Source organism: Trematomus bernacchii, unplaced genomic scaffold (assembly GCF_902827165.1).
Source record: "Trematomus bernacchii unplaced genomic scaffold, fTreBer1.1, whole genome shotgun sequence".
NCBI lineage: Eukaryota > Metazoa > Chordata > Actinopteri > Perciformes > Nototheniidae > Trematomus > Trematomus bernacchii.
The window spans coordinates 697,433-768,712 of record NW_022987565.1 but is presented as its reverse complement, the minus strand read 5'-3'; the positions used below and the strand labels follow the sequence as shown (position 1 = coordinate 768,712).

At 40.2% G+C, this 71,280-nt stretch overlaps 5 protein-coding genes across 11 annotated transcripts in view; all 5 read left to right on the top strand.

Moving 5' to 3' along the window:
* LOC117478549 (polymeric immunoglobulin receptor-like) overlaps window positions 1-7,482 on the top strand; it is a 14,923-nt gene extending 7,441 nt beyond the window's left edge. The window contains exons 1-7 of one of the 2 annotated variants that reach the window (XM_034125549.1): window positions 758-836; window positions 1,598-1,927; window positions 4,188-4,523; window positions 4,696-4,743; window positions 5,018-5,128; window positions 6,208-6,245; window positions 6,723-7,482. In XM_034125549.1, the coding sequence (XP_033981440.1) occupies window positions 794-836; window positions 1,598-1,927; window positions 4,188-4,523; window positions 4,696-4,743; window positions 5,018-5,128; window positions 6,208-6,245; window positions 6,723-6,893 (1,077 nt within the window). In that variant the 5' untranslated portion in view covers window positions 758-793 and the 3' untranslated portion in view covers window positions 6,894-7,482. Of the gene's footprint in view, window positions 1-757; window positions 837-1,597; window positions 1,928-4,187; window positions 4,524-4,695; window positions 4,744-5,017; window positions 5,129-6,207; window positions 6,246-6,722 lie in introns of those variants that run through there. The other variant, XM_034125550.1, reaches the window with a different exon arrangement.
* Window positions 7,483-16,779: 9,297 nt separating this feature from the next.
* LOC117478546 (polymeric immunoglobulin receptor-like) lies at window positions 16,780-21,326 on the top strand. Of its 2 annotated transcripts, none has more exons than XM_034125543.1 (7): window positions 16,780-16,925; window positions 17,685-18,014; window positions 19,618-19,950; window positions 20,115-20,219; window positions 20,492-20,590; window positions 20,712-20,749; window positions 20,819-21,326. In XM_034125543.1, the coding sequence occupies exons 1-7, from the start codon at window positions 16,883-16,885 to the stop codon at window positions 20,942-20,944; spliced, it is 1,074 nt and encodes a 357-aa protein (XP_033981434.1). In that variant the 5' UTR covers window positions 16,780-16,882; the 3' UTR covers window positions 20,945-21,326. The 2 variants fall into 2 exon arrangements, with proteins under 2 accessions (XP_033981434.1, XP_033981433.1); XM_034125542.1 differs by having other exon boundaries at window positions 16,781-16,925; window positions 20,492-20,602.
* Window positions 21,327-29,849: 8,523 nt separating this feature from the next.
* LOC117478582 (CMRF35-like molecule 8) lies at window positions 29,850-31,113 on the top strand. Its single transcript, XM_034125586.1, has 4 exons — window positions 29,850-30,174; window positions 30,321-30,452; window positions 30,833-30,943; window positions 31,106-31,113. The coding sequence occupies exons 1-4, from the start codon at window positions 29,943-29,945 to the stop codon at window positions 31,111-31,113; spliced, it is 483 nt and encodes a 160-aa protein (XP_033981477.1). The 5' UTR covers window positions 29,850-29,942.
* A 2,832-nt stretch (window positions 31,114-33,945) lies between these two features.
* On the top strand, window positions 33,946-47,433 carry LOC117478551. Of its 2 annotated transcripts, none has more exons than XM_034125554.1 (8): window positions 33,946-34,118; window positions 36,792-36,911; window positions 37,029-37,122; window positions 38,980-39,312; window positions 39,458-39,616; window positions 39,907-40,017; window positions 40,902-40,939; window positions 47,136-47,433. In XM_034125554.1, the coding sequence occupies exons 2-8, from the start codon at window positions 36,801-36,803 to the stop codon at window positions 47,304-47,306; spliced, it is 1,017 nt and encodes a 338-aa protein (XP_033981445.1). In that variant the 5' UTR covers window positions 33,946-34,118; window positions 36,792-36,800; the 3' UTR covers window positions 47,307-47,433. The 2 variants fall into 2 exon arrangements, with proteins under 2 accessions (XP_033981445.1, XP_033981444.1); XM_034125553.1 differs by lacking the exon at window positions 33,946-34,118 and adding an exon at window positions 35,883-36,029.
* Window positions 47,434-48,582: 1,149 nt separating this feature from the next.
* LOC117478548 (polymeric immunoglobulin receptor-like) lies at window positions 48,583-65,897 on the top strand. 4 transcript variants are annotated; one of them, XM_034125547.1, is made up of 8 exons: window positions 48,714-48,784; window positions 57,380-57,499; window positions 57,616-57,709; window positions 63,234-63,569; window positions 63,748-63,795; window positions 64,067-64,183; window positions 65,084-65,121; window positions 65,599-65,897. In XM_034125547.1, exons 2-8 carry the CDS (start codon window positions 57,389-57,391, stop codon window positions 65,767-65,769), a joined length of 915 nt encoding a protein of 304 aa, XP_033981438.1. In that variant the 5' UTR covers window positions 48,714-48,784; window positions 57,380-57,388; the 3' UTR covers window positions 65,770-65,897. The 4 variants fall into 4 exon arrangements, with proteins under 4 accessions (XP_033981436.1, XP_033981438.1, XP_033981435.1 ...); XM_034125546.1 differs by lacking the exon at window positions 48,714-48,784 and adding an exon at window positions 56,549-56,618; XM_034125545.1 differs by having other exon boundaries at window positions 48,583-48,784; window positions 57,380-57,709.
* Window positions 65,898-71,280: the final 5,383 nt, after the last annotated feature.

Below are 71,280 nucleotides of genomic sequence, written 5' to 3'. Positions count from 1 at the left end.
AGACTGAGCTGTTTGTGGTTTAAATTATGTTTGGTTTTCAGAGGAAATGCAGCCGAACACACACACTTCTCAAACTGAAACACAACAAGCACAAACCGGCTCTTTGAAAAGAATTAAAAAGTGAAACATTCTTTCACTTGAACAGGTAAATGTGGAGAAGTGGCGTTTACAATATTTCACATGAGTTTTTTCGTTCAAAATGTAACTAGAGACCCTTTCTATCTGAATAAATGTTTGCTAAATTTGAAATGAACTTTGAACAGTTTGTGGTCATTTCTGAACTGACCGAGTAAACCTTTAGTCAGAACAATAACAATAACAACAACAACAAGAACACCCAAAAAAAATGTGTTACTAAGGATTTTGCAAACATGCAGCATTAAAAGTGTTAGTGTTAAAAAGCCAGAGGCCGTCATCAAACTCATTTAACAACAAAAAATATTAGTTTTTTACCAAACTGTGTCCCAAAGATTCCAAGAAAATGATCTTTTAGGGGAAATTGTTGGCTTCATGCAAGAACAACTTATAAAAACAGTCATGGACTTGTAGTTTTTTATTTTAAATTAATATAGATACATATCAGGGTTTCCGTAGAGAGAGAGAGAGAGAAAAAATCTCCCGTGTTATTATCTAAAGTGAATGTAAACCTTTGAATAATGTACTTTATCTACTATAAGTACTGAGGAGAGTAGAGCTGTGTTGTGTTTGGAGGAGGGGCTTCATCATTTAAAGAAGTAGTTCCTGGTTAGCCAGTAAAGAAAGACAGTCAGTGGTAAACCATCAGAGTCTCAGCATGAAAGTCTGTCACACTTTGATCTGCTTCTTCTTCCTCTTCTGTGAGTACATCCCTTTATTTTCATAAAGTTAATGCAAGGCTCCAGCAGTACGAGTTATTCAAATATTCCAAAATTAGGCTTTTTAGTACCTATGCAACCAATGACACATGCTTCACTTCCTCAAACTAACTGTACATCATCATTAAACTCAGTTATTATCTGCTTACTGAATGAATAAAATGAAGTCATTACGACAGTTTCTTTCTGTGAAATAATGAATATGATTGTTTTCATAATCATTTCATCTGCAAAATATTTTCTTGATTCATTTATTAATCTTTTGATTTGTATTCTTACTATATATACATGCCGCTAATGTTAGTTTGAACTTTTTATTATATTTGTATCTTATTGTATCTTTTAAACATTTATAACTCGCGTACGGCTTGACACTGCTGGGATAAATAAAGTTTATATCTATCTATCGAAGTGTTTTGTCCAAAAATGTCATAAATAAAAAAGTGGTGTTGACATAAAACACTTTTTAGGTTATGTACTTTAAGGATTTGCGTTAAAGTAACTCTTAAAGTTACAGATGGAGACTTCATGTAGTCTTTGTGTCTAAAGAAGGATAAAGATCTCAGACCAAACGGTAACATTAACCTGCAGTGCTGATGGTGACCTTCAGTCACAGGCTGTGGTTTAACTCTGAGGATCTGTGTTCATGTGAAACAGGAAGTGTTGTGATCAGACTGCAGCATCTTACAGGAAGTACTGACCACTACTAATGATGGCTCAACTTTTGTTCATCTTTTGTTCAGCTCTGCAGGATGGAAACACCGGTCTCGTCAGTGCCCAACTCTCTGTCTATTCAGGAATTGAAGGAGAAAATGCCAGAGTTAAATGCTCATTTCCTTCTTATAGAAACAGGAAGATCTTCTGTAAGGAACCATGTGAACAAGAAGACATTCTCATTGAAACAACCAATGCCACAGCTCAGAGAGGCAGATACAGGATTGATTATAAAGATGGAGTTTTTTCTGTCACCATCACTCAGCTGACCAAGTCTGACTCAGGACGCTACAGGTGTGGTGCGGGATCATCTTTGAAACAGGCTTTATACGAGGAAATTGAGATCATCGTTGTTGATGGTGAGTTTTACTAAAAACTGAATCTTCTTCCTTGTCTTAATAATAGTTTTACCTTTTCACCATTACCTTATCTAAATCCTACATGTCTTCTGAAAGTAACTGATAAACCGAAACTGACACACGTACACAAGTCAGGGTTGTTACGGTCATTAAAAACCTGGAAAAGTCATGGAAATTCAAAATGCTAATTCCAGGCCCTGGGAAAGTTATGGAAAACAATATTTTTCCCAAAGTGTTGGAAAAGTCATGGAAATGTAACTAAAGTTGCATCAAATATAATTTATATTTTATCTAATCGCCGAAATAGTAATACTATAATGATAATAAATACTGTATCGTATAGTAATGAAACGTAAAATGGCATTTAACTGTTGAGGTGTTTTGCTGGTGAGAGATTTTAGTTGCTTTAGCCAGGAGCTAGTAAGCCTATTTGATTTGTTTTAGATAGGCACAACATGTTTCATATGCAGACCTTATTTTCCTGTTCCATGTTAAAATAAACCATTTTCAGTGGTACCGCTGAGAAACAGTAATTTTTTTGGTCATGGAAAATTAGGTAAAGGTCATGGAAAAGTCATGGAAAATCATTGAAAATCATTGGTGAAAAAGTGTATGAACCCTGACAAGTGTTTTTTAATATTATTGTTTAGAATATGTTGATGAAGAATGTATTACCAGGGGCACGAGCATATTGATCTGTTGTCTCTGTTCTTATCTGAATGAAGTAGATCATATGGCCGCTCTGTGTTCTGTTAACAAGTAAGACAATTAGTAATAGATTGAAATCAATAGAAAATATTAACAACTGAACTGGTGGTGTGTGGCTGTGGTCGGGCTTTAAAGGAATACTTTACCCCCAAATTACCATTTTCAGATCATCTTGAATTTGATAACTTTTTCTAGCATGACTCCACGGTGAACAAAGAATCCCAAAATGGAGAAAAGTCTTAAAGAATGTTAAATTAATTGGGGGCCGTGTTTTACAACAGCAGACATATATGAAAACATCCGTTAACTAACTCTAACACAACTAATGCTGTTTAGTCCAAATGTCATTCACTGTATGCTCAGTACTTCCCTAAAACATGCATTCTACTTAAACCTCACCATTTAAAACACTTCTGCAGAAAGAGAGAAGCTCCTCTTTTCTCAAGAACAGTTAATGCAGAAGTGTTTAGATAAGTAAGGTTTTAGGGAAGTTATGAGCCTATGAATTCAAGGTAACTCAGTAATGTAATAATATAACAATGTTCATTTCAAGGGATAAAGAAATTATTTTAAAAATAAATGTCAATCTTTGCAACAGATCTTCTTCCTAAAGTTCACATATTGAATTATCAGTTAACCTCAATCAGATACTATTTATAATAAAAATGTCAAAGCCAACTATTTTATTAAAGCATTCTAATCTAATATAAATCCAAAATATAATGATGTAAAATCCAATTGTGAGCACAGTGTAAAATAATGATTTTCTAAATCTCTTGGAAGAATTTAAAGGTCATGCTTTTCTGGTTATTACCCGTCCCCTTGTGTGTTATGAAGGTTTTTCTGCATGTGAACGGTCTGCAGAGTCACAAACCCTCAAAGTACACCCTGTAGCGAGTAAAACTCTAACACAGAAAAGACCTGTCTATGCTGCCCCAGAACGCCTCGTTGGAGATTTCTCTTTTTCCATTGTGTTCTTCCTGGGTACAGTGACGTGCCCATACCCAAATACCCAAATGGACCAATCCGTGGAGCTCCTCGCACACACACACACTCTTGTGACGCGCTGGGGGGGGGGGTGCTAGTGGAGCCTCGCAGCACGGCGAAACTGTGGCCCCCTCAGCACCCCGTGTCCATTTGCGATGTCTCGCAGCAAGCAGGAAACTACACCAGTAAGCCAGCTCCTCGCAGCAGCGAGCCAGTGGGCGAGCTGACCAATCAGAGCACAGTGGGCTCACAGGGAGGGGGGGGCAGGGGCTCCAACAAGCCGTTTAGGACAGAGAGTGAATACACATACTATACAGAGATGCTGTATGAGAAACCAATGTGAGTTTGGAACACTGAACAATATAAATCTATTCTAGTAGACCTCAACAATGGAATTATGATCAGTAGAAATGGCCATGTCATGGGACCTTTAAGTTAAAAAGCCTTCATTAAAGAGTCACACCTTAACCCTCAGTGACTGGATCAAGTTTTTAAAACACACATGGTGAAACTATGATTTGTAATCTACACATTGTAACTTTTGATTGTTTGTTTTTTTCAACAGCAATGCTGGATGGTGGTCCTTCTGCAGAAAAAACAATCGATGCTAGAACTGGAGGAAATATTGTAGTTCAATGTAACTTTACTCAATATAGATACAAGAAGTACTTCTGCAAGGAAGAATGTGAAGGAGGAGACAATCTTGTTGAAACGATTAGTAAATCAGATCAGGAAAAAGGCAGATACAGGATCAGATATACTCAAATAATTCCAACAGGAACTTTGTTGTATGTGAGCATCAAACAGCTGACCCAGTCTGACTCAGGATGGTACAGGTGTGGTCTGGGCAGAACTTCCTCTAAAGATCCATACCAGAGGTTTAGGCTCATCATCACTGATGGTGAGTTTCTGCTTGATAATGAAAATGTTTGTTCATGTCTCTGAAGACAGTTTTCACTGACAGCTGCTGATGTTTTAAACTCAATTTAAAAGAGTTCAGCTGACACACACAGACACAAGGATCTCATTTCTCTCATCAGGACTTCTTTGTGTCTGCTTGTTTTTCTTCACAGCTCTGACCACTTCTCCTAAAACTACAGAGCAGCCTGAAACAACTAAAGGTACATCCACACACTGTGTTTACTAGATAAAGTTTCAACAACTTATGAGACATAAAAGAGCATGAGAATGTCCAAAAGTTTACAAAAGTAGATTTTAAAATGCTGAACCTCCAAATCAGGTTCCCAGTGTTCAAAAGATTTACTCTATAAATACTTTTGAGCTGTTGTCTTCACCGAAAGATAACTTGTCCCCCCCTTGAAAAACAAAATGGATTATGGGTACTCTAAGTGTTAGATGTCATGGTTTACATGTAACTCTTCAAAACAACCACAGATGTGATCCTGTATGTGTCTCTGACTCTGGTCGTCCTGGTCATCGTGTCATCACTGTCTGTGCTGGTATTCTGCAGGAAGAGGACTTGTAAAGCCAAAAGTGAGGAACCAGGTAACACACACACACACACACACACACACACACACACACACACACACACACACACACACACACACACACACACACACACACACACTCTAAAAATGTCTCACTGAAAAGTTGTAGTTTTCTCTTGACCTATATTAACTTTAAAAGCAGACGCACAATTCTAAAATAACTTTCTCACACAAAATGTCCATCCCCCATCACCAGATTGGGTGTACGGATATTCATTTACAGCATTAAAAATAACCCAACTGCTGCTCAGTCTAAAGGTTTTGTTATCACAGGTTCTTGTAGAGTGATAATCCTTCAGTTGTTGCTAGGAAACAGATGCTAGATTTGTGCTTTGTAAATTGCAACATAACAAACATAGAACATATAGTCTAGTAGTATCTATACAACTGCACAATAATACGATATTTAAAAAAACACACATTTAAATCTAAATCACACCTGACTGCAAATCAGTCTATCGACAAAACATATGCCATTTATAAAAATAAGCTTTTCACAAACACACACAAATAGAGAGAGCTGAGAGGATAGCTTCCTCTATTTTGGAGACTCAGTGAAGTCAGATCAGAGGCTTTTTTTAAAGTTAATATGCATTTTAGAAACATGTACAGCCATACAGTAGCTTGTTATTTTTTTCATTGAAACTTTATTTTATATACTTATTCAATTTGTTTTAATAGTTTAAATTTGGCAGGATGGTTAATGATTAAATATACTGTATATTCTGTTGTTTACATTACATGTTACTTGTTAGATGCTTTTATCCAAAGCGACTTACATACTCAATACTGTGGACAATCCCCACAGGAGCAATTTGGGGTGAAGTGTCTTTCCCAGGGACACAACGACTGCAGTGGGGTTTGAACCTGTGACCCCCTGATCTGAACACCTGCACACAACCCACTGTGCCACACGCCACCACTGGAGTTTACAAACTCAAAACACATCTATTTATCTTGTTTTACTCAGATTTGAACAGTTAGTCTAAATATTGGTTCAAATGGTGAATGTGTGATGTCATGTTTGAAAATCTGTTCTGAGTCTTTTTCTCAAAGGTCTGTTGTGTTTTTCAGAACCTCATGAGGAAACACAATGTGCTTCTGCACCAGAGGTGAGTTTGAGGAAATCTGAGCATCATATTAATACAGTTTTCTGTAGACCAACAAAGTGTACAAGCATCTATGTGAGATCTCCTGGGGAAATCTCTTTAATGTACCCTTACGCCAAATAAACACAACCAAATTGAGCCAAAACCAATGATTACTACAACGATGTCACTGCAGCTAGTTTACAAAATACACCAACATTTTTTATACAACTTTAACTTTGGGATCACAAAACATTTGCTCGGTAGGGCTACATGTTTGTACCTGTTGCTGCTTCCTATTCATATTTACTGAAATACCAGATTTGGCTTTGATTCATTTCGGACAATGTCTGAAGTAATATAATACGTGTAAATATGAATAAAATACCTAAACAAACACAACTTCTGAAAGTTTATTTCGTAACTTCACAACGAAGTCCAGTTGCTTGTTTTGTTCTGTTTTTAAAGACACATTTAATCAAGCAATGTTGTTTTCTCCAGGCTGAAGACGACCCGAGTCAACACACCTACTCTGAGATCAAATTTGTCAGCGTCGGCTCGTCCCACAGCGGTTTCCACGGTGACGCTGAGTGTGTTATCTACTCTGTTCCTCAGGTGGAAGCTAGCTCTGACGAGCCCGTTCTGTACTCTACTGTTAACAACCCCCAATAACTCTCACAGTCTGGCAGAAGAAGCTGGTGTGAATTAAGCAGCCGTGAACATATTCGGAAACAGAGAGATGTTTGTGGGAATATGTACGATTATTTAACCATTTACTTATTTCAAACCTGCTTTGAATGACCTCATGTGATGATAAGTCCAGCTCTGCTCTAGTTCACAAATGTGCGGCTTCAACAGTTTGCTTCAGGTCAAAGCTGGTTGCACTTATAAATTCCATTTATTATTATTCAGCTGACACACGTTTATCCGTTTTAAAGTGAAACCATACGTGATACACATGCAGGTGTTAGAGAGGAGAGTCAAGCTGTGAGTGTTGTATTTTAAGCAGGGACTCCATGGTTTAGAGAAGTGAAAACGTGTTGGTTTGCCGGTGAAAGAAAGAGAGACAGCGTTCAACCATCAGAGACTCGAACATGGACGTCTGCCTCAGTTTGATCTTCTTCGTCCTCAGTGAGTACACTTTGTAGTTCTGTCATTTCTCTATAACGTCATCTTCCTTTCTGTATTTAATGTTAAAGGGGACCTATCATGCAAAATGCACTTTTGTACGTCTTTTATACATGAATATGTGTCCCCGGTGTTCCAGGGAACTCACCAAGTGTCAGAAAACACAACCCTCTCTATTTTCCTCCATACCCAAATCTCTAAAAAAGGGGCTGCAACGGATCTGATAAAAACTGATCCAGATTTGAACACTGTCCTGACGTCAGGACGGTGGCGCTACGGCTATTGGGCCAACTCCACCAATCAGGAGGAGACAGCCACGGCCATTGCCGTTCGAAAGCGCTGGAGACGCTATAGTACATATGCCAGGCCTCTAGATGGTGCTGTTGCTCACAGAATCTGCCCTTGCAAAAACAGAGCTATAAATTGTCAAATTGAGCAAAATGAGGCATGGCTAAAATGCATGATCTGTTTGGTATTTACAGATTTACAAGTATAAATATACCTTATATAGGTATGGTCCTACACTATATTATTCAAATATAGCATGATAGGTCCACTTTAAGCTCCCCCAGCCGTGTGACCATCAGCTGTTTGTTTGTTTGTGTGGGTAAAGGTGTGACCAGCCATGCATGAGTCACATTATTTGTATTTAATATAATAATAATAAATGGAATTTATAAAGCGCCTTTCACGGGACCCAAGGTCGCTGTACATAGTGGACAGACAAAACAAAACAGACAATGAGGAGCGAACAAAACAAGACAAAATAAAATAAAATAAAGGAAGCCAGGGGACCAGGAAAGGACTAGGGTCCGAAGGCCACGGTGAACAGGTGAGTTTTTAATGAGGATTTGAAGATGTCCAGTGAGGCAGCGTTCCGGATCTCGGGAGGAAGTGCATTCCAGAGGGTGGGGGCCGCAACACTGAACGCCCTGTCACCCACAGTACGAAGGCGAGAGCGGGGGATGGAGAGCAGGCCCGTGTCGGAGGACGGCAGACTCCGAGAAGGGGTGTAGGGATGTAGGAGGTCAGTTAAGTACTGGGGGGCGAGGGTATGGAGGGACTTGTACGTGAGGATGAGTGTTTTATAGTGAATCCGGGACTTGACCGGCAGCCAGTGGAGGTGGATGAGGGTGGGGGTGATGTGTTGCCATGGCTTAGTGCGGGTGAGAAGCCTGGCGGCAGAGTTCTGGACATATTGGAGCCTGGCCAGGACTCCATTGCAGTAGTCCAGACGGGATGTGATGAAGGCGTGTATGAGTGTTTCTGCCACTGAGTCAGAGAGTGAGGGGCGGAGTCTGGCAATGTTTTTGAGATGGTAGAAGGCGGATTTGGTAATGGATTTGATATGCGCCTGGAAAGAGAGGGTGGAGTCCAGGATGACTCCCAGGTTGCGGACTTCAGTGGACGGGGAGATGGAGCAGCCGTCAATGGTGAGAAGCAGGTCACCAACCTTCTGGAGCTGCGCCTTGGGAGCCACAATGATGAGCTCAGTTTTGTTGCTGTTTATTTTTAGCAGGTTTGATGACATCCAGTTTTTTATGTCCTGGAGGCAGTTGACAAGGGAAAGAGGTGGGAGCTGTGTGGACGGTTTGGTGCAGAAATAGAGCTGTGTGTCATCGGCATACGAGTGGAAGCTGAGACCATGTTGGCGGATGATTTGACCAAGTGGGAGCATGTAGATGGTGAATAGGAGGGGTCCAAGCACAGAACCTTGAGGTACACCTTGGTTAACTGGGGCCAGAGGGGAGCTGCAGTCACTGATGGTAACAAAGTGAGTCCTGTTAGAGAGGTAGGACTCGAACCAGGCAAGAGCTGTGTGACTGAGGCCAAGGTAGTCTGACAGGCGGCTGAGGAGGATACTATGGGATATTGTGTCAAAGGCAGCAATATTAAAAACGTGTGAGCATATTCCTAATGTATTTTTAATCCACAACTTTTTTTACATTTGACCTTCATCCAAAGGTTTTTACAATATAATTGCAATCAACCATGAGGATACAAATTCAGCAACAATCCTGCAAACACATACGCTTTCAAATACATTTCTCATAGCCAGGTTAGTTTTAATAGTCTCACTTTGTAGTTTTCACATTGGTTCTGCTGAGACTTCACACAGGAAACTACCCCTATAACACAATAAGCAAAAAGCGTTCTCGGAGAAACCTGCTAGAGGCTCCCAAAATAAATCTTTCTCAGGAAGTCTCTGCAAATGCATGCTTTTGTGACTTCAGGGTTGATTAATCCGTCAATATGCCCTCTTAGATTTAGAACTCCAGGGTTCATTCACTTTCTTTTACTGGAGATTTCAACCTGTAACCATCTTATTGGTTGTTTGGTTGTCATGGAGAAAGGGGGGTTTAAAATTAATTCAGCAAATTGAACTGCATTGACCTAAAAAAGTTAGGTTTGGAAACGATATCATTTCCTTTTTGGCGGGCATGCATAACAAGGTTCAAGGTTTTTATTTTGTCAAACGAACATAGCTCCAGTGTAGTTATGACGATGAACATCTTAGGTCACAGGCTCCTCCAACAGTGCAACACAATAAAACAGATAAACAGAAATATAGTGCAAGTAGTTTAAAAAAGTGAAATAGTGCAATAAGAGTCTATATGCAAGTTATTGGAATATGATTTATTAGATAAATAGATAAATAATTTCTAAGTAGCAGATGAATGTTATGGATGTTGTTTCAGCAGTTAAAATGAACCTGGAGATTTGTTTTTCGCACACCGACGTTCAGCTTTTCGACACACTCTTTTTTCTGTTCTCACGGTCATGGCCTTTCTCCATGGAGATATTTTCTTGCCAGACACTTCCTTTACCTTAGTTGGAGCAATGGCATCTATAACATTTTTTATTTTTGAATTAAAACGATCTACTAGCTCATTTACTGCGATGTTAGCAGGGGCAAGTGTGGAAGAAAAATTCTGAGTAAACATTTCCCTAGTATTTTCAGTTAAACATCGCTTCCCTTTCATTTCTATTTAAGTCCCATTTCATGTTTTTATATTGTCTTGTTGTTGCGCGTTGGCACCTTGAGTTCACATTGTAATTTTGTTGTACTTGTACAATGACAAATTAAAGATCTTATCTCTTTGTGGTTACCTCTTTTTGAACATTTTTGTGAACAGAAATAGAGCTCTCAAAGACAACACAGGAATGATCAGAGAGTGCAACGTCAGTCACCACAACCTCAGAGATATTCAGACCCTTTGAGATCATTAAGTCCAGAGTGTGCCCCTTATTGTGCGTGGGCTCCGGCACATGCTGAGTCAGTCCATAGTTATCAAGAACACAAAACAGTTCTTTAGCCCCTCTGTCCTGGGGGTTGTCAACATGGATGTTAAAATCACCAACAATGACTAGACGGTCAAAGTCAATACACACTATAGACAGATATTTAGGAACAGAGCTGGAGAGGAGCATTTCAGCTGAAGGGCCACATATTCAAAAGAAGCAAAGTCCCCATAAGATGTCTTCCTGCATTGAAGGTGTAGCCACAATAATTTTCTTGACAACATTTAATTATAAGTGACACAAGTCATGAAAATGGTATCACAAACCCTCATTTTAGCCTCAACTGGATTCAATTTAACTTCTGGAAACATCTATGACCTGCAGGTTTCCAGAGGTGAAGAGGGCTCATAACCAGACACAGAATCAAACACATAATGGTGGATTAGTATATCGGAATAACTTGGATATCTTTCTTCACATTTGCAATTTTTTGGGGTCTTTCTGATATTTTCGGGGCATTTTTTCCCCTCAATTTCTAACACTGCCGGGGAACCCAAGACCTCTCCTCTGGACCATAGCCCTCCCAATCCACAAGATATTGGAATCCCCTTCCACGGCGACGAACGTCCAACAATCGCCTGACGGTGTAGGTTGGGTGATCATTGATGATGCGGGGGGGTGGGGGAACACTCACTGGAGGAGACAAGGGGCTGCTGGCAACAGGTTTCAACAGAGAGACATGAAATGTCAGATGAACCTTCATGTGTGGGGGAAGCTTGAGCTTGACTGCAGATGGATTGATAACTGAGTCGATGATGAAGGGGCCGACATAACGTGGCGTGAGTTTCTTCGACTCTGTCTTGAGTGGGAGATCTTTGGAGGAAAGCCAAACACTCTGACCTGGTAAGTAGTTGGGGGCCGGGGTCCTGTGGCGGTCTGCGATGAGGCGGTTGCGGGCAGCGGAGCGGAGCAGGGCGGCTCGGGTGTCCCTCCACACCTTACGACAGCAACGAAGGTGGGTCTGAACGGAAGGAACAGCAACTTCCTATTCCTGGGATGGAAACAGGGGTGGTTGGAAACCCATGGCACAATGAAAGGGTGAAATACCTGTGGCTGCATTTGACAGGGAGTTGTGGGCATATTCGATCCATGGCAGATGTGGGCACCATGACGAAGGGTTCCTGAAAGCCACACAGCGAAGAGCTGCCCCCAGATCCTGGTTGGCCCGTTCCGTTTGCCCGTTCGTCTGAGGATGATAGCCAGATGACAGGCTCACTGATGCTCCCAGAGCCTGACAGAAGGCCTTCCAAACGTGGGAAATGAACTGGGGACCCCGGTCAGAGACGATGTCGGTGGGAATCCCATGGAGTCGAACAACATGATTGACCAGAAGATCTGCAGTCTCTCGGGCTGTGGGAAGCTTGGGAAGAGCAACAAAGTGTACCATCTTGGAAAATCTGTCCACAATAGTTAGGATGATGGTATTTCCTTGTGAAAGTGGAAGTCCAGTAACAAAATCCAAGGCCACATGCGACCAAGGGCGACTAGGTACCGGCAGCGGGCGAAGCAGGCCAGAGGGAGATTGGTGGGAGGACTTGGCGCGGGCACATACTGTACAGGCAGCAACAAAGGCCCTGGTGTCTTGAGCCATGGAAGGCCACCAGAACCGTTGTCTTAGTATAAACAGTGTGCGATGGACACCAGGATGACACGAGAGACGGGAGGCGTGTGCCCACTGCAGGACCTTGGGGTGAACAGGGGTAGGCACAAAAAGACTATTAGCTGGGCAGTTACCTGGGTTAGGCTGCGCCCGCTGAGCCTCCTTCACCAATGACTCAATCTCCCAGGTAACAGCCGCCACCACGCAGGAGGCAGGTAGGATAGTGTCTGGACTGGCAGCTGGTCCTTCAGAAGCGAACTGGCGAGAGAGAGCGTCCAGCTTGAGGTTCCGTGACCCTGGACGGTAGGTAAGGGTGAATGAGAAGCGGCCGAAATACAGGGCCCATCGAGCCTGACGGGAGTTAAGGCGCTTGGCAGATTGGATGTACGCCAAGTTTTTGTGGTCTGTCCATACAATAAAAGGGAGCTCGGCTCCCTCCAGCCAGTACCTCCACTCCTCTAGGGCAAGTTTGACAGCCAGCAGCTCTCTGTTACCCACATCATAGTTCTTCTCAGCTGGAGTGAGGCGGCGAGAGAAAAATGCACAAGGATGTAATTTTTGGTCTCGTTCCGAGCGCTGGGAAAGAACTGCCCCTACCCCGGTGTTGGAGGCATCGACCTCCACCACGAACTGGCAAGAGGAATCAGGGTGGATGAGCACAGGGGCAGTGGTGAAGAGTCTCTTTAGCTCCGAGAAGGCTGCATCGCACTCTGGGGTCCAGAAAAAAACAGTTGTAGGGGAAGTGAGTCTGGTTAAAGGGCCCGCCACTCTGCTGTAGTCTCTGATGAAGCGCCGATAGAAATTGGCGAAACCAAGAAACTGTTGAAGCTGTTTAACTGAGCCCAGGAATGAGACTGTGTTGACATGGAATTCGCATTTCTCCGCCTTCACAAAGAGTCTGTTTTTAAGGAGTCTCTGCAGCACCTGCCTGACATGGATAATGTGCTCCTCCTTGTTACGAGAGAATATGAGAATGTCATCCAAGTAGACAAAGGCTGACCGGTTGAGGAGGTCAAGGAGCACATCGTTCACCATCGACTGAAAAACTGCTGGGGCATTCGTCAGTCCAAAAGGCATCACCAGATACTCAAAGTGACCGAGTGGTGTGTTAAAGGCAGTCTTCCACTCGTCCCCTTCACGGATTCTGACGAGGTGGTAGGCATTGCGGAGGTCCAGTTTGGAAAAAATGGTGGCTTCCTGGAGGGGTTCAAAGGCGGAGTTAATGAGGGGTAATGGATATTTGTTTTTTACAGTGATGGCATTAAGACCCCTGTAATCAATGCAGGGCCGCAGTGAGCGGTCCTTCTTGGACACGAAGAAAAAACCAGCACCGACCGGGGAGGAGGATGGGCGGATGACACCGGCAGCCAGGGAGTCATGGATGTAACTCTCCATGGATTTTCTCTCAGGGCAAGACAGGTTGAACAGACGTGAGGAAGGCAGAGGGGCCCCGGGAAGGAGGTCAATGGGACAGTCGTAGGGTCGATGAGGAGGAAGAGAAAGAGCTTGCTGTTTACTGAACACCTCTCCTAGGTTAGGATATTCAGTGGGGACAGATAACAGGTCAGGCGGCTCGATCTTGGGTGGTGGAGCGGCGGCCTCTGCTGGCGGTAGGGCAGACTGCAGGCATGAGGATAAACAAAAAAAACTCCAACTAATGATTTTGCCAGTTACCCAATCAATCTGGGGGTTGTGTGTTCTTAACCAGGGATGGCCCAACACTATGGGGTCATGAGGTGAGGAAATTAGGTGAAACTGAATAAACTCACGATGGTTTCCAGACAGAATGAGGTTTACTGGCTTGGTGCGGTGAGTGACTTGGGCCAGGAATTTTCCATTTAGAGCATTGGCATTAAGAGGTGAATCTAACACTTCGCAGGGAATTCCTGCCTGAGCTGCAATGTCAATGTCCAAAAAGTTCTCGTCCGCCCCCGAGTCCACTAAGGCGAGCAGGGGTAGTGACTGTTGGTTGCAGCAAAGCACGGCTTCTAGCTGCGTTCTGGGTCGGGGGTTGAGAGAGGAGGAAGGGCTCGCCAGAATCCCCACAGCTACTGACGAGCCTGACCTTTTGGCAGATTAGGACAGGAGGAAACGAGATGACTGGTTTGGCTGCAATAAACACATTCCCCAGCCTGGGTCCTTCTAGCCCGCTCAGATGGTGAGAGGCGGGCCCTTCCCACTTGCATGGGCTCATCTTCGGGGGGTGAAACCGAGAAAGGAGTTGGGAAGGATCTGGAGATTGGGGCAGTGGCAGTGCCAATTTGGGGATCAGGTGAGGAGTAGCTGGGATTGGGGTGACGGCTATTCCTATCCCTACGTCTCTCTCTGATAGCTGTGGCAATTAAATTATCCAAGCTAACTGGATCATCCCTGGCAGCTAGCTCGTCTTTAATTGCTTCGTTCAGCCCATGAAGAAAAACATCCTGCAATGACTCGTTATTCCAGCCTGAGTCAGCAGCAACTGTTCTAAACTCAACTGAAAATTCGGCTACACTACGGGAGCCCTGCCGGAGAGAAAGAAGGTGCCTGGAAGCGTCCCTCACCCGTAACGGGTGATCAAAAACTTTTTTCATTTCGGAAATGAAAGTATCAAATGATAAGCAAATGTGTGGCTGGCTCTCCCTAACGGCTGTAGCCCAATCTAAAGCACTCCCCCTCAACAGACTCATTACATATGCTACCCTAGCCCCATCTGCATGATAAGTACTAGGCTGCTGCTCAAAAACTAACGAACACTGGAACAAAAAGGCTCTACAAATACCCAAATCTCCAGCGTATCGCTCCGGTGTAGGAATGACAGCCTCTCGTAGCTGATGGAGAGGTGCGGCAGGAGCGGGGGGAGGGGCTGTCGGCTGTGCAGCGGGCTGCAGGGGAGAAGACTGTGAGGTGAGCAGTTCTACTTGCGTGCCGATCCTTTGCACGTTAGCGGAGAGGTTCCGGAGAGTCTCCACAACCTCACGGAGAACCACGTCGTGATGCCCCACGAGAGCGCCTTGATTGGCCAGGGCTTGGCTGAGTTCGTCCGCAGTCTTGGACTGGTGGCCTGTGTCCGCTGGGTCCATACTGGCCAGATCGTTCTGTTACGTTATCTGATAGGACCCAAACGCAGGACACGGCAGAGTGTTGGAAAAAAGGTTTATTTTGAGGTGGAGGAGCGTGGAGAGTAATCCGGCAGGAATGACGACTGGTGGCGGCTGGTGATGGCAACAAGGCGGCTGGAGAGTGATCCTGGAGCACAAGAAAAACACGTGAGAATAACATTCAGTGTAGAGAAAAATAGCTAAGAAGGCTAAGAAGGCTGAGAGTTTTACCACTGGGGTTTAAACAACGATCTGGCGCTGACAGGTTGTGGAGCCTCCGCTGATATGCCATTAGTAAATGGCTGATGGAAATCAGGTGTGTACAGCTGATTGCAGCAGGTGGAGATTGAGCCGGGAGCCAGGAGTGACAGCCACCACGCCCACACAGACAGGGAAAGGGAAAACAAACACACAAGGGAGGTGGCTGAAGAGTAGAGCCACCACAACTTGGAGAAATAAATAAAGAGAAATCCAGTTTTTTTTTTTTAACCAAATTTATTCCATAAAAGATACTTGAAAATATATTTGTATATCGCTCCATGAAGCTGTTCTGCTAAGTCCATACTGTAAAGAATATTCCACACAGACAGACGGGCTGCATCTCCACTGAGAGGAGGAAGAGGAGTTTAAAGGGTTAACGGGGAGGAAATGAGTTTCATCTTTCACAGACTGAGCTGTTTGTGGTTTAAATTATGTTTGGTTTTCAGAGGAAATGCAGCCGAACACACACACTTCTCAAACTGAAACACAACAAGCACAAACCGGCTCTTTGAAAAGAATTAAAAAGTGAAACATTCTTTCACTTGAACAGGTAAATGTGGAGAAGTGGAGTTTACAATATTTCACATGAGTTTTTTTGTTCAAAATGTAACTAGAGACCCTTTCTATCTGAATAAATGTTTGCTAAATTTGAAATGAACTTTGAACAGTTTGTGGTCATTTCTGAACTGACCGAGTAAACCTTTAGTCAGAACAATAACAATAACAACAACAACAAGAACACCCAAAAAAATGTGTTACTAAGGATTTTGCAAACATGCAGCATTAAAAGTGTTAGTGTTAAAAAGCCAGAGGCCGTCATCAAACTCATTTAACAACAAAAAATATTAGTTTTTTACCAAACTGTGTCCCAAAGATTCCAAGAAAATTATCTTTAAGGGGAAATTGTTGGCTTCATGCAAGAACAACTTATAAAAACAGTCATGGACTTGTAGTTTTTTATTTTAAATTAATATAGATACATATCAGGGTTTCCGGAGAGAGAGAGAGAGAGAGAGAGAGAGAGAGAGAGAGAGAGAGAGAGAGAGAGAGAGAGAGAGAGAGAGAGAGAGAGAGAGAGAGAGAGAGAGAGAGAGAGAAAAAAAAAATCTCCCGTGTTATTATCTAAAGTGAATGTAAACTTTTGAATAATGTACTTCATCTACTATAAGTACTGAGGAGAGTAGAGCTGTGTTGTGTTTGGAGGAGGGGCTTCATCATTTAAAGAAGTAACAAGTTCCTGGTTAGCCAGTGAAGAAAGACAGTCAGTGGTAAACCATCAGAGTGTCAGCATGAAAGTCTCTCACACTTTGATCTGCTTCTTCCTCTTCTTCTGTGAGTACATCCCTTTATTTTCATAAAATTAATGCAAGGCTTCAGCAGTACGAGTTATTCAAATATTCCAAAATTAGGCTTTTTAGTACCTATGCAACCAATGACATGCTTCACTTCCTCAAACTAACTGTACATCATCATTAAACTCAGTTATTATCTGCTTACTGAATGAATAAAATGAAGTCATTACGACAGTTTCTTTCTGTGAAATAATGAATATGATTGTTTTCATAATCATTTAATCTGCAAAATATTTTCTTGATTCATTTATTAATCTTTTGATTTGTATTCTTACTATATATACATGCCGCTAATGTTAGTTTGAACTTTTTATTATATTTGTATCTTATTGTATCTTTTAAACATTTATAACTCGCGTACGGCTTGACACTGCTGGGATAAATAAAGTTTATATCTATCTATCGAAGTGTTTTGTCCAAAAATGTCATAAATAAAAAAGTGGTGTTCACATGAAACACTTTTTAGGTTATGTACTTTAAGGATTTGCTTTAATGTAACTCTTAAAGTTACAGATGGAGACTTCATGTAGTCTTTGTGTCTAAAGAAGGATAAAGATTTCAGACCAAACGGTAACATTAACCTGCAGTGCTGATGGTGATCTTCAGTCACAGGCTGTGGTTTAACTCTGAGGATCTGTGTTCATGTGAAACAGGAAGTGTTGTCATCAGACTGCAGCATCTTACGGGAAGTACTGACCACTAATAATGATGGTGCATCTTTTGTTCATCTTTTGTTCAGCTCTGCAGGATGGAAACACCGGTCTCGTCAGTGCCCAACTCTCTGTCTATTCAGGAACTGAAGGAGAAAATGCCAGAGTTAAATGCTCATTTCCTTCTTATCGAAACAGGAAGTTCTTCTGTAAGGAACCATGTGAACAAGAAGACATTCTCATTAAAACAACTGATGCCACAGCTCAGAGTGGCAGATACAGCATTGATTATAAAGATGGAGTTTTTTCTGTCACCATCACTCAGCTGACCAAGTCTGACTCAGGACGCTACAGGTGTGGTGCGGGATCATCTTTGAAAAAGGCTTTATACAAGGACATTGAGATCATCGTTGTTGATGGTGAGTTTTACTAAAAACTGAATCTTCTTCATTGTCTTAATAATAGTTTTACCTTTTCACCATTACCTTATCTAAATCCTACATGTCTTCTGAAAGTAACTGATAAACCGAAACTGACACACGTACACAAGTCAGGGTTGTTACGGTCATTAAAAACCTGGAAAAGTCATGGAAATTCAAAATGCTAATTCCAGGCCCTGGGAAAGTTATGGAAAACAATATTTTTCCCAAAGTGTTGGAAAAGTCATGGAAATGTAACTAAAGTTGCATCAAATATAATTTATATTTTATCTAATCGCCGAAATAGTAATACTATAATGATAATAAATACTGTATCGTATAGTAATGAAACGTAAAATGGCATTTAACTGATGAGGTGTTTTGCTGGTGAGAGATTTTAGTTGCTTTAGCCAGGAGCTAGTAAGCCTATTTGATTTGTTTTAGATAGGCACAACATGTTTCATATGCAGACCTTATTTTCCTGTTCCATGTTCAAATAAACCATTTTCAGTGGTACCGCTGAGAAAGAGTAATTTTTTTGGTCATGGAAAATGAGGTAAAGGTCCTGGAAAAGTCATGGAAAATCATTGAAAATCATTGGTGAAAAAGTGTATGAACCCTGACAAGTGTTTTTTAATATTATTGTTTAGAATATATTGATGAAGAATGTATTACCAGGGGCACGAGCATATTGATCTGTTGTCTCTGTTCTTATCTGAATGAAGTAGATCATATGGCCGCTCTGTGTTCTGTTAACAAGTAAGACAATTAGTAATAGATTGAGATCAATAGAAAATATTAACAACTAAACTGGTGGTTTGTGGCTGCGGTCGGGCTTTAAAGGAATACTTTACCCCCAAATTACCCTTTTCAGATCATCTTGAATTTGATAACTTTTTCTAGCATGACTCCACGGTGAACAAAGAATCCCAAAATGGAGAAAAGTCTTAAAGAAAGTGAAATTAATTGGGGGCCGTGTTTTACAACAGCAGAAATATATTAAAACATCCGTTAACTAACTCTAACACAACTATTGCTGTATAGTCCTAATGTCATTTACTGTATGCTCAGTACTTCCCTAAAACATGCATTCTGCTTAAACCTCACCATTTAAAACACTTCTACACAAAGAGACGAGCTCATCTTTTTTCAAGAACAGTTAATGCAGAAGTGTTTAGATAAGTAATGTTTTACTAAGTTATGAGCAAATGAATTCAAGGTAACTCAGTAATGTAATAATATAAATACGATACTTTCAAGGGGTAAAGACATTTCAAAATAAATGTCATTCTTTGCAACAGATCATCTCTAAAGTTCACATAATTAATTAATTATCATATAACCTCAATCAGATACTATTTATAATAAAAAAAATACAAAGCCAACGATTTTATTAAAGCATTCTAATCTAATATAAATCCAATTGTGAGCAGAATGTAAAATAAGGATTTTCTAAATCTCTTAATTTAAGTTAAAAAGCCTTCATTAAAGAGTCACACCTTAACCCTCAGTGACTGGATCAAGTTTTTAAAACACACACATGGTGAAACTAAGATTTGTAATCTACACATTGTAACTTTTGATTGTTTGTTTTTTTCAACAGCAATGCTGGATGGTGGTCCTTCTGCAGAAAAAACAATTGATGCTAGAACTGGAGGAAATATTGCAGTTCAATGCAACTTTACTCAATATAGATACAATAAGTACTTCTGCAAGGAAGAATGTGAAGGAGACAATCTTGTTGAAACGATTAGTAAATCAGATCAGGAAAAAGGCAGATACAGGATCAGATATACTCAAATAATTCCAACAGGAACTTTGTTGTATGTGAGCATCAAACAGCTGACCCAGTCTGACTCAGGATGGTACAGGTGTGGTCTGGACAGAACTGACTCTAACGATCTATACCAGAGGTTTAGGCTCATCGTCACTGATGGTGAGTTTCTGCTTGATAATGAAAATGTTTGTTCATGTCTCTGAAGACAGTTTTCACTGACAGCTGCTGATGTTTTAAACTCAATTTAATTCAGCTGACACACACAGACACTCGGGAGGATCTCATTTCTCTCATCAGGACTTCTTGCTTGTTTTTGTTCACAGCTCTGACCACTTCTTCTCCTTCATCATCCGTCCCATCAGCCTCTACAGAAACATCAAACCAAAGTGAAAGCTCCACATCTTCACCAGCCTCCCCTAAAACCACACGTACATCCACACACATTTTTAATAAATAAAGCTTTAACAACCAATGAGACATAATAGAGCATAGGGATGGCAATGATATTCTTCCATAACTATGTTCTTGCCTGTATACACTCTTTACAAACTGAACATTTAAATAGACAGCTAATCAGATGTAACCACTTCTCTGTGGCATATCCTATTGACCTGCAGTAGAATACTCCCCCCAAAGATACCCTGCTTACCACTAACTGTCAGTGTAAAACAGACCTGTGTTTGTGCTCCAACAACCACAGGTGGGATCCTGTATGTGCGTCTGACTCTGGTCGTCCTGGTCATCGTGTCATCACTGTCTGTGCTGGTATTCTGCAGGAAGAGGACTTGTAAAGCCAAAAGTGAGGAACCAGGTAACATGACAGTTGATGAGGGATGAATCTGTGTTTGTCTCCATTTGACTGAGCAAGATGTTTTTCCAGTGTAGTGTCATTATCTAAACGTACTGCTGTGTTTTTTCAGAACCTCCTGTGGAAACACAATATGATTTCGTCACAGAGGTAAGTTTTGGTAAACCAGATCATAAGTGTTTGTGAAACCAGCTGATATTCACACCTCTTCTCCTGTAGACCGACCAAGTGTACGATGATATCGGGGAGGCCGGCCGGAGCAGATCTCCTCCTGTGGAAATCTCTTCTGTTCACACTCACGCCAGATATACACGACCAAATGGAGATGAAACCGAAGATTACTAAAACATTGACACTGCTTCTAATTCATAAAATACAGTTAGGGTTATTTAACTCTGGGCTCATAAAACAGCAGCTTTAGGCGGCATCCTTTAAAAAATGTCCACACGCTTTATCCCCGGTCACAGACCCAAACAATAATGCTAGTGGGGGAACGTTTTTTACATCTCTTGCTTTTTTATCCATAAAAACTTTTGCTAAATGTAAAAACGGATATCAGATAAGTGTAAATATGACAAATGGCCCAACCAAAGGAAACGGGATTAAGTTGTTTTTGCTTGTTGTCAATATTTACACTTTATTCTATATTGGTAGTGTTCCGACTCTGATCTGCAGCTGAGACACAACAATTCTCCTGGGTATCAATAAAGTTTTATCTTATCCAAAGTTTTTGGGAAATGGTGTAAAGAATGTATTGTTGGCTTGCAGTTTACCACGGTTTGATCTTCTTGGTTTTTTAGTGAGTACACTTTGTATTTCTGTCATTTTCTATATAATGTAATTTCCCTTTTTATATTTACAGATATACTCCCCCAGATGTGTGCTCATCAGGTGTTGCGTATTTAAAATTAGTCTCTGTCTTTTTTGTTCCTGTGGTTAGAAGTGTGATCAGCTACCAGTATGAGTCACTTCTATTTGATTATTAGATTTCCTAAATTGTTGTACCTTTTCTAATGTGTCTCCGATCAACATTGGCTTTTCTGTTCTTTTTAATATCTTATAATATATATATATATATATATATATATATATATATATATATATATATAATACATGTCTTTAGAGTGGTTCAGACAGACTGTAACTGAGAATGTTGTACCTTCACAACACAGGAAACTACCTCTCACACAATTTGCTAAAAAATGTCTTCCTTACAGAGAAATATGTATCCCAAAATAAATGTTCAGCTTCACAGGAAGTCCCTGCAAATGCATGCTTTTTTTCACTTGCTGGGTGGCAGTCCATTAACATCTTACAATATAAGAGAGAAACAATTAGTTTTCAGAGGAAAAACAACAGAGCGGCAGTAAAATGCTTCTAGCAGTGTAATGAAGTATATTGTATAATATAGCAGTAAATGGAAATACTCAAGAAAAGATGATATTGACTTTAACCTAACATATGTTTGGTTGTATGTTTAACATTAGGGAAGATGATGCTGTATTGATTCAACTCATGAAGCATAGCCGTGGGAACATGTTTCAAATGGGGGGTGCTGTGGGGATGACACAGGTTGGTTCTGACCAATGTGCTGCAAGATTTTAGCTGGCAATGAAAAACCTCTATGACCAATACACTACAAACAGAGAAACGTATTGACATGGTGAATAAAAAGGCTTCAAATTTATTTAGTATTGTATGAACATGTTTTAATCGGGGGGTGGACGTCACATCCTCTAGGGGGGTCCGGGGGTATGCCCCCCCGGGATGTTTTTTTTTAACATTTTAAAGTAAAATGCTTCAATCTGGTGCACTTTGAGCACACAATTACTAGAGACTAGATCTAGGGGGTACAACTTTAAACACCCATATGAAAAAGATCGGTTTACATTTTAATAATCAAATAAGTATGTGAACATTTCCAATAACCTACCATAGCCAATAACAAATAAATGTAACTTATTTTATTTTTGTGGTTAATTTATATCTTATTTATTTATTTATGCATATTTTTTAATCTCTCCAGTTTTAAACGATATTTTTGGTTTACTGTCCTATAGTATGCATTGGAATGATTTCAAACCTGTTTTTATTTATCCTAATAATTATAAAGGAGTGCCTTGGAAATATTTGTTTAGCCTACATAAATTGTGATCAAACCGTTTGAGACCCACTGAGATAAATTAGACTAAAGTGAACTATCTAAAACCCTCAGAGTCCTTTACCACACTGAGCCTCTCAGTCTGACAGGACAGAACTCTCCCTCCACATTATTGTAGAAACAGCTTCTTATATCCGTTAGTGCAGCAGAAGCTAACAACAATCCCCGCCGGTACCGGTGTTATCTTTACTTAATTATGAATGTTGTTACATCAAGGCTGAAAATTCGTTTTTTTTGGTATTATATTTGTATTTAATCTTGTGGAAGTGCAGATCCCCTTGTCCTCCACACCAGGGGGTGCTGCAGCACCCTCAGCACCCCTACTTCCCACGGCCCTGTCATGAAGTGTCGGAAAGTGTTTTCGCTGATGAATGTGGAATTAAAAATGAATAATTCATGTATTGAACACATGATATTTTTTAAAGCTCCCATGTCATGCTTTTCCGGTTATTACCCGTCCCCTTGTGTGTTATGAAGGTTTTTATGCTTGTAAACGGTGTGCAGAGTCAAAACCCTCAAAGTACACCCTGTAGCGAGTAAAACTCTAACACAGAAAATACCTCCCCAAAACGCCTCGTTGGAGATACGTCACTGCCCATTTGAGTCTTCCATTTAGTTCCGGGTACCGCCTGATGTCATGCGGTACCCGGAACGAAATGGACCAATCCCGAAGAGCTATGGCCACACCAGCAGCGTCGTGTTCCTCCTCCAGAGGTTCGAAGAACCGGCATTTCACAGACGAAAGCTTCCAAAACATTGCCCAGTTTGAGGCCGGATATGCACAGCTTGTTTGGACCGTTTGGAGCAGGGGAAGATCTGGGTATACAACCTGTAAGTTTGCATTGTTATTTGTGTATTTATCAAACAAGACTGTTTAAATGTGTAAACTGTGTTGGACTGCTAAGCCATTGACACAGTGCTAACTAAGTTGCTAGAGTTTCCATATATCAACTCTAATATCAGCAGATGGCCTTGCATACATGTATCTCATAGCAGGAGAATGTCTGCATTCACACACAAAATACCTATTGACAGTATACTCCGGGTGATTTGCCGGTCAGTCGCGAAACGTAATTACATTATAGCTGGCGTAGCGATCTAACACACGGAGCTAGAGCTAGTTTCGGTCAGAAAAACATTTTTGTGATGCTACGTTGCTAGCGTTTAAATATATCAACTACAATGTCAGCAGATGGCCTTACATGTTGTCATGGCAGGAGAATGTCTGCAGTCACACACACGGAATACTCATACAGTATACTGTACTGTGATTTACCGTACATTGTGACCGTACATATACTGCATGTAGCTAACGAGGCTAGCTGTATGCTAGCGCAAAACAATGTATTCATGCAAGTTACATTGTATGACCGAACGTAGCAGAATACCCGTATACGATTGCAATTATAAACACGTTATTGCTAGCCTAATATGAACCACTAGCTTTTGTTCATAGTAGTTTTATTACACTGCATTATAGTTGCCTTTCCTCCAAGCTAACGTTCATATCGTGTTAGCTACCAAGGTAAACAAAGCTAGGTTAGCATATTAGCAGGCAAGCTGTTCATTACACAACTACTACTAACGAATCTAAAACAACTAAGTTTCTCTAATATTTTGTGATTTGCATTTGATTTCGTCCAGCCAGATCCTGGCGGACAATCCATGACGGGGAAGGGATTCTACTACTACTGAGGGTGCTAAAAGGCACCGCACCGACTGTGCGCAGGCAAGATGCGAGGAGGAGGAATGGATGATATACCGTGTATATATGTATATTTATGTTCATTTTGTACATTTCTAAAAATAAAGTTTAATGGAAATACTTAGTAGGCCTATCCTTTCTTCCCTGAATTCATATATAGCAAACCATGATTTGATTTCTCATCAAACAGTAGTAGTTTATAACGGGTAAAAATAACTTACTCTTTGTTATGAGAGTAGCTCGTAGGCCACAACGGAAAGGCAAGGAGACATACACGAGTTTACAAAACCACGGCACATTTATTGTAGTAAATGGAGAGACAGGTGGTCGAGGGGAGAGGGTCGCTCAGTTCGTCCTTCTGCAGCCGCTTTGGAGAGAGACTCCGGGCCGCTGGGATTAATAGCACCGGCTACGGAGGTGTCCGTGATCGCACTGATTACCCTCTTCAGCTCCACCCCACCGTAAGACAAAGGCCCTGAGGCCGTCACACTCTTCTATAACAACAGTTAAAAATATATATGTATATAAAATATACCGCTGTACCGACGCCATGATAAGACTGATGTTACGCTGAGAGCAGCCGGGAAAAGCACTGACATGGGCGCAGCCTCTCTGGTGGTTGACTAATCAGAACGAGTGGCCGAGCTGACCAATCGGAGCACACTAGGCTCACAGGGAGGGGGGGGCAAGAGCTCCAACGAGTCGTTTAGTGGAGAAAGTGAATACTGCTGAATACACATGCTTGACAGAGATGCTGTATGCGAAACCAATGTGAGTTTGGAAAATTGCACAGTATAAATCTATTTTAGTATACCTCAACAATGTAATTATGATCAGTGGAAATGGCCATGACATGGGCCCTTTAACTAATGTTGAGTAAAAAAAAACAAGGCAATATAATATTAATCTTAAATTAAAGATGTGGATCCTCAAGTCCAAACTTTAACTAAAACTGTACTGAAGTTTTACAGAGCAGTTTCCGGTCAGAGACAGTGAACCTGAGAGGAATGAGGAGCTGCGTAGTTGATATTTTATCCCGAACAGTAATTTAAGTGTTATTCATGACTTATTACAGTGACATGTTTCACTACAGAAGGTACGAAGAACTTCAGGAGTGCAGTTTTCTTCTTAATGGACTAACAGCTCTTCTCCTGCCTCGGTAAATTAAGCTAGCTCCAGGACTGTTTCCCTTAGCCGTTAAAAAACGTTATTTTCAGTTTGAATTTAAATGTTAGTACATTACATTTAGTAGTATTGAGTATGAGAACAAAATGTGATGAAACTACAGGTGAAATGTTATAGTAATATTTTTGTTTTAACTATCGACAAACAAAAAATGTTTTTAATACGTTTTACAGTGCAGTTTCCGGTGTTAGAAAGTGACGTGAGAAGAACGAGCTGCTGCTGCGTTTCATATTGTTGATCTTAGAATGAGCAGAAAGTGATGAATAATATAAGAGCACAGTTTAATTTAGTTTAAACAGTTACACAAAAGTTACACTTTTCAATGGAGAAGGTACAAAGAACATCAGGAGGGCCGTTTTCTTGTTAATATGCTAACCTCACTTTACCTGCCTCTGTAAGTTAAGCTAGCTCCAGACTTAGCCGTGTTCTGTTAAAAAACGTTATTTTCCGTTTAAACTAACCATACATGCCAACCTTTCCAAATCCAAAAGAGGTAGGTTTGCGTGCGGCAAATGTGCACGCCCAAATTAGGTAATCAGAACCCCAGTAATTACATGTATAAACCATGTATTTAACATATATTGCATCATTTTATGCATTTTTCAGAAAAAGTGGTAGTTTGGTAAACACTAAACAGTGACATCAACGACATGTGTGGTCTGTAAAATGCCCGAAAAGTAAAAGAATGGGAGATAAATATCCCAAAGTCTCCACATTTTATTATATTTTTAATGTGTTTCTGGTCCTCTTTCAGTTGCATTGTTGGAGAAGCCTGTGACATAAGATTTTCAACGACATAATTACTCTGTAGCTGTGTTAGTTTGACAATAAAGAACCTTGAACCTTGACAGTGTAGATCAGGGGTGCCCAACCTTTTTTGAACCGAGAGCTACTTTTAAAGTTGCCAGTCTGCCGAGATCTACCAGTCCAAATAGAGAGGTGTAGCCATTACTGACAGCCTACTACCAGGTAAATACACACTTCTACTTGTATAAAACTGACCTTTGTACGATTAATACTTCATAAAATACTGCAGATCCTTTATCTTACCTCTTTCTAATCTCCACACACACAAGTATTTAACTGAAGTTACACAACAGTGTTGTTGATACAGAGTTGGGAGTTTATTCACACGTCACATACTACAGTGGGTAATGTTTTCAAGAAACATTGAACAGTGCTGCCACATATGATACAGGAAAAAAAGAAAAGACTGAACCCTTTCTTTGCCATTATATAAAAATAGTGTTGCTACAAAAGTATAAATTAGTTTTACTAATAAGACAACTCAGATCTGGAGCTACACAGGAATCTGCTGCCAAAGTGCAATAAAAAAGACAAAATTAATAGAATCAAACCCTTTTCTTTTTTTTGCATTTTAGTAGAGTATAAAAAGAAATGCCTTTAAAATAGGATGCAAGCAACACTAGTTTCTGAATTGATAATAGACTATAATCAATTTAAACAGAACAGATCTTAAAGTTTGCATTCTTATACCATTTTGTACAATAATTATAATGAATAAGTTCAAACAAACTAAAACTTACAGCTGATTAATAACGGTATCTAACTTGAGTTTTTATTATATCAAAAACCTGTTGAAATGCTACTGTTATTTTTACTGTCCCCAAAAAGCGCGTCGGCAGCCTCCAGGAATGCTTCTTTCACAACCTCGCCGTCTTTGAAAGACTTCATGTGTTTTGCAAGAACGTGACTGACACGATAAGATGCTATGGTAGCAGCCTTGCTCTTGTTGTTGGGCCTGGTGAAAATGGACTGCTGTGCATTCAGCTGTCCTTTCAGGCCCCTCACCTTTTGGGAGCGTAGGGCAGAATTAGGAGGGAATTCCGTCTCGTAGCGTTTGTGCACTGTTTTGAAATGCCGCTCCTAAATTACCCTTCTTCGATAAAGCCACGCTCGCATTGCAGATGAGACAGATAGACTTTGAATTGGAATAGATACAAAAATAATCATCCTCCCCACTCGGAGTGAACATTATATATTTTGGGCTCTTTTGCTTCTGCCATAATTGTGGTCTTGTGTGTGCGGACTGCACAGCAAACTAGTGCCCACTGCCTACCAGCCACGCCCCGATACATGGGGTCACGCCAATCACAAAGCTTTGATGCGTTCATGTGCATTATTCTGGCACAGGAAGATTATGTTATAGGACATTAACGATAAAACAGAATATTGTTGTTCTATTTTTAGACACATCTCGCGATCGACTGAAACACAGAGGACTGTTTGTATGATGGGATCACAGACACGCTGCAAACGGTGTCCGCCAAAAGTCGAGTCCAGTGTCTATGTAGTGTCATTTTTATTTGTTATAGTTTGGGAAGATTGAAAATCGGTAGGGGGAGTCAGCTAAGTCGGTAGGCGGTAGAAACATGTCAAAAGCGGTAGACTACCGCCCAAATCGGTAGGGTTGGCAGGTATGACTAACATTAGGACAGAAGTGAGAAGTAACTAAGTACATTAACTCAACTGGTGGACAATTTTGAGATACTTTGAGATATTTCCATTTTCTGCTACTTTGTACTTCTACTCCACTACAATTTAGAGGTAATCTGTGTACTTTTACTCCACTACATCTATTTATTATCTTGGTTTACTTTGCACATTTTGATAAATAATGTGAAATATAATCAACACTTAAATTAGACTTTAGTTACACCTGGAGTCAATTCACAAGCTACCCTGCAGCATACAGAATAATTAAAACTAGCTGCACCTTTACCAGCTTTGAGAACACTTTAATGATCAATCATTATAATCAAAACATATATTATTCTGGAATTGGTGAATTTACATATTTAATAATTATATTTTTGGTACTTTAAGTATTGATGCTAATCATGTTACTTTTACTTGAGTAACCTTTTGAATACAGGACTTGTACTTGTAACAGAGTATTCCTACACTGTTACTTCTACTTTTACTTAAGTACAAGACCTGAGTACTTCTTCCTTCTTTCGGGGCAACAATGTGATGAAACTACAGATATCATTTCCAGTAATATTTGTTTTTCTACTGTTGACTCAACAACATATACATGAGTAAGTGAGCGTTGTAGTGAAATTATGGAAATTAAAAGTTTACTAATTTTGCCAATATCTGCCTGAATTAAGCTTCTATGTTAACCTTTTTTGTACATAACTAACTGGTTCTTTACTTGAGTATTTAAATGTAATGCTTCTAGATTTTATAATTTTTTACTCAACTATAGATATCTGACACTCAGTTAGGCTACTTGTAACGTTTGATACATGAAACATGATGATATGATGCAGTACTGTACACTACTTATATACAATTGGCTCCACCTTGACACACTACAACATTATAAGGCTCCTACATGTATTTGTTAGACATAGAAACAGAATATACTATTCTATAATAAAACAACACTGTGAAATTGAGAGATGAGATTGGTGCATAATGATAACTTTTACTGAAACTGAAAGTACATTTTGCTGATAATTACTAACATTTTGAATTCAGTTCAACATTCATTGGAGTATTTTTAGACCATAGTGTTTGTGCGTTGGGGAGGAGAGTAGAGCTGTGTTGTGTTTGGAGGAGGGACTTCATCATTTAAAGAAGTTACAAGTTCCCGGTTAGCCAGTGAAGAAAGACAGTCAGTGGTAAACCATCAGAGTCTCAGCATGAAAGTCTGTCACACTTTGATCTGCTTCTTCTTCCTCTTCTGTGAGTACATCACTTTAGTTTCATGTTAGTAATTTAATTTGTTTTCTTTTTCTGTTATTCTTGAGTTAATGCAAGGCTTCATCAGTACGAGTTATTCAAATATTCCAAAATCAGGCTTTTTAGTATAGCTATGCAACCAATGACATATGCTTCACTTCCTCAAACTAACTGTACATCATCATTAAACTCAGTTATTATCTGCTTACTGAATTAGTAACATGAAGTCATTACTTTCTGTGAAATAATGAATATGATTGTTTTCATAATCATTTAATCTGCAAAATATTTTCTTGATTCATTTATTAATCTTTTGATTTGTATTCTTACTATATATACATGCCGCTAATGTTAATTTGAACTTTTTATTATATTTATATATATATATATATATATATATATATATATACAAAGTTTAAAATAGTGAAACTACAATTTGTAATCTACACATAGTAACTTTTGATTGTTTTTGTTTTTCAACAGCAAAACTTGTTGATGATCCTTCTGCAGAAAAAACAATCAATGCTAGAACTGGAGGAAATATTGTAGTTGAATGCTCCTTTACTCGCTCTGGGACCGAGATGTACTTCTGCAAGGAGGAATGTGAAAGAGACATTCTTGTTGGAACGACTTACAAAGATTTAAAAAAAGGCAGATACAGCATCAGATATCTTGAAGGATCTCTAAAAGAAGGATTTGTGTTTGTGAGCATCAAAAAGCTGACCCAGTCTGACTCAGGATGGTACAGGTGTGGTCTGGACAGACCTAACTCTAACGATCCATACCAGAGGTTTAAGGTCATCGTCACTGATGGTGAGTTTCTGCTTGATAATGAAAATGTTTTTCATGTCTCATGATGTTTTAAACTCTCAATTTAAAATAGTTCAGCTGAAACACACCCTGTGTCTAGGAGGATCTAATTTCTCTCATCAGGACTTCTTGCTTGTTTTTCTTCACAGCTCTGACCTCTTCTACTCCTTCATCATCAGATTCATCAGCCTCTACAGAAACATCAAACCAAAGTGAAAGCTCCACATCTTTACCAACCTCCCCTAAAACCACAGAGCAACCTGAAACATCAACAAGTGAAGGTTCATCCACACACTGTGTTGCTGAAAAATGTATACAATTGCTGCAACAACTTACAGAATGAAACATAATAAAGCATTGGAATGTCAATAAGATTATTCCATCATATCGTTCTATGCTTTTTATACAATCACATCCTGCACATTTCAATTAGCATCTTTCAAAACACATTACAAATTAGATTTTAAAATGCTGCACCTTTAAGGTCCCAGCATTCATAATATGTACTCTATTTCAACAGTATATGGCAAATACTGTTGACCTTTTGTCTTCCCCTAAAGATAACCTGTCCCCCTCAAAAAAACGAAATAGATGATGGGTACTCTAAGTGTTAGATGTCATAGTTTACCATTAACTGTAACTTGTTCTTGTGCTCAAACAGCTGTGGTCCTGTATGTGTTTCTGACTCTGGTCGTCCTGGTCATCGTGTCATCACTGTCTGTGCTGGTGTTCTGCAGGAAGAGGACTTGTAAAGACAAAGGTGAGGAACCAGGTAACACACACGCACACACACACACACACACACACACACACACACACACACACACACACACACACACACACACACACACACAATAAATGACTACAAATCAGGCTGCCTACAAGCCTTTGCCATTTATAGAGGTAACCTTTTCACAAACACATAAAAATAAAGAGAGCTAAGAGGATAGCTTCTTCTATTTTGGAGACTCAGTGAAGTCAGATCAGAGGCTTTGTTTTGTTGTTAATATACATTTCAGAAATATGTACAGCCATAGCTTGTTATTTTTTCATTGAATCCTTATTTTACATATTTATTACATTTAGTAATTGAAATTTGGCAGGATGGTTAATGATTAAATATACTGTATATTCTGTTGTTTACAAAACACATCTATTTATCTTGTTTTACTCTGATTTGAACAGTTGGCCTAAATATTGGTTCAAATGGGGAATGTGTGATGTCATGTTTGAAAATCTGTTCTGAGTCTTTTTCTCAAAGGTCTGTTGTGTTTTTCAGACCCTCATGAGGAAACACAATGTGCTTCTGCACCAGAGGTGAGTTTGAGGAAATCTGAGCATCATATTAATTCATTCTTCTGTAGACCAACTAAGTGTACGAGCATCTATGTGAGATCTCCTGGGGAAATCTCTTCAATGTACACTCAATAAACACAACCAAATTGAGCCAAAACCAATGATTACTACAACGATGTCTCTGCAGCTAGTTTACAAAATACACCAAAAAATGTGATACAACTTTAACTTTGGGATCACAAAACATTAGCTCGGTAGGGCTACATGTTTGTACCTGTTGCTGCTTCCTATTCATATTTACTGAAATACCAGATTTGGCTTTGATTCATTTCGGACAATGTCTGCAGTAATATTATATTACATGTACATATGAATAAAATACCTAAACAAACAGAACTTTTGAACGTTTTTTTCGTTACTTCACAACCAAGTCCAGTTGCTTGTTTTGCTCTGTTTTTAAAGACACATTTAATCAAGCAATGTTTTTTACTCCAGGCTGAAGACGACCCGAGTCAACACACCTACTCTGAGATCAAATTTGTCAGCGTCGGCTCGTCCCAAAGCGGTTTCCACGGTGACGCTGAGTGTGTTATCTACTCTGTTCCTCAGGTGGAAGCTAGCTCTGATGAGCCCCCTCTGTACTCTACTGTTAACGACCCCCAATAACTCTCACAGTCTGGCAGAAGAAGCTGGTGTGAATCAAGCAGCCGTGTAAATATTCTGAAACTAAGAGATGTTTATGGGAATATGTACGATTATTTAACCATCGACTTATTTCAAACCTGCTTTGAATAACATCATGTGATGATAAGTCCAGCTCTGCTCTAGTTTTATAAACGTGCCGCTTCAACAGTTTGCTTCAGGTCAAAGCTGGTTGCACTTATTGTAAGTCCCTTCGGATAAAAGCGTCAGCTAAATGATATTTAAAGGGGACCTATCATGCAAAATGCACGTCTTTTATACATGAATATGTGTCCCCGGTGTTCCAGGGAACTCACCAAGTGTCAGAAAAGACAACCCTCTCTATTTTCCTCCATACCCAAATCTCTAAAAAAGGGCCTGCAACGGATCTGATAAAAACTGATCCAGATCTGAACACTGTCCTGACGTCAGTAAAGTGGCGCTACGGCTATTGGGCCAACTCTCCACCTATCAGGGGAATGTGGGGTTGGGCCACGGCCAGCCATTGCCGCTCGAAAGCGCTGGAGACGCTGTAGTACATATGCCAGGCCTGTAAGTGGCGCTGTAGTCTGCCACAAAAGCAGCGAAGAAGACTTCCCGCGCATGGTTGCCATGGTTACCCTTCTGTTTATTCTCCGCTGTGGCTTTTTTTCTCCCTCCCCGAGGCAAGCGTTTGCTCCCGCTGCTTTAATTCAATGCAATCCCTCCCCGTCGAGGCAAGCACTGTAATTCTCTCCGGTTAGTCCACCAGCAGATGACAAACACCCACCTCTCCGCCTCTTCCAAGGAACGAGGGGACCGTGCGGCAGAGTTTCAGTTAGGTTTTCTTTCGCCGGTCAAGATGTCCGTTAAAGTTTAAATCTTCCAGACAAAATTAGAAAAGTGCCGGTCAAAGGTCTTCTTTGTTATTTATTGAGCTTTAAAACAAATGAATAACGACTCTATATATAATAATATAATAAAACACGGAGGACGGAGATCTATTTTTCTCCCCCTCTTCTGACTTCATCAGAGCACGGCTCCCCTCTCCTGCAGGGCGGCGTGGTCAGCTGCAGCTCACAGAGATCAGCCCCATGCAAAAACAGTGCTGGAGAACAGCACATAGAGCGAAATGAGGCATGGCTAAAATGCATGATCTGTTTGGTATTTTGAAAACAGAAACTTATAAATATACCTTATATAGGTATGGCCCTACAATATATCATTTAAATATAGCATGATAGGTCCACTTTAAGTAAAAGCTCTTTTATGGCTTCAATTTATTTATAAAGTTAATTTTATTACACTTGATATGGTATTAAAGTTATCTCTGTAAGGTAAACTGTTCTAGTCAAGTTAGCAGATAAGCATAAGATATGTTTCTTCGAATTAGCTTTGACTATTAAATTGACTATTTTGGTTAAAGGCTTCATTTACAGAAATGTTTAATTATAGCGGAATATAAATAAATACATATGAAACTATAGATGTGGTCAGTACGGGATACAAGATGCCACTCCTCATACTGTTGTGTAATGTGTCAGACTTTTAACCTGTTTGTATTGATTATATTTATATTTGGATTTGCACCTTTTTTTTATAGTTTTATTTTTTATATTGTATTTTATATTAGCACTCTTCCTGCTCTGTACTGCATCTGCTGCACAACACACTTCCTACATATACAAATAAAAGTTATCTTAAATTATTTCTGAAATGTGTTTCACAATAATTTAATAATTTAAATGTTAAAAGCTAAATATATTATTTTCCTGAATTAAGTTACAAAGTTTTAAAGTGAAACCATACGTGATACACATGCAGGTGTTAGAGAGGAGAGTAAAGCTATTTATTGTATTGTAAGCAGGGACTCCATCGTTTAGAGAAGTGAAAACGTGTTGGTTTGCCGGTGAAGAAGAAAGAGAGACAGCGTTCAACCATCAGAGACTCGAACATGGACGTCTGCCACAGTTTGATCTTCTTCGTTCTCAGTGAGTACACTTTGTAGTTCTGTCATTTCTCTATAACGCCATCTTACTTTCTGTATTTAATGTTAAACTCCCCCAGCTGTGTGACCATCAGCTGTTTGTTTATTTGTGTGGGTAAAGGTGTGACCAGCCATGAGTATGAGTCACATTATTTGTATTTAATATAAAAAGCGTAATCAACAACTTTTTTTTACATTTGACCTTCATCCAAAGGTTTTCACAATATAATTGCAATCAACCGTGAGGATACAAATTCAGCAACAATCCTGCAAACACATACGCTTTCAAATACATTTCTCATAGCCAGGTTAGTTTTTATAGTCTCACTTTGTAGTTTTCACATTGGTTCTGCTGAGACTTCACACAGGAAACTACCTCTATAACACAATTAGCAAAAAGCGTTCAAAGAGAAATCTGCTAGAGGCTCCCAAAATAAATCTTTCTCAGGAAGTCTCTGCAAATGCATGCTTTTGTGACTTCAGGGTTGATTAATCAGTCAATATGCCCTCTTAGATTTAGAACTCCAGGGTTCATTCACTTGCTTTTTCTGGAGATTTCAACGTGTAACCATCTTATGGTTTGTTTGGTTGTCATGGAGAAAGGGGGGTTTAAAATTAATTCAGCAAATTGAACTGCATTGACCTAAAAAAGTTAGGTTTGGAAACGATATCATTTCCTTTTTGGCGGGCATGCATAACAAGGTTCAAGGTTTTTATTTTGTCATACGAACATAGCTACAGTGTAGTTATGACGATGAACATCTTAGGTCACAGGCTCCTCCAACAGTGCAACACAATAACACAGATAAACAGAAATATAGTGCAAGTAGTTTAAAAAAGTGAAATAGTGAAATAGTGCAATAAGAGTCTATATGCAAGTTATTGGAATATGATATATTAGATAAATAGATAAATAATTTCTAAGTCCATATTGTACAAAATATTCCACACAGACAGACAGGCTGCATCTCCACTGAGAGGAGGAAGAGGAGTTTAAAGGGTTAACGGGGAGGAAATGAGTTTCATCTTTCACAGACTGAGCTGTTTGTGGTTTAAATTATGTTTGGTTTTCAGAGGAAATGCAGCCGAACACACACACTTCTCAAACTGAAACACAACAAGCACAAACCGGCTCTTTGAAAAGAATTAAAAAGTTAAACATTCTTTCACTTGAACAGGTAAATGTGGAGAAGTGGCGTTTACAATATTTCACATGAGTTTTTTTGTTCAAAATGTAACTAGAGACCCTTTCTATCTGAATAAATGTTTGCTAAATTTGAAATGAACTTTGAACAGTTTGTGGTCATTTCTGAACTGACCGAGTAAACCTTTAGTCAGAACAATAACAACAACAACAACAACACTGTTACTAAGGATTTTGCAAACATGCAGCATTAAAAGTTTAAAAGCACACTAAGCCCAGAGCCCGTCATCAAACTCATTTAACAACTCAAAATATTACCAAACTGTGTCCCAAAGATTCCAAGAAAATTATTGAGAGAGAGAGAGGAGAGATGAGAGAGAGAGAGAGAGAGAGAGAGACGGAGAGAGAGAGAGCAGAGAGAGAGAGAGGCGAGAGAGAGAGAGAGAGAGAGAATGAGAGAGAGAGACGAGATGAGGAGGAGAGAGAGAGAGAGAGAGAGAGAGAGAGAGAGAGAGAGAGAGAGAGAGAGAGAGAGAAAATCCGTTTCTCCCGTGTTATTATCTAAAGTGAATGTAAACTTTTGAATAATGTACTTTATCTACTATAAGTACTGAGGAGAGTAGAGCTGTGTTGTGTTTGGAGGAGGGACTTCATCATTTAAAGAAGTAACAAGTTCCTGGTTAGCCAGTGAAGAAAGACAGTCAGTGGTAAACCATCAGAGTCTCAGCATGAAAGTCTGTCACACTTTGATCTGCTTCTTCTTCCTCTTCTGTGAGTACATCACTTTATTTTCATAAAGTTAATGCAAGGCTTCAGTAGTACGAGTAATTCAAATATTCCAAAATTAGGCTTTTTAGTACCTATAAAACCAATGACATAAGCTTCACTTCCTCAAACTAACTGTACATCATCATTAAACTCAGTTATTATCTGCTTACTGAATTAATAAAATGAAGTCATTACGACAGTTTTTTTCTGTGAAATAATGAATATGATTGTTTTCATAATCATTTAATCTGCAAAATATTTTCTTGATTCATTTATTAATCTTTTGATTTGTATTCTTACTATATATACATGCCGCTAATGTTAATTTGAACTTTTTATTATATTTGTATCTTATTGTATCTTTTAAACATTTACAACTTGCGTACGGCTTGACACTGCTGGGATAAATAAAGTTTATATCTATCTATCTAAGTGTTTTGTTCAAAAATGTCATAAATAAAAAAAGTGGTGTTGACATTAAACACTTTTTCGGTTATGTACTTTAAGGATTTGCGTTAAAGTAACTCTTAAAGTTACAGATGGAGACTTGATGTAGTCTTTGTGTCTAAAGAAGGATAAAGATCTCAGACCAAACGGTAACATTAACCTGCAGTGCTGATGGTGACCTTCAGTCACAGGCTGTGGTTTAACTCTGAGGATCTGTGTTCATGTGAAACAGGAAGTGTTGTGATCAGACTGCAGGATCTTACAGGAAGTACTGACCACTAATAATGATGGTTCATCTTTTGTTCATCTTTTGTTCAGCTCTGCAGGATGGAAGCACCGGTCTCGTCAGTGCCCAACTCTCTGTCTATTCAGGAATTGAAGGAGAAGATGTCAGAGTTAAATGCTCCATTTCTTCTTATAGAGGCAGGGAGTTCTTCTGTAAGGAACCATGTAGACGAAGAAGACATTCTCATTGAAACAACTGATGCCACAGCTCAGAGTGTCAGATACAGGATTGATTATAAAGATGGAGTTTTTTTTGTGACCATAACTCAGCTGACCAAGTCTGACTCAGGACGCTACAGGTGTGGTGCGGATACATCTTTGACACGGACTTCATACGAGTATATTGAGATCATCGTTGTTAATGGTGAGTTTCTACTAAAAACTGAATCTTCTTCCTTGTCTTAATAATAGTTTTACCTTTTCACCATTAACTCATCTTAATCCTACATGTCTTCTGAAAGTAACTGATAAACTGAAACTGACACACGTACACAAGTGTTTTTTAATATTATTGTATGGAATATTATTGATGAAGAATTTAATACCAGGGGCACGAGCATGTTGATCTGTTGTCTCTGTTCTTATCTGAATGAAGTAGATCATATGGCCGCTCTGTGTTCTGTTAACAAGTAAGACAATTAGTAATAGATTGAGATCAATAGAAAATAATAACAACTGAACTGGTGGTTTGTGGCTGCGGTCGGGCTTTAAAGGAATACTTTACCCCCAAATTACCATTTTTAGATCATCTTGAATTTGATAACTTTTTCTTGCGTGACTCCACGGTGAACAAAGAATCCCAAAATGGAGAAAAGTCTTAAAGAATGTTAAATGAATTGGGGGCCTCGTTTTACAACAGCAAAAATATATTAAAACATCCGTTAACTAACTCTAACACAACTAATGCTGTATAGTCCTAATGTCATTCACTGTATGCTCAGTACTTCCCTAAAACATGCATTCTACTTAAACCTCACCATTTAAAACACTTCTGCACAAAGAGACGAGCCCCTCTTTTCTCAAGAACAGTTAATGCAGAAGTGTTTAGATAAGTCATGTTTTAGGGAAGTTATGAGCAAATGAATTTAAGGTAACTCAGGGTCATAATATAACAATGATCATTTCAAGGGATAAAGAAATTATTTTAAAAATAAATGTCAGTCTTTGCAACAAATCTTCTTCCTAAAGTTCACATATTGAATTATCAGTTAACCTCAATCAGATGCTATTTATAATAAAAATGTCAAAGCCAACTATTTTATTAAAGCATTCTAATCTAATATAAATCCAAAATATAATGATGTAAAATCCAATTGTGAGCACAGTGTAAAATAATGATTTTCTAAATCTCTTGGAAGAATTTAAAGGTCATGCTTTTCTGGTTATTACCCTTCCCCTTGTGTGTTATGAAGGTTTTTCTGCATGTGAACGGTCTGCAGTCACAAACCCTCAAACTACACCCTGTAGGGAGTAAAACTCTAACACAGAAAAGACCTGTCTATGCTGCCCCAGAACGTCTCGTTGGAGATTTCTCTTTTTCCATTGTCTTCTTCCTGGGTACAGTGACGTGCCCATACCCAAATGGACCAATCCGGGGAGCTCCTCACACACACACACTATTTTAGCGGCGAAAATGTGACACGCTGGGTGGGGGGGGTGCTAGTAGAGCCTTGCAGTGCGGCAAAACTGTGGCACACTTACACTGTAGGTGCGCCGCGGGGGGGGGGGGGGGATGCGGGTGCTAGTGGAGCCTTGCAGATGCTGCAGCCCCCTCAGCACCCCTCCCCCCTCTTCCCGCGTCCATTCGCGATGTCTCGCAGCAAGCAGGAAACCACACCAGTAAGCCAGCTCCTCGCAGCAGCGAGCCAGTGGGCGAGCTGACCAATCAGAGCACAGTGGGCTCACAGGGAGGGGGGGGCAGGGGCTAAACAAGGCGTTTAGGACAGAGAGTGAATACACATACTATACAGAGATGCTGTATGAGAAACCAATGTGAGTTTGGAAAATTGCACAATATAAATCTATTTTAGTAGACCTCAACAATGGAATTATGATCAGTAGAAATGGCCATGACATGGGACCTTTAAGTTAAAAAGCCTTCATTAAAGAGTCACACCTTAACCCTCAGTGACTGGATCACGTTTTTAAAACACACACATGGTGAAACTAAGATTTGTAATCTACACATTGTAACTTTTGATTGTTTTGTTTTTTTCAACAGCAATGCTGGATGGTGATCCTTCTGCAGAAAAAACAATTGATGCTAGAACTGGAGGGAATATTGCAGTTCAATGCTACTTTACTCGATATAGAGCCAAGAAGTACGTCTGCAAGGAAGAATGTAAAAAAGGAGACAATCTTGTTGAAACGACTTGGAAATCAGATCAGGAAAATGGCAGATACAGCATCAGATATACTCCAATATTTTCAACTTATTTTCTGTATGTGAGCATCAACCAGCTGACCCAGTCTGACTCAGGATGGTACAGGTGTGGTCTGGGCAGAACTTCCTCTAACGATCCATACCAGAGGTTTAGGCTCATCGTCACTGATGGTGAGTTTCTGCTTGATAATGAAAATGTTTGTTCTTGTCTCTGAAGACAGTTTTTACTGACAGCTGCTGATGTTTTAAATTCTCAATTTAAAAGAGCTCGGCTGACACACACAGACACTCAGGAGGATCTCATTTCTCTCATCAGGACTTCTTTGTGCCTGCATCTTTTTGTTCACAGCTCTGACCACTTTTCCACCTTCATCATCCGTCTCATCAGCATCCTCAACAACAACAAACCAAAGTGAAAGTTCCACAACTACACCAGCCTCCCCTAAAACTACAGAGCACCCTGAAACAACTAAAGGTACATCCACACACTGTGTTTACTAGATAAAGTTTCAACAACTTATGAGACATAAAAGAGCATGAGAATGTCCAAAAGTTTAAAAAAGTATATTTTGAAATGCTGAACCTCCAAATCAGGTTCCCAGCATTCAAAATATTTACTCTACTTCGACAGTATATGGCAAATACTTCTGACCTGTTGTCTTCACCTAAAGATAACCTGTCCCCCCCCCTAAAAAACTAAATGGATTATGAGTACTCTAAGTGTTAGATGTCATTGTTTACATTTAACTCTTCAAACACCGACAGGTGTGGTCCTGTATGTGTTTCTGACTCTGGTCGTCCTGGTCATCATGTCATCACTGTGTGTGCTGGTATTCTGCAGGAAGAGGATTTGTAAAGACAAAGGTGAGGAACCAGGTAACACACACACACACACTCACACACACACTCACACTCTCTCTCTCTCTCTCTCACTCACACACACACACACACACACACACACACACACACACACACACACACACACACACTCTTGTCTCACTGAAAAGTTGTAGTTTTCTCTTGACCTATATTAACTTTAAAAGCAGACGCACAATTCTAAAATAACTTTCTCACACAAAATGTCCATCCCCCATCACCAGATTGGGTGTACATTTACAGCATTAAGAATAACCCAACTGCTGCTCAGTCTAAAGGTTTTGTTATCACTGCTTCTTGTAGAGTGACAATCCTTCAGTTGTTGCTAGGAAACAGGTGCTAGATTTATGCTTTGTCAGTTGCAACATCACAAACATAGAACATAGGCTAGTAGTATCTATGCAACTACACAATAATACCATATGAAAAAAAACACACATTTAAATCTATATCACACCTGACTGCAAATCAGTCTATCTACAAAATGTATGCCATTTATAAAAATACATTTTACAAACACATAAAAATAGAGAGAGCTAAAAGGATAGCTTCCTCTATTTTGGAGACTAAGTGAAGTCAGATCAGAGGCTTTTTTTCAAGACAATATGCATTTTAGAAACATTTAAAGCCATAGCTTGTTATTTTTTTAATTGAAACGTTATTTTATATACTTATTACATTTGTTTTAATAGTTTAAATTTGGCAGGATGGTTAATGATTAAATATACTGTATATTCTGTTGTTTACAAAACACATCTATTTATCTTGTTTTACTCTGATTTTAAAGGTTGTCCCAAATATTGGTCCAAATGGGGAATGTGTGATGTCATGTTTGAAAATGTGTTCTGAGTCTTTTTCTCAAAGTACTGTTGTGTTTTTTTCAGAACCTCATGTGGAAACACAATGTGCTTCTGCACCAGAGGTGAGTTTGAGAAAATCTGAGCATCATATTAATTCAGTCTTCTGTAGATCAACGAAGTGTACGAGGGTCTATGTGAGATCTCCTGGGGAAATCTCTTCCATTTACACTTACGCCAAATAAACACAACCAAATTGAGCCAAAACCAATGATTACTACCATGTTGTCTCTGCAGGTAGTTTACAAAATACACCAAAAAATGTTATACAACTATAACTTTGGGATCACAAAACATCAGCTCGGTAGTGCTACATGTTTGTACCTGTTGCTGCTTACTATTCATATTTACTGAAATACCAGATTTGGCTTTGATTCATTTCGGACAATGTCTGAAGTAATATAATACGTGTAAATATGAATAAAATACCTAAAGAAACACAACTTCTGAACGTTTTTTTGTTACTTCACAACCAGTGGCGGCCGGCCCATAGGGGCGCCGCCCCCCCTCTTCCCACATTAAAAAAATATATATATATATATATATTTAAAAAATATATTTTTTATTTTTATTTTTATTTTTAATAAACAAGGTAAATATTATATAATTGATATCAGTAAAATGTATAATCTACAATAAAATCTCGTTTAAAATTGTGTTACGATGACTAAAGTTACTGATAAGTCACATGTTTCCTGCCTGGCCTTGCCCGTGTATCATTACTCCCTCTCGTCTGGGCGCTATGCACAGCGCCCAGACGAGAGTGCAGCAAGTGCAGCAGAAGCCAACTGTTGCTATCTTTAAACTATGCCGCCGAAACATAATTTCAGCCAATCAGCGTCGTCAAATCTGATAGTCACAGGGCTCCTACGTGAGCGCCATGGATGTATAATAAGAACTGGATACAGCGTGGGAGGCGGGGCCTCATTCATTCCTATAGAGTGGCGAAGTCCCTCCCCTTCCGGTGGACCTCCATGGGACCTTATTTCGGAAAAATTATGTATTGAAGTCAATGGAGAGAGAAAGATTATCTTTTGATCCCGTTTGAATTGTGCCACGAATTACACATATGATGTTTGTCAATTTAAAAGATAATTTTGCAAGTCAAAAAAAAAAAAATGTGTCGTAAAACTGTGAAGTAACACATTTGTTTGTGTGAAACGCTCAATGAACTACATCTCTGGTCAACAACACACGTCACCAAGATGGCCGTCACTACTGTCTTGTCAACAAAACGATTGACTATCCTCACTATCACCACAATGAAACACGTCCTGAAGAATGTCATGCAAAGCTGCCTGCCTGCCTTCCTTTGATTCTCTCTGAACTGTGTTGGAGTAGAACACTTTTCTGGTGGCTGAATAGCCCCCCTCTCCGCGCCGTTCGTTGGATGAGGCTGGATCTCTATTAAATTAAGAAAGGAATTGAAAACACCGGAATCAAAGTTATAACAAATTATCTGAGTTTACTTCTAGTAGGAAACCAAACACATATACAAGTTATACAGAGTACTCAAGCACTCCGGGCTTCAGGTTTGTGACGCGGTTTACAGGTAGACAGACCAGCCTTCAGGAAACGAGAAGTACAGACTTCAGGTTTGGGATGCGGTTTACACGTCTCTAGACCAGCCTTCAGCAAACCAGAAGCATTTTACACTCAAAAACATCAGTATTTCTATCTATTTTTGGGGCGGAGATGGGTCATCTGTTCCTTCCCACTTTTCTCCCAAGCGAATCAGAGTTCTCTGAGGAGGAGCTGTGTAAGCTGATCACCTCCCCCAAGTGTCTTGACTGGCTGGATTCCCTTCTGGTCTAGTTCAATCACAGTTCAAACCATAAAGTTCCATAAGGTCAAAAGTCAACCTCTATCTGTGATTAGAATCTTAACTTAATTTCCCATGAGTTCTCCACCTATTTAACGATGTATTTTAACGACTTAAAAACAGCATCTGGCTTTTAGAGGTGATAAGGAGCGATGTTGGTGTGTGAGACACAGAATCTCTGGATCAGTGAGTTTGAAAGTAAGAATAACATTCCTATTCTAAGTGACTTATCAAAACCCGTTTGTGATTACCTAAAACAGTTCAAACAATACATGTTTACTTCAATACAGTGTAGAATCATATCTTTTTCCTTCAACTGCCTGGTCGTTTTAATGTTTAATGTCAACCATTTGTGCAGATAGCATGAAGTAGAGAAGATCGCCGATGCTAACGTTAGCGTTAGCATTTCTCCCCCGGGCTTAAAGGGTGTATTATAGAATGATCACACCGGTGACAGTACTATTCAAAGGGTTCACGAAATATGACTACTACTCTTACTGTTTAACATTTTGGGTTACTTAATGTTACTTCATGTTAAGGCTAATAAAAATGACAAGGCTGTAATGCTAACTAACGTGCTAGCTACTAGCTAGGTAGCTAACTTGATCCAGCCACTCCTGGTCCTTTCATCAGACGGGAAGCAAAAGAACGAGCAAGACCCATTGCTGGTATAATAACAACCTGGTACTAAGCACACAGGCATCTTGTTAAAGTTATCTTATCTTAGCCAGCGCCATATAGATAGATTATATCTATATTGCGCTGATCTTAGGTATCTGAATGGTGGAGGAAAACAATTGTGACATCACTTACGCGACTCTGGGATTTGTAGTCTTTCTAGTTACGTATTTTTCACGTTACGTCTTATATTTCAACAGTTTTACGACAAACTGTGACTTTTTTGACATGGAAATTATTTTTTAAGATTGACAAACATCATATGTGTAATTCATGGCACAATTCAAACGGGATCGAAAGATACGTTTTCTCTCCCCATTGACTTCAATGCATAATTTTTCCGAAATAAGGTCCCATTACCCAGAAGTAGGTGGGCGTGACTTCACCACTCTATGAGAGTTGCTCATTCGCGCATGATGATAAAATGGCCCAACTTTTGAGAGAGCGAAACGTCACAGATTACCCGGCATGCCTGAGAAGTACCCGTATGTGCGCTCATAGCGCATGCGCAACTTTAACCATGCCCCCCAAAATGCTCGTTCACATCAAGCACGTCAATTTGCGTACACGTAACAGCACCGCACGTTCATGACAGCATGGTAATGGTTTGTTATTATGATAGATTTGATATTAACGAGGCGGCAGTTAGCAGCTAGCGGTTAGCTAGTAATTATGCTAATTTACACATCAATCGTTATGTACTTTTATATTACGCTGTAACAGGATCTAGTGATATCCAAGCAACAGAGCTTCATTTAGCATGAAAGAATTATTGCACTGTATATATATATATATATATATTAGGGCTGTCAAGTTAACGCGTTAATAACGCGTTAACGCAAAAAAAAATTAACGCCACTAATTATTTTAACGCGATTAACGCATGTGTATTTTTTGTCCTCGGCCGCCCCGTAGTTTCAGAGCGCATCGAGTTTAAAATACCATCTACAAGCTGATACTGACAGCCCCGCTCCTGCCACACTTCCACGCTCACCGGCAGGCCCGGACTGGCCATCGGGAGGACCGGGACGGTGTGTGTATGTGTGGCGCGACTCGCGCGAGCGAGGCACACCTTACGTGTTGTTGTTGTTAGCATCTGGTGCTAGCTAGCTGCGCTAACGGATATAAGGAGCTGTTTCAATGACATTTCGCCGACAACTGCGCCGAGCACTTGACTTTATGCAGGTAGCCAGACAGTGGGACATTGTACGAAAAGTCAGCACACTCAACATGCAACATGATTGCAGCTCCCGTTCAAGCATATATGCCTTGAGCTGCACATAGCTCCGTCTCTCCACACACACACACACACACACACACACACACACACACACACACACACACACACACACACACACACACACACACACACACACACACACACACACACACACACACACACACACACACACTGTATTATTGTATGAGAGAGGTTCCAGGTTGAATTGAGGCGAATATTTGTAATGTTCAGAGGTTGTTGTGTTTAATATTCATGAGAATATTTGTCATTGTTCAAATGATAATAAACAAACATATAAAGCATATTTGTCCACTCATATGTTGATAAGAGTATTAAAAACTTGAAAAATATCCCTCTAAGGTACATTTAGAACAGATAAAAAATGTGCGATTAATTTACGATTAATCGCGATTAACTATGGACAATCATGCGATTAATCGCGATTAAATATTTTAATCGACTGACAGCCCTAATATATATATATATATATGTATATATATACAGTGCAATAAGCTTCTTAGTGCAATAAGAAGCTACAGGGACGTTAATCTACGTCGGTAATATTAACTTTATTTAATACAACATTTACGGTACAAGATTTAATCATACAGCCCATGTAGTATAATATTTTACAAATGATGAATTACAGCAAACATGTGCAATATATCCATTATTACAGCTCCGTGGGCTGGCAGTAAGGCGATATGGGTCCGTTCTTATTGTACATCCATGGGTAAAAATAAACGCTGTAGTGCTGAACACGTAACATGAACGTGCCGGGCGGCGCGGTCCCGTGGGTTAGATGCGCATTCATAATGCAGAGGGAAATAACTCACAGAATAACGTTATTAGCACATTTTTACAACTTGAGTAACGAATGTTTTTAATAAGGGCTATACAAGTGTTCATACTGGGTAGTTTATTTAGTTTCAAAAAAATTATCCAACGATTTACAGACCACACTTTCCCCATGTAAGTCAATGGGAAAAAGTGTTTCCGGGCCTGGCAACCAAAAGGAAGTGTAGTACCGCCGTTTGGCCAGCACGAATATTTTCATCTGAGTCCGGCGCACTTCCTGGGGGCTTGGTGAGCGCCCGGTGCAGTCTGTGAGTTGTTTGGACTCGTATCCAAGGAGACAAAACAGGAAGCTGTCATACACTCTGGAAGCTACCATTAGCAGCTAATGAAAACTCCGTTTTTGACATAAAAATGGAAGTATGGATCATCAATCATTTTTCAAAGTGACAGACACATTGGATTAACCTATGGATTAACCTTCAGCTGCGTTTTTCTCGTTTTTGATCAGAATTGTTATTCTGCAAAAGGTGAGCATATCTCCATGTTTTGCTACCTAAAGCTACGTTGTGTGATGTCTGTATTTGCTTCCCCTGTCGCGAGTTCTGATCGCTCAGTGATGATACTTATATTTCTAGAATTTGTGGAATCTCAGCTTGTAAACTTGTTTGTGCATATCCGATAAGTATATCGATTGATTTATACCTAGAGTGCGTTAGCATTCTTTCGCTCAGGGCTCATTTCGACGCTTCTTGTGAGACTTGTGTTTTGTTTCGGTAAACATGGTTCATATCATCAGTTAGATGCGTTTCCTCTGAGTAGGACACATGAATAGTTTATTACATTTTAAGAAGCCCTGAGACACAGTTTCGTGAGACAAAAAAAACGGGGGAAAAAAGCCCCTTAACAGGTTAAATGGGAATTAAATCAGTGTTCCCAAAGCCCCGGTGTTCTGCAGTTTGTGTGGGCATACTGTACTGTTGCACAGTTTATGCTGTAGAAACTATGTCCAGGACAAGGTGTTTGGAAGTTTTGGAAGATTCATAGCTCTAACCACACTGAAGTTATGGAGGTATTGATCAGTCTTCTCATATTTTTAAGCCTCAAATTGTCCTTCCCCCCATCTAACATCACCAGAAGTCATAATTTAAGGGGTCTTTTCTCCAAAAAAATTACCGGGGAAGCATCCCCCGGGACCCCCCTAGTATTGTTTGATCACCATTTCCACAGCCCCACCTAAAATATTTTCCACCAGCCGCCACTGTTCACAACGAAGTCCAGTTGCTTGTTTTGTTCTGTTTTTAAAGACACATTTAATCAAGCAATGTTTTTTACTCCAGGCTGAAGACGACCCGAATCAACACACCTACTCTAACCAAATTGATCCCAAACCAATGATTACTACAATGTTGTCTCTGCAGCTAATTTACAAAATACACCAACATTTTGTATACAACTTTAACTTTGGGATCACAAAACATTTGCTCGGTAGTGCTACATGTTTGTACCTGTTGCTGCTTCCTATTCATATTTACTGAAATACCAGATTTGGCTTTGATTCATTTCAAATATTGTCTGCAGTAATATAATACGTGTAAATATGAATAAAATACCTAAAGAAACACAACTTCTGAAAGTTTCTTTCGTAACTTCAAAACGAAGTCCAGTTGCTTGTTTTGTTCTGTTTTTAAAGACACATTTAATCAAGCAATGTTTTTTCCTCCAGGCTGAAGACGACCCGAGTCAACACACCTACTCTGAGATCAAATTTGTCAGCGTGAGATCGTCCCACAGCGGTTTCCACGGTGACGCTGAGTGTGTTATCTACTCTGTTCCTCAGGTGGAAGCTAGCTCTGATGAGCCCCCTCTGTACTCTACTGTTAACAACCCCCAATAACTCTCACACTGAATTAAGCAGCCGTGTAAATATTCTGAAACAGAGAGATGTTTGTGGGAATATGTAAGATTATTTAAAGTGGACCTATCATGCTATATTTGAATAATATAGTGTAGGACCATACCTATATAAGGCATATTTATACTTTTTTTTTTTTCAAAATACCAAACAGATCATGCATTTTAGCCATGCCTCATTTCGCTCAATTTGCGCTTTTTTAGCTCTGTTTTAGCAAGGGCTGATTCTGTGACAACAGCACCACCTACAGGCCTGGCATATGTACTACAGCGTCTCCAGCGCTTTCCAACGGCAATGGCCGTGGCTGTCTCCTCCTGATTGGTGGAGTTGGCCCAATTGCCGTAGCGCCACTGTCCTGACGTCAGGACAGTGTTCAAATCTGGATCAGTCTGTATCAGATCCGTTGCAGCCCCTTTTTTAGAGATTTGGGTATGGAGGAAAATAGAGAGGGTTGTGTTTTCTGACACTTGGTGAGTTCCCTGGAACACCGGGGACACATATTCATGTATAAAAGACGTACAAAAGTGCATTTTGCATGATAGGTCCCCTTTAACCATTTACTTATTTCAAACCTGCTTTGAATGACCTGCTCATGTGATGATAAGTCCAGCTCTGCACTAGTTCACAAATGTGCCGCTTCAACAGTTTGCTTCAGGTCAAAGCTGGTTGCACTTATTGTAAGTCCCTTTGGATAAAAGCCTCAGCTAAATGATATGTAGTTTAATGTAAAAAGCTCTTTTATGGCTTCAATTTATTTATAAAGTACATTTTATTACACTTGATATGGTATTAAAGTTATCTCTGTAAGGTAAACTGTTCTAGTAAAGTTAGCTGATTAGCATAAGATATGTTGCTTCGAATTAGCTTTGACTATTAAATTGCCTATTTTGGTTAAAGGCTTCATTTACAGAAATGTTTAATTATAGCAGAATATAAATAAATAGATATGAAACTATAGATGTGGTCAGTACGGGATAAAAGATGCCACTCCTCATACTGTTGTGTAATGTGTCAGACTTTTAACCTGTTTGTATCGATTATATATATATATTTGGATTTGCACCTTTTTTTTATAGAGTTTTATTTTTTATATTGTATTTTATATTAGCACTCTTCCTGCTCTGTACTGCATCTGCTGCACAACACACTTCCTACATATACAAATAAAAGTTATCTTAAATTATTTCTGAAATGTGTTTCACAATAATTTAAATGTTAAAAGCTAAATATATTATTTTCCTGAATTAAGTTGCAAAGTTTTAAAGTGAAACCATACGTGATACACATGCAGGTGTTAGAGAGGAGAGTAAAGCTGTGAGTGTTTTATTTTAAGCAGGGACTCCATCGTTTAGAGAAGTGAAAACATGTTGGTTTGCCGGTGAAGAAGAAAGAGAGGCAGCGTTCAACCATCAGAGACTCAAACATGGACGTGTGCCACAGTTTGATCTTCTTCGTCCTCAGTGAGTACACTTTGTATTTCTGTCATTTCTCTATAACGTCATCTTCCTTTCTGTATTTAATGTTAAACTCCCCCAGTGTGACCATCAGCTGTTTGTTTGTTTGGGTAAAGGTGTGACCAGCCATGAGTATGAGTCACATTATTTGTATTTAATATAAAAAACATATGAGCATATTCCTAATGTATTTTTAACCCACAACCTTTTTTTACATTTGACCTTCATCCAAAGGTTTTTACAATATAATTGCAATCAACCACGAGGATACAAATTCAGCAACAATCCTGCAAACACATACGCTTTCAAATACATTTCTAATAGCCAAGTTAGTTTTTATAGTCTCACTTTGTAGTTTTCACATTGGGTCTGCTGAGACTTCACACAGGAAACTACCTCGATAACACAATTAGCAAAAAGCGTTCTCAGAGAAATCTGCTTGAGGCTCCCAAAATAAATCTTTCTCAGGAAGTCTCTGCAAATGCATGCTTTTGTGACTTCAGGGTTGATTAATCAGTCAATATACCCTCTTAGATTTAGAACTCCAGGGTTCATTCACTTGCTTTTTCTGGAGATTTCAATGTGTAACCATCTTATTGGTTGTTTGGTTGTCATGGAGAAAGGGGGGTTTCAAATTAATTCAGCAAATTTAACTGCATTGACCTAAAAAAGTTAGGTTTGGAAACGATATCATTTCCTTTTTGGCGGGCATGCATAACAAGGTTCAAGGTTTTTATTTTGTCATACGAACATAGCTACAGTGTAGTTATGACGATGAACATCTTAGGTCACAGGCTCCTCCAACAGTGCAACACAATAAAACAGATAAACAGAAATATAGTGCAAGTAGTTTAAAAAAGTGAAATAGTGAAATAAGAGTCTATATGCAAGTTATTGGAATATGATTTATTAGATAAATAATTTCTAAGTAGCAGATGAATGTTATGGATGTTGTTTCAGCAGTTAAAATGAACCTGGAGATTTGTTTTTCGCCACCTACGTTCAGCTTTTCGACACACTCTTTTTTCTGTTCTCACGGTCATGGCCTTTCTCCATGGAGATATTTTCTTGCCAGTCACTTCCTTTATCTTAGTTGGAGCAATGGCATCTATAACATTTTTTATTTTTGAATTAAAACGATCTACTAGCTCATTTACTGAGATGTTAGCAGGGGCAAGTGTGGAAGAAAGATTCTGAGTAAACATTTCCCTAGTATTTTCAGTTAAACATCGCTTCCCTTTCATTTCTATTTAAGTCCCATTTCATGTTTTTATATTGTCTTGTTGTTGCGCGTTGGCACCTTGAGTTCACATTGTAATTGTGTTGTACTTGTACAATGACAAATTAAAGATCTTATCTCTTATCTTATCTCTTTGTGGTTACCTTTTTGTGAACAGAAATAGAGCTCTCAAAGACAACACAGGAATGATCAGAGAGTGCAACATCAGTCACCACAACCTCAGAGATATTCAGACCCTTTGAGATAATTAAGTCCAGAGTGTGCCCCTTATTGTGCGTGGGCTCCGGTACATGCTGAGTCAGTCCATAGTTATCAAGAACACAAAACAGTTCTTTAGCCCCTCTGTCCTGGGGGTTGTCAACATGGATGTTAAAATCACCAACAATGACTAGACGGTCAAAGTCAATACACTCTATAGACAGATATTTAGGAACAGAGCTGGAGAGGAGCATTTCAGCTGAAGGGCCACATATTCAAAAGAAGCAAAGTCCCCATAAGATGTCTTCCTGCATTGAAGGTGTAGCCACAATAATTTTCTTGACAACATTTAATTATAAGTGACACATAAGTCATGAAAATGGTATCACATAAACCCTCATTTTAGCCTCAACTGGATTCAATTTAACTTCTGGAAACATCTCTGACCTGCAGGTTTCCAGAGGTGAAGAGGGCTCATAACCAGACACAGAATCAAACACATAATGGTGGATTAGTATATCGGAATAACTTGGATATCTTTCTTCACATTTGCAATTTTTTGGGGTCTTTCTGATATTTTCGGGGCATTTTTTCCCCTCAATTTCTAACACTGCCGGGGAACCCAAGACCTCTCCTCTGGACCATAGCCCTCCCAATCCACAAGATATTGGAATCCCCTTCCACGGCGACGAACGTCCAACAATGGCCTGACGGTGTAGGTTGGGTGATCATTGATGATGCGGGGGGGGTGGGGGAACACTCACTGGAGGAGACAAGGGGCTGCTGGCAACAGGTTTCAACAGAGAGACATGAAATGTCGGATGAACCTTCATGTGTGGGGGAAGCTTGAGCTTGACTGCAGATGGATTGATAACTGAGTCGATGATGAAGGGGCCGACATAACGTGGCGTGAGTTTCTTCGACTCTGTCTTGAGTGGGAGATCTTTGGAGGAAAGCCAAACACTCTGACCTGGTAAGTAGTTGGGGGCCGGGGTCCTGTGGCGGTCTGCGATGAGGCGGTTGCGGGCAGCGGAGCGGAGCAGGGCGGCTCGGGTGTCCCTCCACACCTTACGACAGCAACGAAGGTGGGTCTGAACGGAAGGAACAGCAACTTCCTCTTCCTGGGATGGAAACAGGGGTGGTTGGAAACCCATGGCACAATGAAAGGGTGAAATACCTGTGGCTGCATTTGACAGGGAGTTGTGGGCATATTCGATCCATGGCAGATGTGGGCACCATGACGAAGGGTTCCTGAAAGCCACACAGCGAAGAGCCGCCCCCAGATCCTGGTTGGCCCGTTCCGTTTGCCCGTTCGTCTGAGGATGATAGCCAGATGACAGGCTCACTGATGCTCCCAGAGCCTGACAGAAGGCCTTCCAAACGTGGGAAATGAACTGGGGACCCCGGTCAGAGACGATGTCGGTGGGAATCCCATGGAGTCGAACAACATGATTGACCAGAAGATCTGCAGTCTCTCGGGCTGTGGGAAGCTTGGGAAGAGCAACAAAGTGTACCATCTTGGAAAATCTGTCCACAATAGTTAGGATGATGGTATTTCCTTGTGAAAGTGGAAGTCCAGTAACAAAATCCAAGGCCACATGCGACCAAGGGCGACTAGGTACCGGCAGCGGGCGAAGCAGGCCAGAGGGAGATTGGTGGGAGGACTTGGCGCGGGCACATACTGTACAGGCAGCAACAAAGGCCCTGGTGTCTTGAGCCATGGAAGGCCACCAGAACCGTTGTCTTAGTATAAACAGTGTGCGATGGACACCAGGATGACACGAGAGGCGTGTGCCCACTGCAGGACCTTGGGGTGAACAGGGGTAGGCACAAAAAGACTATTAGCTGGGCAGTTACCTGGGTTAGGCTGCGCCCGCTGAGCCTCCTTCACCAATGACTCAATCTCCCAGGTAACAGCCGCCACCACGCAGGAGGCAGGTAGGATAGTGTCGGGATAGCTGGTCCTTCAGAAGCGAACTGGCGAGAGAGAGCGTCCGGCTTGAGGTTCCGTGACCCTGGACGGTAGGTAAGGGTGAATGAGAAGCGGCCGAAATACAGGGCCCATCGAGCCTGACGGGAGTTAAGGCGCTTGGCAGATTGGATGTACGCCAAGTTTTTGTGGTCTGTCCATACAATAAAAGGGAGCTCGGCTCCCTCCAGCCAGTGCCTCCACTCCTCTAGGGCAAGTTTGACAGCCAGCAGCTCTCTGTTACCCACATCATAGTTCTTCTCAGCTGGAGTGAGGCGGCGAGAGAAAAATGCACAAGGATGTAATTTTTGGTCTCGTTCCGAGCGCTGGGAAAGAACTGCCCCTACCCCGGTGTTGGAGGCATCGACCTCCACCACGAACTGGCGAGAGGAATCAGGGTGGATGAGCACAGGGGCAGTGGTGAAAAGTCTCTTTAGCTCCGAGAAGGCTGCATCGCACTCTGGAGTCCAGAAAAAAACAGTTGTAGGGGAAGTGAGTCTGGTTAAAGGGCCCGCCACTCTGCTGTAGTCTCTGATGAAGCGCCGATAGAAATTGGCGAAACCAAGAAACTGTTGAAGCAGTTTAACTGAGGTTGGTTTGGGCCACCCCGCCACCGCTTGGATCTTCTCAGTGTCGGTCCTAATCTTTCCTTCCTCAACGATGTAGCCCAGGAATGAGACTGTGTTGACATGGAATTCGCATTTCTCCGCCTTCACAAAGAGTCTGTTTTCAGTCTCTGCAGCACCTGCCTGACATGGATAATGTGCTCCTCCTTGTTACGAGAGAATATGAGAATGTCATCCAAGTAGACAAAGACTGACCGGTTGAGGAGGTCACGGAGCACATCGTTCACCATCGACTGACAAACTGCTGGGGCATTCGTCAGTCCAAAAGGCATCACCAGATACTCAAAGTGACCGAGTGGTGTGTTAAAGGCAGTCTTCCACTCGTCCCCTTCACGGATTCTGACGAGGTGGTAGGCATTGCGGAGGTCCAGTTTGGAAAAAATTGTGGCTTCCTGGAGGGGTTCAAAGGCGGAGTTAATGAGGGGTAATGGATATTTGTTTTTTACAGTGATGGCATTAAGACCCCTGTAATCAATGCAGGGCCGCAGTGAGCGGTCCTTCTTGGACACGAAGAAAAAACCAGCACCGACCGGGGAGGAGGATGGACGGATGACACCGGCAGCCAGGGAGTCATGGATGTAACTCTCCATGGATTTTCTCTCAGGGCGAGACAGGTTGAACAGACGTGAGGAAGGCAGAGGGGCCCCGGGAAGGAGGTCAATGGGACAGTCGTAGGGTCGATGAGGAGGAAGAGAAAGAGCTTGCTGTTTACTGAACACCTCTCCTAGGTTAGGATATTCAGTGGGGACAGATAACAGGTCAGGCGGCTCGATCTTGGGTGGTGGAGCGGCGGCCTCTGCTGGCGGTAGGGCAGACTGCAGGCATGAGGATAAACCAAAAAAACTCCAACTAATGATTTTGCCAGTTACCCAATCAATCTGGGGGTTGTGTGTTCTTAACCAGGGATGGCCCAACACTATGGGGTCATGAGGTGAGGAAATTAGGTGAAACTGAATAAACTCACGATGGTTTCCAGACAGAATGAGGTTTACTGGCTTGGTGCGGTGAGTGACTTGGGCCAGGAATTTTCCATTTAGAGCATTGGCATTAAGAGGTGAATCTAACACTTCGCAGGGAATTCCTGCCTGAGCTGCAATGTCAATGTCCAAAAAGTTCTCGTCCGCCCCCGAGTCCACTAAGGCGAGCAGGGGTAGTGACTGTTGGTTGCAGCAAAGCACGGCTTCTAGCTGCGTTCTGGGTCGGGGGTTGAGAGAGGAGGAAGGGCTCGCCAGAATCCCCACAGCTACTGACGAGCCTGACCTTTTGGCAGATTAGGACAGGAGGAAACGAGATGACTGGTTTGGCTGCAATAAACACATTCCCCAGCCTGGGTCCTTCTAGCCCGCTCAGATGGTGAGAGGCGGGCCCTTCCCACATGCATGGGCTCATCTTCGGGGGGTGAAACCGAGAAAGGAGTTGGGAAGGATCTGGAGATTGGGGCAGTGGCAGTGCCAATTTGGGGATCAGGTGAGGAGTAGCTGGGATTGGGGTGACGGCTATTCCTATCCCTACGTCTCTCTCTGAGGCGATTATCAATCTTGATAGCTGTGGCAATTAAATTATCCAAGCTAACTGGATCATCCCTAGCAGCTAGCTCGTCTTTAATTGCTTCATTCAGCCCCTGAAGAAAAACATCCTGCAATGACTCGTTATTCCAGCCTGAGTCAGCAGCAACTGTTCTAAACTCAACTGAAAATTCGGCTACACTACGGGAGCCCTGCCGGAGAGAAAGAAGGTGCCTGGAAGCGTCCCTCCCCCGTACCGGGTGATCAAAAACTTTTTTCATTTCGGAAATGAAAGTATCAAATGATGAGCAAATGTGTGGCTGGCTCTCCCTAACGGATGTAGCCCAATCTAGAGCACTCCCCCTCAACAGACTCATTACATATGCTACCCTAGCCCCATCTGTATGATAAGTACTAGGCTGCTGCTCAAAAACTAATGAACACTGGAACAAAAAGGCTCTACAAATACCCAAATCTCCAGCGTATCGCTCCGGTGTAGGAATGACAGCCTCTCGTAGCTGATGGAGAGGTGCGGCAGGAGCGGGGGGAGGGGCTGTTGGCTGTGCAGCGGGCTGCGGGGGAGAAGACTGTGAAGTGAGCAGTTCTACTTGCGTGCCGATCCTTTGCACGTTAGCGGAGAGGTTCCGGAGAGTCTCCACAACCTCACGGAGAACCACGTCGTGATGCCCCACGAGAGCGCCTTGATTGGCCAGGGCTTGGCTGAGTTCGTCCGCAGTCTTGGACTGGTGGCCTGTGTCCGCTGGGTCCATACTGGCCAGATCGTTCTGTTACGTTATCTGATAGGACCCAAACGCAGGACACGGCAGAGTGTTGGAAAAAAGGTTTATTTTGAGGTGGAGGAGCGTGGAGAGTAATCCGGCAGGATTGACGACTGGTGGCGGCTGGTGATGGCAACAAGGCGGCTGGAGAGTGATCCTGGAGCACAAGAAAAACACGTGAGAATAACATTCAGTGTAGAGAAAAATAGCTAAGAAGGCTAAGAAGGCTGAGAGTTTTACCACTGGGGTTTAAACAACGATCTGGCGCTGACAGGTTGTGGAGCCTCCGCTGATATGCCATTAGTAAATGGCTGATGGAAATCAGGTGTGTACAGCTGATTGCAGCAGGTGGAGATTGAGCCGGGAGCCAGGAGTGACAGCCACCACGCCCACACAGACAGGGAAAGGGAAAACAAACACACAAGGGAGGTGGCTGAAGAGTAGAGCCACCACAACTTGGAGAAATAAATAAAGAGAAATCCAGTTTTTTTTTTTTAACCAAATTTATTCCATAAAAGATACTTGAAAATATATTTGTATATCGCTCCATGAAGCTGTTCTGCTAAGTCCATACTGTAAAGAATATTCCACACAGACAGACGGGCTGCATCTCCACTGAGAGGAGGAAGAGGAGTTTAAAGGGTTAACGGGGAGGAAATTAGTTTCATCTTTCACAGACTGAGCTGTTTGTGGTTTAAATTATGTTTGGTTTTCAGAGGAAATGCAGCCGAACACACACACTTCTCAAACTGAAACACAACAAGCACAAACCGGCTCTTTGAAAAGAATTAAAAAGTGAAACATTCTTTCACTTGAACAGGTAAATGTGGAGAAGTGGCGTTTACAATATTTCACATGAGTTTTTTTGTTCAAAATGTAACTAGAGACCCTTTCTATCTGAATAAATGTTGCTAAATTTGAAATGAACTTTGAACAGTTTGTGGTCATTGCTGAACTGACCGAGTAAACCTTTAGTCAGAACAATAACAATAACAACAACAACAAGAACACCCAAAAAAATGTGTTACTAAGGATTTTGCAAACATGCAGCATTAAAAGTGTTAGTGTTAAAAAGCACACTAAGCACAGAGCCCGTCATCAAACTCATTTAACAACAAAAAATATTAGTTTTTTACCAAACTGTGTCCCAAAGATTCCAAGAAAATTATCTTTTAGGGGAAATTGTTGGCTTCATGCAAGAACAACTTATAAAAACAGTCATGGACTTGTAGTTTTTTATTTTAAATTAATATAGATACATATCAGGGTTTCCGTAGAGGGAGAGAGAGAGAAAAAATCTCCCGTGTTATTATCTAAAGTGAATGTAAACCTTTGAATAATGTACTTTATCTACTATAAGTACTGAGGAGAGTAGAGCTGTGTTGTGTTTGGAGGAGGGACTTCATCATTTAAAGAAGTAACAAGTTCCTGGTTAGCCAGTGAAGAAAGACAGTCAGTGGTAAACCATCAGAGTGTCAGCATGAAAGTCTCTCACACTTTGATCTGCTTCTTCTTCCTCTTCTGTGAGTACATCCCTTTATTTTCATAAAATTAATGCAAGGCTTCAGCATTACGAGTTATTCAAATATTCCAAAATTAGGCTTTTTAGTACCTATGCAACCAATGACACATGCTTCACTTCCTCAAACTAACTGTACATCATCATTAAACTCAGTTATTATCTGCTTACTGAATGAATAAAATGAAGTCATTACGACAGTTTTTTTCTGTGAAATAATGAATATGATTGTTTTCATAATCATTTAATCTGCAAAATATTTTCTTGATTCATTTATTAATCTTTTGATTTGTATTCTTACTATATATACATGCCGCTAATGTTAATTTGAACTTTTTATTATATTTGTATCTTATTGTATCTTTTAAACATTTATAACTTGCGTACGGCTTGACACTGCTGGGATAAATAAAGTTTATATCTATCTATCGAAGTGTTTTGTCCAAAAATGTCATAAATAAAAAAGTGGTGTTGACATTAAATACTTTTTAGGTTATGTACTTTAAGGATTTGCGTTAAAGTAACTCTTAAAGTTACAGATGGAGACTTCATGTAGTCTTTGTGTCTAAAGAAGGATAAAGATCTCAGACCAAACGGTAACATTAACCTGCAGTGCTGATGGTGATCTTCAGTCACAGGCTGTGGTTTAACTCTGAGGATCTGTGTTCATGTGAAACAGGAAGTGTTGTGATCAGACTGCAGCATCTTACAGGAAGTACTGACCACTACTAATGATGGCTCAACTTTTGTTCATCTTTTGTTCAGCTCTGCAGGATGGAAACACCGGTCTCGTCAGTGCCCATCTCTCTGTCTATTCAGGAATTGAAGGAGAAGATGTCAGAGTTAAATGCTCCATTCCTTCTTTTGGAATCAGGAAGATCTTCTGTAAGGAACCATGTGATAAAGAAGACATTCTCATTGAAACACCCGGTGCCACAGCTCAGAGAGGCAGATACAGCATTGATTATAAAAATGGAGTTTTTTCTGTCACCATCACTCAGCTGACCAAGTCTGACTCAGGACGCTACAGGTGTGGTGCGGGATCATCTTTGAAACAGGCTTTATACAAGGACATTGAGATCATCGTTGTTGATGGTGAGTTTTACTAAAAACGTAATCTTCTTCATTGTCTTAATAATAGTTTTACCTTTTCAACATTAACTATCTAAATCCTACATGTCTTCTGAAAGTAACTCATAAACCGAAACTGACACACGTGCACAAGTCAGGGTTGTTACGGTCATTAAAAACCTGGAAAAGTCATGGAAATTCAAAATGCTAATTCCAGGCCCTGGGAAAGTTATGGAAAACAATATTTTTCCCAAAGTTTTGGAAAAGTCATGGAAATGTAACTAAAGTATATAATATAATTTATATTTTATCTAATCGACGAAATAGTAATACTATAATGATAATAAATACTGTATCGTATAGTAATGCAACGTAAAATGGCATTTAACTGACGAGGTATTTTGCTGGTGAGAGATTTTAGTTTCTTTAGCGTGTAGAAGCTAGTAAGCCTATTATTGGCTTTGTTTTAGATAGGCACAACATGTTTCATATGCAGACCTTATTTTCCTGTTCCATGTTAAAATAAACCGTTTTCAGTGGTACCGCTGAGAAAGAGTAATTTTTTTGGTCATGGGAAATGAGGTAAAGGTCATGGAGAAGTCATGGAAAATCATTGAAAATCATTGGTGAAAAAGTGTATGAACCCTGACAAGTGTTTTTTAATATTATTGTTTAGAATATATTGATGAAGAATGTATTACCAGGGGCACGAGCATATTGATCTGTTCTTATCTGAATGAAGTAGATCATATGGCCGCTCTGTGTTCTGTTAACAAGTAAGACAATTAGTAATAGATTGAGATCAATAGACAATATTAAAAACTGAACTGGTGGTGTGTGGCTGCGGTCGGGCTTTAAAGGAATACTTTAGCCCCAAATTACCATTTTCAGATCATCTTGAATTTGATAACTTTTTCTAGCATGACTCCACGGTGAACAAAGAATCCCAAAATTGAGAAAAGTCTTAAAGAAAGTGAAATTAATTCGGGCCCGTGTTTTACAACAGCAAAAATATATTAAAACATCCGTTAACTAACTCTAACACAACTAATGCTGTTTAGTCCAAATGTCATTCACTGTATGCTCAGTACTTCCCTAAAACATGCATTCTGCTTAAACCTCACCATTTAAAACACTTCTGCTTAAAGAGACGAGCTCATCTTTTCTCAAGCACAGTTAATGCAGAAGTGTTTAGATAAGTCATGTTTTAGGGAAGTTATGAGCATATGAATTCAAGGAAACTCAGAGTAAGTAATAATATAACAATGATCATTTCAAGGGATAAAGAAATTATTAAAAAAATAAATGTCACTATTTGCAACAAATCTTCATCCTAAAGTTCACATATTGAATTATCAGTTAACCTTAATCAGATACTATTTATAATAAAAATGTCAAAGCCAACTATTTTATTAAAGCATTCTTATCTAATATAAATTCAAAATATAATGATATAAAATCCAATTGTGAGCACAGTGTAAAATAATGATTTTCTAAATCTCTTGGAAGAATGAAAAGGTCCCATGTCATGCTTTTCCGGCTATTACCTGTCCCCTTGTGTGTTATGAAGGTTTTTCTGCATGTGAACGGTCTGCAGAGTCACAAACCCTCAAAGTACACCCTGTAGCGAGTAAAACTCTAACACAGAAAAGACCTGTCTATGCAACACAATCTCACTCCCTGAACGTCCAGGAGCGACGCTTGGTCAGGGTCCTATGGCGTGCAGTTGTGACACGCCAAGTCTCCTTCAGCTTCATAAACGGACGCAAAGAGCTTTCAACTGATTGCAATGTATTCCCATCGGCGGCGGTATTTGACGCTCAGGGAAGCACCGCATCGGTCCATGTCGGCGGCAGTTAAAGGCAATGTGAGCGTCCATTCCCATTGGATAACGGAGGATTTTACACCCGGAAGTAACTATTCTCCTTACTGTCGATTGATTTTACAGTGATATCTGCACTACTCATCAACTCAAAAACACCAGATTATCCTTGTTAATTACACAACATTGATTGGTTTAAATTGTGTACAATGCTTTTGTATTTTTCCCCTTCGATTCGGAGAAACAAATATTTTTCGGAGTTTAGGATGGCAGAAGACACTACACTACCCAGAATCCTCAGCTATCGTTTGGGACTACACCATGGGTGTTTCTCAATCGCGAGTAAAGCTGCTTCAGAGCCACTATTTCAAGCATACTATGTCATCGAGTGCCGCCGAAGTACTGTTCCAATCTCCAGCATACTTGGAAATCTACCGAGCCCGGCGTACTCCGTTTGGAGAAATATCGAGGCTGCACATGAGTAGACTTCGCGGTCTTAAAATCCCCACAATGCTTTGCGCACGGACCAATTTCCCCAAATCTGTGGCGGAAGATGTAAGGCGGGGCCTCTCATATGACGCACACCTGCACACTTGCTAGCGTGTTCCACTCTTTGTTTTCCGAATGGCAGGAAGTATTCTTGCCTCGCTTCTGAAGCAAGATGCTCGGCAGACATGTGCTACCAAGCAAGCATACTCGCGATTGAGAAACACCCCCTGTGCTTTGCTTGACAAACCCCGTGACTAGTCCTCAAGCTCTGTGATTGGATGTTGGAGTGGCAGTGCGAGAAGTTTACACCGAGCGTCAAACAGCACTTTGAAATGGAATGAATCCCATCGACGGCACACTAACCAAAACCCCCCCCTTTGGTCACAGGCTCCTCCAACAGTGCAACACAATAAAAAAGATACACAGAAAAAATACTGCAAGTAAATACAAAAAGAAAAATAGTAAAATAGTAAAAAGTGAAAGAGTGCAATAAGAGTCTATACAGATGAAATATAAACAACCCTTAAATCAGACTTTAGTTACACCTGAGTAAAATTCAGTGAAGGTGATTGTTAAGTGCCAACAATCAAGCGAGATATTTGATAGTTGGTTCTTGAGAAGACAAAAAATGTATCTGCAGATCCCTATAAAGTATATTCATTACTCGTTATTCTCTAATCGTTCATCAAAAACTGTATATAATGGCTATTTTGCACATCCCTTTCAAGATTTCAAGATTTTCAAAGGTTTATTGACATATCATATACACAACTACGGTGTAGTTATGCAATGATGACAAACTTGGGTCATAGGTTCCTCAACAAGACATCTATCAATATGTGTGTACCTCCACCATTAAACTGTCATATTCTGCACATTTCTTATTCTATCTACATACATCTTATAAGAGTATAAATAATATGTATAATATCGGTTAAAATAAGTGCTTACATGTATTTAAAAGAATACCTTAACCTAAAGTATTATTTAATGTTTAAATAAAGCCTAATTAGTTTGTCTGTTTTGCACATCCTCCTATTAATATCTGTGTACATCCGGCACTAAACTGTTTTATTCTAGATATCATTTACAGTATCTTCTATTACTATTACATTACATTTCATTTAGCTGACGCTTTTATCCAAAGCGACTTACAATTACCAATTACAGGGACATTCTCCCTGGAGTAACTAAGGACTAAGTGCCTTACTCAAGGACACACTAGTAGTGGTGTCCCAGGCGGGATCTCACAACCTTCCGATCTTCAGCCCACCTCACTATCCATTAGACCACCACTATCCCACTATCATTGACCTTCTACTTTCCTCCTATTTTGTATGTACTCTTAATATTTAAATGTTTTCATAAAATATAACACATTCAAAAGTGCTTTACAAAAATGAAAGACATTAAGAAAAAGGTATTTTAAAACAGTCATTAAAAAGCAACACAATCTACCTGCATTGCAATTACTCTAAACGTGTAATAACGTGCTTTAACCAGTAGGAGGTGCGGGTTAAAAAGCTGTCAAGTTTACAGTGTTAACAAAATAAAATATACTGCTGTTTCCGGTTTAGTTTACGACGGATATATTCTGTTATTGTTTTGATATTTGTAACACAAAAGCGATGTAAAAAACCCACAGCAACACAGAAAAGATGGTCTTAACATGACCCAGCGGTCTAGTAGTTAATAAAAAACAATAATATCAAAACAAATTATTACTACTAACTTTATTGTGAAATTAAAACAGAACGGTAAAAGAATAGTTTCCGGTCTATTCTGAGGCCCGATCTCTGTAGATAAATAAAGAAATACGACAGATGTGTAATGTTTAATGCAGCTGAACCATTTATTACAATGCATTCATGTGATGACTTTCAAAGAGTAAAGCAAGCACTGCTGAATAAAGTATGATTTTATCTTTTACGAAACGTTTTTTTTTCATATGGAATGCAGTTGGAGGTCAACCAATCACAGAGCTTGAGGACTAGTCACGGGGTTTGTCGAGCAAAGCACATGGTGTAGTCCCAAATGATAGTTGAGGATTCTGGGTAGTGTAGTGTCTTCTGCCATCCTAAACTCCGAAAAAATATTTGTTTCTCCGAATCGAAGGGGAAAAATACAAAAACATTGTACACAATTTAAACCAATCAATGTTGTGTAATTAACAAGGATAATCTGGTGTTTTTGAGTTCATGAGTAGTGCAGATATCACTGTAAAATCAATCGACAGTAAGGAGAATAGTTACTTCTGGGTGTAAAATCCTCCGTTATCCAATGGGAATGGACGCTCACATTGCCTTTAAATGCCACCGACATGGACCGATGCGGTGCTTCCCTGAGCGTCAAATACCGCCGCCGATGGGAATACATTGCAATCAGTTGAAAGCTCTTTGCGTCCGTTTATGAAGCTGAAGGAGCCTCGGCGCGTCACAACTGCACGCCATAGGACCCTGACCAAGCGTCGCTCCTGGACTTTCAGGGAGTGAGACTGTGTTGGTCTATGCTGCCCCAAAACGCCTCGTTGGAGATTTATATTTGTCCATTGTCTTCTTCCTGAGTACAGTGACGTGCCCATACCCAAATGGACCCATTGGTCGTGGAGCTCCTCACACACACTCTTTTAGCGGCGAAAATGTGACGCGCTGTGGGGGGGGGGGGGGGGGGTGCTAGTGGAGCCTCGCAGCCCGGCGAAACTGTGGCGCGATTACACTGTAGGTGCGCCGCGGTGGGGGGGGAGGGGGAGTCTTGTGGAGACTCGTAGATGCTACAGCCCCCTCAGCACCCCCCCCCCCCTTCCCGCGTCCATTCGTGATGTCTCGCTGTCTCGCAGCAAGCAGGAAACCACACCAGTAAGCCAGCTCCTCGCAGCAGCGAGCCAGTGGGCGAGCTGACCAATCAGAGCACAGTGGGCTCACAGGGAGGGGGGGGCAGGGGCTCCAACAAGCCGTTTAGGACAGAGAGTGAATACACATACTATACAGAGATGCTGTATGAGAAACCAATGTGAGTTTGGAACATTGAACAATATAAATCTATTCTAGTAGACCTCAACAATGGAATTATGATCAGTAGAAATGGCCATGTCATGGGACCTTTAAGTTAAAAAGCCTTCATTAAAGAGTCACACCTTAACCCTCAGTGACTGGATCAAGTTTTTAAAACACACACATGGTGAAACTAAGATTTGTAATCTACACATTGTAACTTTTGATTGTTTGTTTTTTTCAACAGCAATGCTGGATGGTGATCCTTCTGCAGAAAAAACAATCGATGCTAGAACTGGAGGAAATATTGTAGTTCGATGCAACTTTACTCAATATAGATACAAGAAGTACTTCTGCAAGGGAGAATGTAAAAAAGGAGACAATCTTGTTGAAACGACTAGTAAATCAGATCAGGAAAAAGGCAGATACAGGATCAGATATACTCAAATAATTCCAACAGGAGATTTTGTGTATGTGAGCATCAACCAGCTGACCCAGTCTGACTCAGGATGGTACAGGTGTGGTCTGGACAGAACTTCCTCTAACGATCTATACCAGAGGTTTAGGCTCAACGTCACTGATGGTAAGTTTCTGCTTCATAATGAAAATGTTTGTTCATGTCTCTGAAGACAGTTTTCACTGACAGCTGCTGATGTTTTAAACTCTCAATTTAAAAGAGTTCAGCTGACACTCACAGACACTCAGGAGGATCTAATTTCTCTCATCAGGACTTCTTTGTGTCTGCTTGTTTTTGTTCACAGCTCTGACCACTTCTCCTAAAACTACAGAGCAGCCTGAAACAACTAAAGGTACATCCACACACTGTGTTTACTAGATAACGTTTCAACAACTTGAGAGCATGAGAATGTCCAAAAGTTTACAAAAGTAGATTTTAAAATGCTGAACCTCCAAATCAGGTTCCCAGTGTTTTAAAGATTTACTCTACTTCGACAGTATATGGCAAATACTGTTGACCTGTTGTCTTCACCTAAAGATAACCTGTCCCCCCCTTGAAAAACAAAATGGATTATGGGTACTCAAGTGTTAGATGTCATGGTTTACATTTAACTCTTCAAACAGCCACAGATGTGATCCTGTATGTGTCTCTGACTCTGGTCGTCCTGGTCATCGTGTCATCACTGTGTGTGCTGGTATTCTGCAGGAAGAGGATTTGTAAAGCCAAAAGTGAGGAACCAGGTAACACACACACACACACACACACACACACACACACACACACACACACACACACACACACACACACACACACACACACACACACACACACACACACACACACACACACACTAAACATTTCTCACTGAAAAGTTGTAGTTTTCTCTTGACCTATATTAACTTTAAAAGCAGACGCACAATTGTAAAATAACTTTCTCACAAAAAATGTCCATCCCCCATCACCAGACTGGGTGTACGGATATTCATTTACAGCATTAAGAATAACCCAACTGCTGCTCAGTCTAAAGGTTTTGTTATCACTGGTTCTTGTAGAGTGACAATCCTTCAGTTGTTGCAGAGGAAGCAGATGCTAGATTTATGCTTTGTAAATTGCAACATCACAAACATAGAACATAGTCTAGTACTATCTACTGTATGCAACTAAACAATAATACCATATGAAAAAAAACACACATTTAAATCTATATCACACCTGACTGCAAATCAGTCTATCTACAAAACGTATGCCATTTATAAAAATAAGCTTTACAAACACACACAAATAGAGAGAGCTAAAAGGATAGCTTCCTCTATTTTGGAGACTCAGTGAAGTCAGAGGATCAGAGGCTTTTTTTCAAGACAATATGCATTTTAGAAACATGTAAAGCCATAGCTTGTTATTTTTTTAATTGAAACCTTATTTTATATACTTATTACATTTGTTTTAATAGTTTAAATTTGGCAGGATGGTTAATGATTAAATATACTGTATATTCTGTTGTTTACAAAACACATCTATTTATCTTGTTTTACTCAGATTTGAACAGTTGGCCTAAATATTGGTCCAAATGGGGAATGTGTGATGTCATGTTTGAAAATCTGTTCTGAGTCTTTTTCTCAAAGGTCTGTTGTGTTTTTCAGAACCTCATGAGAAAACACAATGTGCTTCTGCACCAGAGGTGAGTTTGAGGAAATCTGAGCATCATATTAATACATTCTTCTGTAGACCCACTAAGTGTACGAGGGTCTATGTGAGATCTCCTGGGGAAATCTCTTCAATTTACACTTACGCCAAATAAACACAACCAAATTGAGACAAAACCAATGATTACTACAACGATGTCACTGCAGCTAGTTTACAAAATACACCAAAAAATGTTATACAACTTTAACTTTTGGATCACAAAACATTAGCTCGGTAGGGCTACATGTTTGTACCTGTTGCTGCTTCCTATTCCTATTTACTGAAATACCAGATTTGGCTTTGATTCATTTCGGACAATGTCTGCAGTAATATAATACGTGTAAATATGAATAAAATACGTAAAGAAACACAACTTCTGAAAGTTTCTTTCGTAACTTCACAACGAAGTCCAGTTGCTTGTTTTGTTCTGTTTTTAAAGACACATTTAATCAAGCAATGTTTTTTCCTCCAGGCTGAAGACGACCCGAGTCAACACACATACTCTGAGATCAAATTTGTCAGCGTGGGCTCGTCCCACAGCGGTTTCCACGGTGACGCTGAGTGTGTTATCTACTCTGTTACTCAGGTGGAAGCTAGCTCTGATGAGCCCCCTCTGTACTCTACTGTTAACAACCCCCAATAACTCTCACACTGAATTAAGCAGCCGTGTAAATATTCTGAAACAGAGAGATGTTTGTGGGAATATGTACGATTATTTAAAGTGGACCTATCATGCTATATTTTAATAATATAGTGTAGGACCATACCTATATAAGGCATATTTATACTTTTTTTTTTTTCAAAATACCAAACAGATCATGTATTTTAGCCATGCCTCATTTCGCTCAATTTGCACTTTTTTAGCTCTGTTTTTGCAAGGGCTGATTCTGTGAGAACAGCACCATCTAGAGGCCTGGCATATGTACTACAGCGTCTCCAGCGCTTTCGCGACGGCAATGGTCGTGGCTATCTCCTCCTGATTGGTGGAGTTGGCCCAATAGCGTTGCGCAACTGTCCTGACGTCAGGACAGTGTTCAAATCTGGATCAGTTTTTATCAGATCCGTTGCAGCCCCTTTTTTAGAGATTTGGGTATGGAGGAAAATAGAGAGGGTTGTGTTTTCTGACACTTGGTGAGTTCCCTGGAACACCGGGGACACATATTCATGTATAAAAGACGTACAAAAGTGCATTTTGCATGATAGGTCCCCTTTCACCATTTACTTATTTCAAACCTGCTTTGAATGACCTGCTCATGTGATGATAAGTCCAGCTCTGCTCTAGTTCACAAATGTGCCGCTTCAACAGTTTGCTTCAGGTCAAAGCTGGTTGCACTTATTGTAAGTCCCTTTGGATAAAAGCCTCAGCTAAATGATATGTAGTTTAATGTAAAAAGCTCTTTTATGGCTTCAATTTATTTATAAAGTTCATTTTATTACACTTGATATGGTATTAAAGTTATCTCTGTAAGGTAAACTGTTCTAGTCAAGTTAGCAGATTAGCATAATATATGTTGCTTCGAAATAGCTTTGACTATTAAATTGCCTATTTTGGTGAAAGGCTTAATTTAAATAAATGTTTAATTGTAGCGGAATATAAATAAATACATATGAAACTATAGATGTGGTCAGTACGGGATAAAAGATGCCATTCCTCATACTGTTGTGTAATGTGTCAGACTTTTAACCTGTTTGTATTGTTTATATATATATTTGGATTTGCACCTTTTTTTTTATAGAGTTTTATTTTTTATATTGTATTTTATATTAGCACTCTTCCTGCTCTGTACTGCATCTGCTGCACAACACACTTCCTACATATACAAATAAAAGTTATCTTAAATTATTTCTGAAATGTGTTTCACAATAATTTAATAATTTAAAGTGGACCTATAATGCTATATTTGAATAATATATTGTAGGGCCATACCTATATAAGGTATATTTATACGTTTTCTTTTTCAAAATACCAAACAGATCATGCATTTTAGCCATGCCTCGCTCTATTTTGCTCTCCTCCACCCTGTCTTTGCATGAGCTGCAGCTGACCACGCCCCCCTGCAAAGGAGGGGGCCGAGTTACGAGCGTCGTGTTACCATGCTGTTACCATGCCACGGCAACCTCTCATTCCCCTGATAGGTCAGCTCCTCCGTCCTGACGTCAGAGAAATGTTCAAATCTGGATCAGTTTTTATCAGATCCGTTGCAGCCCCGTTTTTAGAGATTTGGGTATGGAGGAAAAGAGAGAGGGTTGTGTTTTCTGACACTTGGTGAGTTCCCTGGAACACCGGGGACACATATTCATGTATAAAAGACGTATAAAAGTGCATTTTGCATGATAGGTCCCCTTTAAATGTTAAAAACTGAATATATTATGTTCCTGAATTAAGTTACAAAGTTTTAAAGTGAAACCATACGTGATACACATGCAGGTGTTAGAGGAGAGTCAAGCTGTGAGTGTTTTATTTTAAGCAGGGACTCCATCGTTTAGAGAAGTGAAAACGTGTTGGTTTGCCGGTGAAGAAGAAAGAGAGGCAGCGTTCAACCATCAGAGACTGGAACATGGACGTCTGCCACAGTTTGATCTTCTTCGTTCTCAGTGAGTACACTTTGTAGTTCTGTCATTTCTATATAACGCCATCTTACTTTCTGTATTTAATGTTAAACTCCCCCAGCTGTGTGACCATCAGCTGTTTGTTTGTTTGTTTGTGTGGGTAAAGGTGTGACCAGCCATGATTATTTTTATTTAATATAAAAAAACATATGAGCATATTCCTAATATATTTTTAATCAACAACTTCTTTTACATTTGACCTTCATCCAAAGGTTTTTACAATATAATTGCAATCAACCACGAGGATACAAATTCAGCAACAATCCTGCAAACACATACGCTTTCAAATACATTTCTCATAGCCAGGTTAGTTTGTATAGTCTCACTTTGTAGTTTTCACATTGGTTCTGCTGAGACTTCACACAGGAAACTACCTCTCGAACACAATAAGCAAAAAGCGTTCTCAGAGAAACCTGCTAGAAGCTCCCAAAATAAATCTTTCTCAGGAAGTCTCTGCAAATGCATGCTTTGTGACTTCAGGGTTGATTAATCAGTCAATATGCCCTCTTAGATTTACAACTCCAGGGTTCATTCACTTGCTTTTTCTGGAGATTTTAACCTGTAACCATCTTATTGGTTGTTTGGTTGTCATGGAGAAAGGGGGGTTTAAAATTAATTCAGCAAATTGAACTGCATTGACCTAAAAAAGTTAGGTTTGGAAACGATATGATTTCCTTTTTGGCGGGCATGCATAACAAGGTTCAAGGTTTTTATTTTGTCATCCGAACATAGCTACAGTGTAGTTATGACGATGAACATCTTAGGTCACAGGCTCGTCCAACAGTGCAACACAATAACACAGATAAACAGAAATATAGTGCAAGTAGTTTAAAAAAGTGAAATAGTGCAATAAGAGTCTATATGCAAGTTATTGGAATATGATTTATTAGATAAATAGATAAATAATTACTAAGTAGCAGATGAATGTTATGGATGTTGTTTCAGCAGTTAAAATGAACCTGGAGATTTGTTTTTCGCCACCTACGTTCAGTTTTTCGACACACTCTTTTTTCTGTTCTCACGGTCATGGCCTTTCTCCATGGAGATATTTTCTTGCCAGACACTTCCTTTACCTTAGTTGGAGCAATGGCATCTATACATTTTTTTATTTTTGAATTAAAACGATCTACTAGCTCATTTACTGAGATGTTAGCAGGGGCAAGTGTGGATGAAAAATTCTGAGTAAACATTTCCCTAGTATTTTCAGTTAAACATCGCTTCCCTTTCATTTCTATTTAAGTCCCATTTCTTGTTTTTATATTGTCTTGTTTTTATATTGTCTTGTTGTTGCGCGTTGGCACCTTGAGTTCACATTGTTGTACTTGTACAATGACAAATTAAAGATCTTATCTCTTATCTTATCTTATCTCTTTGTGGTTACCTCTTTTTGAACATTTTTGTGAACAGAAATAGAGCTCTCAGGACAGGAATGATCAGAGAGTGCAACATCAGTCACCACAACCGTAGAGATATCCAGACCCTTTGAGATCATTAAGTCCAGAGTGTGCCCCTTATTGTGCGTGGGCTCCGTCACATGCTGAGTCAGTCCATAGTTATCAAGAACACAAAACAGTTATTTAGCCCCTCTGTCCTGGGGGTTGTCAACATGGATGTTAAAATCACCAACAATGACTAGACGGTCAAAGTCAATACACACTATAGACCAGACCTGGGCATCGTACGGCCCCCGGGCCACATACGGCCCTTTGGTTGACTCTGACCGGCCCGTGTAAGGCTAATTGGAAATTACAAAATAAACATATTTTCTAACTTTACCTCATGCATGGACTAAAGCTGCATTGCTTTTATTTTGAAGTTGTTTTTTATTCACGTGCATAATGACGCAATACGTATATCAAGACGTGCACATTATTGGATCCTTGTCACAAGACGACTTTAGCCCTCAAAAAAATGTCCGCTAAAAAAAGAAAGGTAGATGCTGAATGCAGGGTTTTCAACAAAAATTGGACTGCTAAGTATTTATTTACTGAAGTCGGAGGTAAAACCGTGTGTTTAGTTTGCGGGGAGCAGATCGCCGTGTTTAAGGAGTACAATGTGAGTCGACATTACGAGACGAAACACGCGGAGAAATATAAAAACTTGACTGACGCTGAAAGGGCGCGGACATCGGAAGCTTTGCTAGCTAAGCTGCAAAAGCAGCAAGGCTTTTTTACCAAGCTTCACACATCCAGTGATGCAGCAACCATGACCAGCTTTGTGATATCCCACAAAATTGCTAAAAACAGTAAGCCGTTCTCGGAGGGGGAGTTTGTCAAAGAGTGCTTGGTGGACTCTGCAGCACTAACATGCCCTGAAAAAAAAGCCGCATTTGAGCAAGTCCCGCTGTCCAGGCGAACCGTGACTAGAAGGATCGAGGACATTGCGGGGAATCTGGAGCTTCAGCTGCAACGTGAAGTGGCAAGTTACGACTTTTTCTCCTTGGCTTTGGACGAGAGCTGTGATGTCCGCGACACAGCCCAGTTACTCGTATTCGTCCGCGGGATAACACCGGACTTCAAGATTACGGAGGAGCTGGCAGCAATGCGGTCGATGAAAGGGACGACGACAGGGAGCGATCTGTTCACGGAGGTAAACGAGTGCATGGACACGCATACATATGTGAACAAACATTTTCAATTATGAAGTTTACGAAATCCAGGTATAGATCCTCTCTCACTGATGATCATCTGTCAGCTGTGCTTCGCATCTCCACCTCAGACATTCAACCTGACTTTGATGCACTCGTTAAAGCCCAGCAGAGACTAGATTTCTCTCACTGAACAAGAAAAGAGAACTTAAAAACACCAAATGAGGTGGTTAGACTACAAATGTTGGCATGTAAAGGCACCAACAGTGAACTGGGACACTTTCTTTGGAAGCCTTTTTCTCAAAATCACAGTTCAGTGATGTTTAGTGACAGTTCAATATGATGTATCTTGCTTAATATTTGGAGTACAAAGACAATATTGTGATGTCTTTAGAATGCTAAGAACCTCTTTCCAACAGTAAATGAAACTCAAAATGTGTTTGAGTGAATGTGACTGAAAATGTTCACTAATATGAGTCACAAATGGTGAAAAACGTTCATTTTGTTTACCATTGTTTTGGGAAATTTGATTTAATAAATGAAATTTTTTTGTAAGGCAACCTCACTTTTTCATTGCTTAACTATAACATATACTCTTACCAGCTTGTCAAAACAATGCTATTTACTGCTTTTTATAAAGAAATACAATTAATATTATGCAGAATTGAGTTCAGCCTTTTGGCCCGGCCCTCCACAATATTTTCAGTTTCTCATGTGGCCCCATGGAAAAAATAATTGCCCACCCCTGCTATAGACAGATATTTAGGAACAGAGCTGGAGAGGAGCATTTCAGCTGAAGGGCCACATATTCAAAAGAAGCAAAGTTCCCGTAAGATGTCTTCCTGCATTGAAGGTGTAGCCACAATCATTTTCTTGACAACATTGAATTATAAGTGACACATACAGTAAGTCATGAAAATGGTATCACATAAACCCTCATTTTAGCCTCAACTGGAT

Coding starts and splice junctions, on each gene's coding strand:
- LOC117478546 (XM_034125542.1), top strand. CDS start 16,883: ATGAAAGTCTCTCACACTTTGATCTGCTTCTTCCTCTTCTTCT. Junction 20,220..20,491: donor AGCCTCCCCTAAAACCACAC/GTACATCCACAC, acceptor CAACAACCACAG/GTGGGATCCTGTATGTGCGT. Junction 20,603..20,711: donor AGCCAAAAGTGAGGAACCAG/GTAACATGACAG, acceptor GTGTTTTTTCAG/AACCTCCTGTGGAAACACAA.
- LOC117478582 (XM_034125586.1), top strand. CDS start 29,943: ATGTACTTCTGCAAGGAGGAATGTGAAAGAGACATTCTTGTTGGAACG. Junction 30,175..30,320: donor TAAGGTCATCGTCACTGATG/GTGAGTTTCTGC, acceptor TTTTCTTCACAG/CTCTGACCTCTTCTACTCCT. Junction 30,453..30,832: donor TGAAACATCAACAAGTGAAG/GTTCATCCACAC, acceptor GTGCTCAAACAG/CTGTGGTCCTGTATGTGTTT.
- LOC117478551 (XM_034125554.1), top strand. CDS start 36,801: ATGGAAGCACCGGTCTCGTCAGTGCCCAACTCTCTGTCTATTCAGGAA. Junction 39,617..39,906: donor GCACCCTGAAACAACTAAAG/GTACATCCACAC, acceptor AAACACCGACAG/GTGTGGTCCTGTATGTGTTT. Junction 40,018..40,901: donor AGACAAAGGTGAGGAACCAG/GTAACACACACA, acceptor TGTTTTTTTCAG/AACCTCATGTGGAAACACAA.
- LOC117478548 (XM_034125544.1), top strand. CDS start 56,576: ATGAAAGTCTCTCACACTTTGATCTGCTTCTTCTTCCTCTTCT. Junction 63,796..64,066: donor GCAGCCTGAAACAACTAAAG/GTACATCCACAC, acceptor CTCTTCAAACAG/CCACAGATGTGATCCTGTAT. Junction 64,184..65,083: donor AGCCAAAAGTGAGGAACCAG/GTAACACACACA, acceptor TGTGTTTTTCAG/AACCTCATGAGAAAACACAA.